This window comes from Heterodontus francisci, chromosome 8 (genome assembly GCF_036365525.1).
Source record: "Heterodontus francisci isolate sHetFra1 chromosome 8, sHetFra1.hap1, whole genome shotgun sequence".
In the NCBI taxonomy this organism is placed as follows: Eukaryota; Metazoa; Chordata; class Chondrichthyes; order Heterodontiformes; family Heterodontidae; genus Heterodontus; species Heterodontus francisci.
Window position 1 is genome coordinate 121,208,499 of NC_090378.1, and position 72,089 is coordinate 121,280,587.

Consider the following 72,089-nt stretch of genomic DNA (forward strand, 5'->3'; position numbering starts at 1 on the left):
TACTTGAATGGAGGTGGGAGGGGGGATTAAAAGGGTCTGAATTCTCAGACTTGAATGGAGGTGGGAGCTGGGATTTTTTTTTTTAGAATTAGAATATTACAGCACTGTACAGGCCCTTCGGCCCTCGATGTTGCGCCGAGCTGTGAAACCATCTGACCTGCACTACTCCATTTTCATCCATGTGTCTATCCAATGTCCACTTAAATGCCCTTAAAGTTGGCGAATCTACTACTGCTGCAGGCAGGGCATTCCACGCCCTTACTACTCTCTGAGTAAAGAAACTACCTCTCACATCTGTCCTATATCTATCACCCCTCAACTTGAAGCTATGTCCCCTCGTGTTTGCCATCACCATCCGAGGAAAAAGACGCTCACTATCCACCCTATCTAACCCTCTGATTATCTTATATGTCTCTATTAAGTCACCTCTCCTCCTCCTTCTCTCCAACGAAAACAACCTCAAGTCCCTCAGCCTTTCCTCGTAAGACCTTCCCTCCATACCAGGCAACAACCTAGTAAATCTCCTCTGCACCCTTTCCATAGCTTCCACATCCTTTCTATACTGCGGTGACCAGAACTGCACGCAATACTCCAGGTGCGGTCTCACCAGAGTCTTGTACAGCTGCAGCATGACCTCGTGGCTCCGAAACTCGACCCCCCTACTAATTAAAGCTAACACACCATATGCCTTCTTGACAGCCCTATTAACCTGGTTAGCAACCTTCAGGGATTTATGCACCTGGACACCAAGATCTCTCTGCTCATCTACACTAACAAGAATCTTCCCATTAGCCCAGTACTCTGCATTCCTGTTACTCCTTCCAAAGTGAATCACCTCACACTTTTCCGCATTAAACTCCATTTGCCATCTCTCAGCCCAGCTCTGCAGCCTATCTATGTCTCTCTGTACCCTACAACATCCTTCGGCACTATCCACAACTCCACCGACCTTAGTGTCATCTGCAAATTTACTAACCCACCCTTCTACACCCTCTTCCAGGTCATTTATAAAAATGACAAACAGCAATGGCCCCAAAACAGATTCTTGCGGTACACCACTAGTAACTAAACTCCAGGATAAACATTTGCCATCAACCACCACCCTCTGTCTTCTTTCAGCTAGCCAATTTCTGATCCAAAGCTCTAAATCACCTTCAACCCCATACTTCCGTATTTTCTGCAATAGCCTACCGTGGGGAACCTTATCAAACGCCTTACTGAAATCCATATACACCACATCCACTGCTTTACCCTCATCCACCTGTTTGGTCACCTTCTCGAAAAACTCAATAAGGTTTGTGAGGCACGACCTACCCGTCACAAAACCGTGCTGACTATCTCTAATGTACTTATTCTTTTCAAGATGATTATAAATCCTGTCTCTTATAACCTTTTCCAACATTTTACCCACAACCGAAGTAAGGCTCACAGGTCTATAATTACCAGGGCTGTCTCTACTCCCCTTCTTGAACAAGGGGACAACATTTGCAATCCTCCAGTCTTCCGGCACTATTCCTGTCGACAATGACGACATAAAGATCAAGGACAAAGGCTCTGCAATCTCCTCCCTAGCTTCCCAGAGAATCCTAGGATAAATCCCATCTGGCCCAGGGGACTTATCTATTTTCACACTTTCCAAAATTGCTAACACCTCCTCCTTGTGAACCTCAATCCCATCTAGCCTCGTAGCCTGAATCTCAGTATTCTCAACAACATTTTCTTTCTCTACTGTAAATACTGACGCAAAATATTCATTTAACACTTCCCCTATCTCCTCTGATTCCACACACAACTTCCCACTACTATCCTTGATTGGCCCTAATCTAACTCTAGTCATTCTTTTATTCCTGATATACCTATAGAAAGCCTTAGGGTTTTCCCTGATCCGATCCACCAATGACTTCTCGTGTCCTCTCCTTGCTCTTCTTAGCTCTCCCTTTAGATCCTTCCTGGCTAGCTTGTAGCTCTCAAGCGCCCTAACTGAGCCTTCACGTCTCATCCTAACATAAGCCTTCTTCTTCCTCTTGACAAGCGCTTCAACTTCTTTAGTAAACCACGGCTCCCTCGCACGACAACTTCCTCCCTGCCTCACAGGTACATACTTATCAAGGACACGCAGTAGCTGCTCCTTGAATAAGCTCCACATTTCGATTGTTCCCATCCCCTGCAGTTTCCTTCCCCATCCTACGCATCCTAAATCTTGCCTAATCGCATCATAATTTCCTTTCCCCCAGTTATAATTCTTGCCCTGCGGTATATACCTGTCCCTGCCCATCGCTAAGGTAAACCTAACCGAATTGTGATCACTGTCACCAAAGTGCTCACCTACATCTAAATCTAACACCTGGCCGGGTTCATTTCCCAGTACCAAATCCAATGTGGCATCGCCCCTGGTTGGCCTGTCTACATACTGTGTCAGAAAACCCTCCTGCACACAGTGGACAAAAACTGACCCATCTAAAGTACTCGAACTATAGTATTTCCAGTCGATATTTGGAAAGTTAAAGTCCCCCATAACAACTACCCTGTTACTCTCACCCCTGTCGAGAATCATCTTCGCTATCCTTTCCTCTACATCTCTGGAACTATTCGGAGGTCTATAAAAGACTCCCAACAGGGTAACCTCACCTCTCCTGTTTCTAACCTCAGCCCATACTACCTCAGTAGACGAGTCCTCAAACGTCCTTTCTGTCGCTGTAATACTCTCCTTGATTAACAATGCCACACCCCCCCCTCTTTTACCATCTTCTCTGTTCTTACTGAAACATCTAAATCCCGGAATCTGCAACATCCATTCCTGCCCCTGCTCTACCCATGTCTCCGAAATGGCCACTACATCGAGATCCCAGGTACCAACCCATGCTGCAAGCTCACCCACCTTATTCCGGATGCTCCTGGCGTTGAAATAGACACACTTTAAACCAGGTTCTTGCTTGCCAGTGCCCTCTTGCGTCCTTGTAACCATATCCCTGACCTCACTACTCTCAACATCCTGTACACTGGCACTACAATTTGGGTTCCCATTCCCCTGCTGAATTAGTTTAAACCCCCCCGAAGAGCACTAGCAAACCTCCCCCCCCAGGATATTGGTACCCCTCTGGTTCAGGTGAAGACCATCCTGTTTGTAGAGGTCCCACCTACCCCAGAAAGAGCCCCAATTATCCAGGAAACCAAATCCCTCCCTCCTGCACCATCCCTGCAGCCACGTGTTCAACTCCTCTCTCTCCCTATTCCTCGCTTCGCTATCACGTGGCACGGGCAACAACCCAGAGATAACAACTCTGTTTGTTCTTGCTCTAAGCTTCCACCCTAGCTCCCTAAATTTCTGTCTTAAATCCCCATCTCTCTTCCTACCTATGTCGTTGGTGCCTATGTGGACCACGACTTGGGGCTGCTCCCCCTCCCCATTAAGGATCCCAAAAACACGATCCGAGACATCACGAACCCTGGCACCTGGGAGGCAACATACCAACCGTGAGTCTCTCTCGTTCCCACAGAACCTCCTATCTGTTCCCCTAACTATGGAGTCCCCAATGACTAATGTTCTGCTCCTCTTCCCCCTTCCCTTCTGAGCAACAGGGACAGACTCTGTGCCAGATATCTGTACCCCATTGCTTACCCCTGGTAAGTCGTCCCCCGCAACAGTATCCAAAACGGTATACCTGTTGTTGAGGGAAACAGCCACAGGGGATCCCTGCACTGCCTGCTGGTTCCCTCTCCTTCCCCTGACGGTAACCCATCTACCTACTTCTTTTACCTGAGGTGTGACTACCTCCCCATAACTCCTCTCAATAACCTCCTCCGCCTCCCGAATGATCCGAAGTTCATCCAGCTCCAGCTCCAGTTCCCTAACGCGGTTCTCGAGGAGCTGGAGTTGGGTGCACTTCCCACAGATGCAGTCAGCAGGGACACTCTTGGCGACCCTTACCTCCCACATTCTGCAGGAGGAACATACAACTGCCTTAATCTCCATTCCCACTATTCTAAATTCCCAACAAATCTACTGAAAAACCAAAAAAACAAAAAGTCAAAACTTGTTAGGTTAGCAATTCAACGGACAGAACTTCCCAAATAAAAAGTTTACCTTATCAACACACCAGAGTCCTTTTTTTTTGGTTAGAGGAGGAGGGTGGGTGGGAGACACTACACGTGTAGTGTCTCGGGTACAGCCACCACACAAATATATACCCTTTTCCTTACCCAGCAGTCCCCTGGTCCTCCGAAAACAAAAGGGAATTCACTTTTAAACTTACGCTGAAATTGACTTCCCAGCTGCAAGCCCGTTCACGCACCTCCGTTGCTATCAACGCTGCAGTCACCGAAACTAAAAGAAAGAGATTCTAAACCACACAAATATATACCCTTTTCCTTACCCAGCAGTCCCCTGGTCCTCCGAAAACAAAAGGGAATTCACTTTTAAACTTACGCTGAAATTGACTTCCCAGCTGCAAGCCCGTTCACGCACCTCCGTTGCTATCAACGCTGCAGTCACCGAAACTAAAAGAAAGAGCTTCTAAACCACACAAATATATACCCTTTTCCTTACCCAGCAGTCCCCTGGTCCTCCGAAAACAAAAGGGAATTCACTTTTAAACTTACGCTGAAATTGACTTCCCAGCTGCAAGCCCGTTCACGCACCTCCGTTGCTATCAACGCTGCAGTCACCGAAACTAAAAGAAAGAGATTCTAAACCACACAAATATATACCCTTTTCCTTACCCAGCAGTCCCCTGGTCCTCCGAAAACAAAAGGGAATTCACTTTTAAACTTGCGCTGAAATTGACTTCCCAGCTGCAAGCCCGTTCACGCACCTCCGTTGCTATCAACGCTGCAGTCACCGAAACTAAAAGAAAGAGATTCTAAACCACACAAATATATACCCTTTTCCTTACCCAGCAGTCCCCTGGTCCTCCGAAAACAAAAGGGAATTCACTTTTAAACTTACGCTGAAATTGACTTCCCAGCTGCAAGCCCGTTCACGCACCTCCGTTGCTATCAACGCTGCAGTCACCGAAACTAAAAGAAAGAGCTTCTAAACCACACAAATATATACCCTTTTCCTTACCCAGCAGTCCCCTGGTCCTCCGAAAACAAAAGGGAATTCACTTTTAAACTTACGCTGAAATTGACTTCCCAGCTGCAAGCCCGTTCACGCACCTCCGTTGCTATCAACGCTGCAGTCACCGAAACTAAAAGAAAGAGATTCTAAACCACACAAATATATACCCTTTTCCTTACCCAGCAGTCCCCTGGTCCTCCGAAAACAAAAGGGAATTCACTTTTAAACTTACGCTGAAATTGACTTCCCAGCTGCAAGCCCGTTCACGCACCTCCGTTGCTATCAACGCTGCAGTCACCGAGGGGTGTGAACTCTCACACTTGAATGGAGGTTGGAGGGGGGATTACAGGGGTCTGAACTCTCATACTTGAATGGAGGTGGGAGGGGAGATTACAGGGGTCTGAACTCTCATACTTGAATGGAGGTTGGGGGGAGGGGGGATTACAAGGGTCTGAACTCTCATACTTGAATGGAGGTGGGAGGGGGGATTACAGGGATCTGAACTCTCATACTTGAATGGAGGTGGGAGGGGGGATTACAAGGGTCTGAACTCTCATACTTGAATGGAGGTGGGGGAGGATTACAGGGGTCTGAACTCTCATACTTGAATGGAGGTGGGAGGTGGGATTACAGGGGTGTGAACTCTCATACTTGAATGGAGGTGGGAGGGAGGATTACAGGGGTCTGAACTCTCATACTTGAATGGAGGTGGGAGGGGGGTTTACAGGGGTCTGAACTCTCATACATGAATGGAGGTGGGAGGGGGATTACAGGGGTCTGAACTCTCATACTTGAATGGAGGTGGGAGGGGGAATTACAAGGGTCTGAACTCTCATACTTGAATGGAGGTGGGGGAGGATTACAGGGGTCTGAACTCTCATACTTGAATGGAGGTGGGAGCTGGGATTACAGGGGTGTGAACTCTCATACTTGAATGGAGGTGGGAGGTGGGATTACAGGGGTGTGAACTCTCATACTTGAATGGAGGTGGGAGGGGGGTTTACAGGGGTCTGAACTCTCATACATGAATGGAGGTGGGAGGGGGATTACAGGGGTCTGAACTCTCATACATGAATGGAGGTAGGAGGGGGATTACAGGGGTCTGACCTCTGCATACTTGAAGGGAGGTGGGGGGGATTACAAGGGTCAGGCGGAGTGTCGGAGGGGTTAGCATCCACACTGAAAAGCTGCAAAGGTGTCAAGCTTGAGAACCACTGCCACGATGAGCAACAAAGACATGGGATTTCGACCGAAGCCCATGGGCTGCAGATCATCCTTAATCAGGGCACAGAGACATGTCAGCACCCTCTCAACACGCACAATCTCCTCTGACACTGGTACTCTGACGTCTGATGGCATGTCATGTGGGGCCTGTGGATGCACAGCAATCGTAAAGGCGAGCTCCCCTTGGGGGTTGCTGCTCACGACCAGGGGCCTCTATATGGATCGCACCTGCCTGTTGATTTTGCCTCTGGTGCAGACGGATACTCAAGAGCAGAGGATCACACAATGTAGGATGAGCCATACCTATTTCCAGGGCAGGGATTGGTGTTGACGGGTGCATCAGGTGCTTTCATGGATCAACTATGTGGCATGGCATGGCATTGCCCAGCTTGGCCAATACTCAGAGTGGTACAGCTTGACCACATCAAGATCTTCCAGCTGCATTGATTGCCCCCACCATCCACATAAGCTTAATGCTCCTCCCCTTTCTGGCACCCTGCCCATGGACAGGGTGACTGGAGTGCCATTGCTCCTTCACAAACACAAACAAACGCAGTACGTACCCTGTTTATGGAGGGAGGGTTGCACTGAGGTCCCCCCACTGCCAGTTATATGCGGCGGCCCTTCTCGACGTCATGGGTCGAGGCAGGCCTCACCCCGCAGAACGTTGCCAGCCCCTGCGCCACAACCTGCGGCATTGAGGGGCTGATAAAATTCAGCCCTATATTCTTTTATTTGTTCTGGACTCTAATCCAACCAATCTATTTTTCTTCAGTCTGTAACCTATTTGTGTGTGTGTGTGTGTGTGTGCGTGCACGTGTGTGTGTGTATGTGAGTGAAAGTTGGAGCATAGTTTATTATTTTACTTAGATCGGGTCTTGATTTGAAGTATAATAAACTGACCTCTTTCTTGTTTAAACTCAAGAAAACCTGTCCGATTGGTTCTTTTATGATCATAGCACCGAACAGGGTTAAACACTCATTGAATTGGGAGGCACACCTACTGCTTAAAAGAAAAACCCTGTTGCCATCAAGCAAGGAGAGGGACAAGAGGGGAGCCATTCGACCCCTCCTCACCTGATCATAACAAGAGTTTTTTTTTAAAGTTTGATACAATCTTCCCACTCTAACAAATCCAAATGAGTGACTTTCCCCCAAATAAGATTGGAAGGAAAGTATTTTAAAAACTATGTATAATTAATCAGAAACTGAATGAGTTGATTTTGCTTAGTATCTGTAACATTGTATTCTTTCTGCCACTCGAGCTCCATCTCTCTCTCTTGCTCCCTCTAATTTTCAACCATTAAGAAGTGGCTACGAGGCTGGTTGAGCAATGTTTCACTTTATCAGCTTCAGAACCATTTCTTTCAAAGCCAGGAAATCCTCCCATGTCCTGCAAGTGGTGGATTTCGGGGTTCAAGACCTACTTGCTTGCTATGGGGATTGACAGCCAAGATGTAGCAGCGATTCACAAGAAAGCGATCCTGTACATTGTGAGCAGAAAGACAGCGCATATTCAAGCAGCTCACAGAAGATACGTCTACGTTTGATACAGCAGTAAGTGCTCTTGAAAAATACTGCGGGCCAAAGAAAAGTGTGATGATAGATCCAGATACATTCCACCAGAGATCGCAGAGACATGGTGAGTCCATTAAACACTGCGGGCAGCATTGCAGCAATAGGCATTTACATGTAAATTTGGCACACGAAGCAATGAACTAATTTGTGACCAATTAATTGAAAAGGCTTCAATTCCATGAATTAGGGAACGCCTCCTCATGGAGGATGATGATTTAACCTTGGAAAACGCCACAACCTTGGCAGTCCAAATCGAATCTGCCATGTTAGATTCAAAGAGGTTACACAAACGCGCACCCTTAGACTCAGGGTTGCAGACACAGCTTGTCCAACCAGTTTCAGTGCAGGGATTAAGGACAAAGAGACTTTATCAACCTCATCAAAGGTGTCCCATCAAGGTCAGTTACCTTGAAAACTGTGCCCATATTGTGGAAATGCTCATCAAGTCACAAGACCATGTCCCACTTGAGGGAAAAAGTGTAATTCATGTTTAAAGTGGAACCATTTTGCAAAGATTTGCAGGTCGTCAAAGAAAAAGACATCATCAGTTCGACATGTGGGGGGAGTCTCTTCCTGAGAGTGAGGTATAACATGTATATACCATCACAAAAAGTAAAGCACCAGGTCATTTTAAGGAGAGCTCAGTCAAGATCGCAGCCATCCCTTTGTCACTTCTTATTGATGTTGGCGTGAAAGTATTTTATTTTGAGTGACAAACTCCAGAATCAGTATTTTTTGCAATTCTCTCTCACTCCTGCAACAGACACACTTCAAGCTTATGACTACACTATCATTTCAGTTTTGGAAATGATCACAGTTTCAGTATGCTGTAAAAATATCACCCTAGACAGGTTCATTTTCTATGTAGCCAAAGGCCGAAATCTTATGGGGTAAACCTTTTCAATAGGCTTGGATTCAAGCTTAAAGGTCCGCTGCAGCACACATTAACAGGATTGATGATGCAGATTATACACACCGGTATCCTTCCTTATTTACTGGATTTGGGAAGATCAAGGGGTCCTGTCATGTTCCTTGCATTGACACATTCAATCAACCAGTTTCACAACATTTCAGGCAGTTGCCGTTTGCAATCCATGCTGAAGTGTCACAGGAGCTGAAACGACTAGGAGCAGATGACATCATTGACTAAATCAATTCATCGCTGTGGATATCAAATCCAGTCATTAAACAAAGAAAAAATGGCAAAATTAGACTATTCATTGACCTTAAGACGGTCAATAAAGCTATCATACCAGAAAAGTAACCACTTCCTGTAATTCAAGAACTGTCAGCATCATTTCATACCTCCACAATCCTCACAAAGCTTGATATGCAAGGGAGTTATCTTCAGATACCTCGAGCAGAACAAAGCCGATAACTTACAGCTTTTGTTACTCATGAATGTGTGTTTCAGTACTGCAGAATGCCTTACGGAGTAAGTTCAGCACTGAAGGCATTCCAGAAGATCGCTTCTTCACTCTCCACTCTTCTCTGCTACTCTCCCCACCTCTCTGTTCCTCTCCACTCCTCTCTGCTCCTCTCCCCACCTCCCTGCTGGCCTGATCTGTGTATTCAAAAACTCATGAAGAGGTGTCACCAACGTCGATTCTGAAACCATCAGGAGACATTCTTGAATTGAATGGTTTTCTCCGAGGACAAAGAAACTGATTTCCTTAACCCTTCTCAGGATGAATATCTTACAACAATAAACCAAAATGGAGCTAATAAAACTAGACCCCCACCATATTTGGCAAAGGAGCTGTGAGAAGTCACATGGTGGGGCAGCTATATTGGTCTCCTTGTAAAGATCTTTATAATACAATCTTCAGGAAAGAAGTAGCAAGCAGACCAGGCAGTACGAACGTGCCTTCAAAGAAGAGGAGACTGTAACATCTGTAAGGTCTCCAAGACTGTTTCTTTTCAAATCCACCAGTACAGAAAACCAACCTCCAAGTAATGAGAGTACAAGCAACTATCTTCATGACTTGCTGAAAATCCATCTCTTCGAGAGAATCCTGCAAAACTTCGATATACAACATCGGCTATCGAATTCACCTAATTACATTGCAGCAGTAAAAACACCTTCTTCACTGGGCCCACAATGCATGCCTTTTCCCCAAGACAAGACAAATCAGGTGAATTACAAACTGTTCCTTTGCTTGTAATTTGTAAAAGTGCACTATCCTCTTTAATGCCTTTCTTTCTTGAGTGTGTGTGTGGTGAGTGACCTAGTGTCAGACTTTCAGGGTGAACATGTGAATAAAAATAATCCTCTTTATTTAAACTGACGAAAAGCGTGTTGCTGCTTATTCAAATTGGCTATACACTCAGGAGTTCAGAAACACACAAATCTTCCTTTTCAAAAACACACTGATTCTGGGCAGTAAAGGGAAAAGAACAGGGGTTTCAGTTCTCTCTCAATTCTGTCTGTAAAAGAATTGGGAACTGCATCCACGATCCAAACCAACTGGACTTAAATTAGCTGAATCTGAACTTAAAAGAATAAATTGGAAGAAAGAGGGAAAAGTATAATCGCTGAAATTGTTTCTTTCAATAAAAAGGATTACAGCAGCAGGCTTCGCGTATATTAACAGTAAAAAATAGAATGGCTGGCTTTAAATGAAATAATTTGAAGAACAGGATGATTTAACTTGGCATAAGTGAGCTACCTTAAACATCAAACAGTTCAGAGCAGTAGCTGACCAGGTGGAACTTCGTGTGAGGGAAAGGGCAAAAAGACCCGAGGTGCTAAAAGTGCTGGCTGAGCATTTCTCCCTCACCCCAGAACTGGAACAGGCAGAAGATCGAGAACCTGAAACAGACCAGGTTACCTCAGCAAAAATTCACCTGCAAGAGCAGAGGCTTGAGTTAGAATTTCAGGTGACAAATGAGGAATGAGAGGAGAAATAGAGAGAATGCTTTCCAGAGAGAAAAATTTGAGAAGGAACTACAAGCACAAAAAGATAGTGAAATGAGACAGATTGAATTGGCTAGGGGAAAATCATCTTTACATCGTGGAGAAGATGCTGATAATTCAAATGATCCTAGTCCAGAGACAAGCTTTGACTTCTTAAAGTATTCCTGGTCAGTACTCAGATTTGAAGAGGATGATATTGAAGTCTTCTTCATATCCTTTGAGAAGTTTGTAGATTAGTTAAAGTGGTCTGAAGGAACTTGGACTCTCCTGCTACAGGGCCAGTTAACAGGAAAGGTTTGCGAGGTTTATTCCCTGTTGTCCGAGATCTCCTCAAGCTAGGAGCAAATGAAAAATGCTGTTGCTCACGAGTTAGTAATGGAAGCATTTTGTCAGACATTTTAGGAACTCTTGCAGAAAGCCCCTCAAACCTTCCTCAAATTTGAGTGAATTAAGCAACTTGCCTTCGACTGGTGGGTGTGAGCACTCAAAATTGTCCACAAGTACGAGGGATTAAGAGAGTTAATCCTGTTAGAGAAGTTCAAAAACTGCCTCCTGTACAGCCTTAAAACTCATGTAGAGGAACAAAGAGTTTCTAAATCCATGGAAGCAGCTAGCATAGCAGACACCTATAAATTACCACATCGGCCTGTAACTCAAAATAAACTTGGGTCTAATAACTCTTCCAGGCTAGGGGGAGATAGGATGGATATAGATGAAGCAGAAATGGGCTCCAGAGCAAAGAAGAGTAGGGAAGGAAAAACAGATCCATCTCCAACCTTTAAAAGAAGGAACCAAGATGGTAAACCAGTTGAGGCACGTCTGATGTGTTTTCAGTTGGAAAATCTGGGCATATCCAGGCAAATTATTGGTATTCCAAGAAACCAAAAGGAGGCACTGCTGTCAAGCCAGTGTCCTTAGCTATGAAAGTAGTAAGCATACATTCCACAATAACCCAAGAACACATACCAGAATATTTTACAAAAACGGAAAATGACTCCTTTTGTATCCCAGACACCAGGCGAAGCGATAACCGTCCTCAGGCAAACCAGTTATTTGCAAACTCTACTGGACTTGTATTTACAGAAACACCACCTTAAAGCAGAACAAATACCATGGTACTGGTAAAAGGGCTTATTGGAAAATGCTTAAGCGTTCCCTTTGTTAAAGTTTACCTGCATAGTAAGTTGCTCACCAGTGTCGTGATGGTCAGTGTCATCCTGAGTGTACCAATTCAGGGGATAGATCTATTGCTGTGCAATAACTTGGCACGAAACACAGTATTGTTTCCAGAGGGTCTACAGCAGTCCATGGATACTGGAAAAACTGAGGGGAATGATGCAGATGCTGAGGGCTGAGGAAGTCCCAAAAATCCCACAAGAAGCCAAGACAGAGCCAGAGGAAAGGAAAAGAATGGAGGTAAAAGCAGCAGAGATTGAGGGAAATGCTCCAGAGAGATGGTTAGCAGAAACCGTTTTTACAGATTTCAGTCGGGACAAGGAAAGTTCCCAAACGGAAAACCAAATGTGAGGGAGATGCCTCACCTAGTTGAAGGGCCACAGGGAAGTGCAATGAAAGCTGGAGCAGAAATGTCCTCGAGGACATGGGCCAGATTCGGGGGAAAAAACCCTCCCCAAAGTAAAGGAAAAAGGGAAGCTAAAATCCATAAGGTAAACAGCACTTGTGAACCATAGAACCAAGGAAAGATTACAGCACAGAAGGAGACCATTCAGCTCATCATGTCAGTGTCAGCTGAAAAAACTAGCCACCCAATCTAATTCCACCTTCCAGCACCTGGTCTGTAGCCTTGCAGGTTATAGCACTTCAGGTGCATGTCCAGGCACCTTTTACAAGGGTTGAGGATTTCTGCCTCCACTACCATTCTTAGAAGTGATTTCCAGACACCCACCATCCTCTGGGTGAGAAAGATTTTCCTCATGTCCTCTCTAATCCTTCTACCAATCACCCTAAATCTGTGCCCCCGGTAACTGACCTCACCACTAGCGGAAGCAGTTCTTCATGTCTCGGCACAGTGGTGCAATGGTTAGCACTGCAACCTCACAGCTCCAGCGACCCGGGTTCAATTCTGGGTACTGTCTGTGCGGAGTTTGCAACTTCTCTCTGTGACTGTGTGGGTTTTTGCCAGGTGCTCCGGTTTCCTCCCACAGCCAAAGACTTGCAGGTTGATAGGTAAATTGGCCATTATAAAAAATTGCCCCTCGTATAGGTCGGTGGTAGGGAAATGTGGGGATGTGGTAGGAATATGGGATTAGTGTAGGATTAGTATAAATGGGTGGTTGATGGTTGGCACAGACTCGGTGCGCCGAAGGGCCTGTTTCAGTGCTGTATCTCTAAATAAAAAAATAATTTTGCACACCTCAATTAAGTCACCCCTCAGCCTCCTCTGTTCTAAGGAAAACAACCCTAGCCAATCCAATCTTTCCTCATAGCTGCAACTTTCAAGCCCTGGCAGCTTTCTTGTAAATCTCCTCTGTACTCTCTCCAGAGCAATTCTGTTCTTCCTGTAATGTGATGACCAATAACATTTTAAAAGGATTTGATCGGATGCAACCATATAAATTAACAGGTAGGAAAAGATCAAGTGGTGCTTCAAGCCTGCCCCACACCTCATGATGGCTGCAATATCACGATGACACTTTTTACCAAATGCAACTCACCCACGCACCTCCACCCACCCTCACCAAATCGTCCAAAGCCTCCGTCCCTCCACCTCCTGCCCATCCACCCTCCAATGTCTGTCCACTTGCCTGGATTGGTTCAGCTGCAACAGCACTCAAGAAGCTCAACACCATTCAGGACAAAGCAGCCCACTTGATTGGCACCCCATACACAAACATTCACTCCCTCCATCACCAATGCACTGAAAACTTCAATAAAATACAGCAGTGTGTACCACCTACAAGATATACTGCAGCAATGCACCAAGGCTACTTAGACAGCACCTTCCAAACCTGCAACCTCTTCCACCTCGAAAGACAAGGGCAGCAGATGTAAGGGAACACCACCACCTGCAAGTTCCCCTCCAAGCCACACAACATCCTGACTTGGAATTATATCGCTTTTGACCATTGCTGGGTCAAAGTCCTGCAACTCCCTTCCTAACAGCACTGTGGGTGCACCTACCCCACATGGGCTGCAGCAGTTCAAGAAGGCAGCTCACCACCACCTTCTCGAGGCAATTAGTGATGGGCAATAAATGCTGGCCAGCCAGCAACATCCACATCCCATGAACAAAATCAAAACATTTTATTTTTAAATATTTCTTTGTACTTATTTTTGACAATGAATCATTCATGTGTGATTGTCAGGTAATTGTTGTGTGTGTACACCATTCAGATGTGTGGCTACAAGATCATGTTATTTATGTAAGAGTTATAATGTAACACACCATATGATTCAGTGTTGGTCAGTCTTGATGATACACGTATACAGTTACTACCTCAATGTAATTGCTGCTCTCTCAGTAATTAACAAAGAACCCACAATACTGCATTACTGATCTCATCTTGAGTGACAGTCTTTGTGTACAGTCTCTACAGACACAGAGGTTCAAGGAACATGCAACATGTTGGCTGCGGTGAGATTTCTGAAGACTCAAAGACAAAAACGGTGTTAAGATTTTGAAGAGAGCACTTTTCTTTTACTTTTAGAAAATCAGACCACATGGCAAGCTTTTTTTTTCTCTCAAATCTGCTCAGCAATGATCTGGATCTCCAACACCCCAACCCATCCAGCTTTCTGACCTTTGAAGCAGTGCAGTCAGCAGCAACTGGCTCATCTTCTTTTCATTTTGTCTGTGAGGTCGGGTGTGGCTGCAGACTCCGGTTGACTTTATTTATCCAATGATGATTTTATCTGTATCTTTCCATAGGCTTGACATGGACCACAACGTTGATGATACAACCGTGATACTGTGGGAATGGTTAAAGAATGTTCAGCGGGCCGACCACGATGTGGAGTGGAGGACACTGGATAATCCCAACTGAGTCGTCTGCTTTGCACAGCCATCTCACTCAATGCTTGTTCCCTCCTTTAAGTCTTTACATCCATATTTTAGATGACTTCCAAATATTTTCAGAAATCTCATTCACCAAGGCAATTGATGCAAGAAAATGTGCCTTTAAAATGGAACAAGAGAAATTAAATGTCTTCATCCGATAAAGTGTTGGCTGAGCTTTATTTTAACACTCTGAGGTAGATCACATCAGCACTGTGCCACAAGCCTGCAACATCATCATGACAAAAGTGTCTTTCCAGCCTCTTTTCCTCCTCAAATATCGATCAGGAAAGTCAAACAGCCTTTTTAATGAAGGCAGGGTAGCTGTAAGGTTTATTTTGTCAGACACTATTTGATTTTACAGCTGCCCAGCGCTTTGCTTCAGTGCTCAGCCGGTTTAAATGTTCCCACGTGACCGGCCACTAACGGTCACTTCAAGGGCCCGACCACGTGACTGAGAGGGAGGCTTCCCAGAGCCGGAGCCGCAGACGTGTTCAGTGTCAGTCGTTTAGGCTGAGCAACTGGGCACAATATTCATTCAGAATATCAGGAGGTCAGTGAGGGCTCAAAGTCCACAGTCAGATCGAATGAGAGTCAGCAGAGTGGACAGAAAAGGCCATGGCAAGTATTTTGATTGAAGTTTTCAGTGGAATCTTTGTGGGCCCGGAGGAGCAGAACCTCTGCCAAATACTAATCCGGTGATAAAATCATCGGGCCCGGAGTGAGGAGATTCCTGGCTGTCCCTCCGGTTAAACTCGGGGCTTGAAAGTTCTAGAAGGGATGTGTTATGTGTAGGAAATGATAACATAGTCTCTATCACAAGGCTCTCAGTAGAATTTAATTACAGCTCTTATGTCATTTACAATATTGACTCTCAGTTTTTGACGCTCATCACCTCTACAGTAAGACCTTTATTCTATAGATAATGCACAACTTCACTTCCACTCCAGTGAAATGTCATGACAAGCACTGCTCCTCTGAATCCTCTATTCTATAAAGACCTATCTGACCTGGATTATATTGGAACATCAAGAAGATGTAGTAACAGTTGTCAAGCAATGGGAAAATGTCAGGGAGGGAAACAAGTTGCAAACCTGTTTAAACATTCATCTGAGTTTATTTTCAAAGAGTGACTGAGCTCAAAACTCTCCATATTTATAAACTAAAATGAAAGCTCATCGCTGCTAATGGATGGCACTTGGCAACTTGTGCATCGGTTCTCGGCTCCTGCTTGAAGTGATAGAAAATAAAGATGTATTCTGCAAGTTTCACAGAACAGCTCCAGTATTTTGTACAGGCTGTTTATTCATGTTGCTTATCGTACTGTCCTCATCCATGTGCTCCTCGCTCACACTGGCCACCAATTTGGTTCCATAGTGCCTCCAGTTTTCGCACTACAGGGTTTGTTTTGGGACCAAACAAGTGACCACTACCCATGCTTACCTCTGGCACAGCCTCTTCCAGAAACCATTTTGATGAGGGCAATAGCGTGTGCGTTAGAAGCATGCACCACAAGTATGGAGAGTTGGCAGATCATGACATCAGTCAGTGTGTGATGCTGATTTGACACCAGCGCTGCCATTTCCAACCTCGCTGCTTGGTGGAATTCCCTGTCTTAAACACACAGCTGAATATGTGTTTAGCAGCAGGAAGGAATCTCCCATCAGCTCTGTTTAAAGTGATTGTCACCTATGCTCAGGTTAATTACTGACTGATTTCTACTGGCTCTGTCTGAGTTTGTAGAGGTGAGTTTTTACTGCCATTTAAAGTTGGTGAAGTCGACGGGGACTGGTGTTGCACGTGGTGAAGGTCTTGGTTCTGACTTCAAGAGTTCTGATCAGACCACTGGCACCCGGTCATGGGTTCAGTAAGTTTCCATCCTCCTTGGTCTGCAACATGACTGGGAGAATGAGCAGAGGCAACATGGAGGAAGACAAGCTGCTGCAAGAGGGCAGAGGAGATGGGGGAAGAAGGGCTCTCAATAGAAGGCCTTATCAACCTGGGGTCTTCTGGAAGCATTTTTCTTACTTCAACCTAAGCCAGGATCAGTGTGTGTGATGTCTCTGCTTTACAAAGGAGGTGCTCATGGAAGTCTGTCACCTCTTGCAACCAGACCTGCCTCCTCAGAGCAGGACAAGAATGGTGCTGTTAGTGGTTTTGATGGTGACCTTGGCCTTGAATTTCTTTGTGTGGGGAGACTTTCAGACTGAAGCAGGCAACATTTCTTAACATCTCCCAGTTTGGCTGTTGGTTGCTGCAGGAGTGAGATGATGGACACTCTTTATATCAGGAGAGAGGAGTACATTACATTGTCTCTGACCAGAGAAAAGCAGCGAAGCGTGCACATAGCTTCAGCAGGATAGCTGGGATCCCTATGGTGCAGGTGCCATTTATTGCACACACATTGCTTTGTGAGTGTCGCGTCTAAATGCAGAGATGAACCACAATCACAAGGGTTCCACTTTCTGAATGTGCAGTTGGGATGCAACCATGCTCAGTAGATCATGTTGGTAAATAGCTGGTATCCTGGCAGCAGTTAAGATGTCTTTATTCTGTGCCAATCTGCTGAGCCACCATGTCAAACCAGAGGGTGGCTGCTGGGCCATCAGGGCTATCCACTGACCACCTGGGTTATGCCATTGGTGTGCGTCCCATGCACACATAAAATCATAGAAGTTTAAGGCACAGAAAGAGGCCACTTGGCCCATCGTCTTTGTGCTGGCCGAAAAACAATCCACCTATTCTAATCCCACCTTCCAACATTTGGTCCGTAGCCCTGCAGATTACTACACTCGAGGTGTATATCCAGACTCCTTTTGAGTCTATCCTCCTCGCTATCTACCACATGGCAAATCTTTGTGTCGTCTGCAAACTTCTTGATTATGCCCTCTATCTTCACGTTCAAGTTATTAATAGACACAAAAAGCAGGGGACCCAGTCCTGAGCCCTGCGGAACATCACTGGAAACAGCCCTCAGGACCTAAAACACGTCAATAATTACCCTTTGTTTCCTGCCACTGTGCCAATTTGGTATCCACCTTGTTGCATTTCCCTGGATCCCATAGGACTTTATTTTTTTAACCAGTCTGCCATGTGGGACCTTGTCAAAAGCCTTGCTAAAATCCATGTAGACCACACCAGCTGCACCACCCTCATCTATCTTCCTTGTTACTTCTTCAAAAAATTTGATCAAGTTGGTCAAACAAGATCTTCCCTTAACAAATCCATGCTGATTATCCTTGGTTAATTTGTGCCTCTCTAAGTGACAGTTTATCCTGCCTCTCAGAATACATTCCAATGGTTTTCCCACGACTGAGGTTAGACTGACTGGCTGTAAGTATTCAGTCTATCCTTGTCTCCGTTTTTAAATGGAGGTACAACGTTAGCAGTTCTCCAATCCTCCGATGCGACATCTGTATCTGGTGAGGACTGGAAAATGATGGTCAAGCCTTCTGCTATTTCCTCTCGCTTCTTTTCACAGCCTAGAGTACATTTTATCTGGACCTGGTGATTTATCAACTTTCAAGGATGCTAATCCCATTAATACTTCTTCTCTCCCTAGGTTTATCATATCCAATACTTCACACTCCTCCTCAACTGCAATATCTGCATCGTCCCCCTCTTTTGTGAAGACAGACGCAAAGTATTCATTAAGAACCATACCAACATTTTCTGCCCCTACGCATTGGTTACCTTTTTGGTCTTTTATGGGTCCTACTGTCTCCTTAGTTATCCTCTTACCCATAATGTATTGATAAATTATCTTTGGGTTCACCTTGATTTTGCTTGCCAATATTCTTTCATGCCCTTGCTTTGCTTTCCTAATTTCCTTTCTGATTTCACCCCTCCACTTTCTGTACTGCTCTCGGCTTTCTATAGTATTGAGTTCTCGGTGTCGGACATAAGCTTTCCTTTTCTGCCTTATTATGCCCTGTAAGCCCCTTGACATCCATAGGGCTCTAGTTTTAGCCGTCTCATCCTTTTTTCTTTGTGGTAACATGTTTACTCTGAACCCCTTGAATCTCCCCTTTGAATGCTTCCCACTGTTCTGACACTGACTTACCTTCAAGTAGCTGTTTCCAGTCCACTTTCACAAAATCACTCCTCAGTTTAGTAAAATTGTCCTTTCCCCAATTGAGAACTGTAACTCCTCTTCTTTCTCTGTCCTTTTCCATAGTTATAAAACTGACTGAATTATGATCACTACCACCAAAATGCTCTCCCACTGCCACCCCTTCCACCTGCCCATCTTCATATCCCAAAACTAAGTCTAAAACTGCGCCCTGTCTTGTTGGACTTGCTACACACTGGACAAAAAAGGTTCTCCTGAATGCACCTCAAGAATTCTGCTCCCTCAATTCCTTTCACAGTAAAACTATCCCAGTTAATATTGGGGTAGTTAAAATCCCCTACTATTACTGCCCTATTGTTCTTGCATTTCTCACAGACTTGCCTGCATATCTGCTCTTGTATCTCCCTCTGACTGTTTGGGGGTCTATAGTTCCATTCCAGCAGTATGATTGCCCTGTTTTTGTTCCTCAGCTGAATCCATATGGCCTCATTTGATGAACCTTCCAACATATCATCCTTCCTCACAGCTGTAATAGTTTCCTTGACCAAAATTGATACTTCCCCTCCTTTCTTATTCCTCCTCCCCATTGCACCTGAAAATCCTGTAACCAGGCTCGTTGAAATGCCATTCCTGTCCCTCCTTAAGCCATGTTTCTGTCTTTTTTCTTCTTTGGTCTCCTTATCTCGAGAGACAATGGATAAGCGCCTGGAGGTGGTCAGTGGTTTGTGAAGCAGCGCCTGGAGTGGCTATAAAGGCCAATTCTGGAGTGACAGTCTCTTCCACAGGTGCTGCAGAGAAATTTGTTTGTCGGGGCTGTTACACAGTTGGCTCTCCCCTTGCACCTCTCTTTTTTCCTGCCAACTACTAAGTCTCTTCGACTCGCCACATTTTAGCCCCGTCTTTATGGCTGCCCGCCAGCTCTGGCGAACGCTGGCAACTGATTCCCACGACTTGTGATCAATGTCACAGGATTTCATGTCACGTTTGGAGACGTCTTTAAAGCGGAGACATGGACGGCCGGTGGGTCTGATACCAGTGGCGAGCTCGCTGTACAATGTGTCTTTGGGGATCCTGCCATCTTCCATGCGGCTCACATGGCCAAGCCATCTCAAGCGCCGCTGACTCAGTAGTGTGTATAAGCTGGGGATGTTGGCCGCCTCGAGGACTTCTGTGTTGGAGATACGGTCCTGCCACCTGATGCCAAGTATTCTCCGGAGGCAGCGAAGATGGAATGAATTGAGACGTCGCTCTTGGCTGACATACGTTGTCCAGGCCTCGCTACCATAGAGCAAGGTACTGAGGACACAGGCCTGATACACTCGGACTTTTGTGTTCCGTGTCAGTGCGCCATTTTCCCACACTCTCATGGCCAGTCTGGACATAGCAGTGGAAGCCTTTCCCATGCGCTTGTTGATTTCTGCATCTAGAGACAGGTTACTGGTGATAGTTGAGCCTAGGTAGGTGAACTCTTGAACCACTCCCAGAGCGTGGTCGCCAATATTGATGGATGTAGCATTTCTGACGTCCTGCCCCATGATGTTCGTTTTCTTGAGGCTGATGGTTAGGCCAAACTCATTGCAGGCAGCCGCAAACCTGTCGATGAGACTCTGCAGGCACTCTTCAGTATGAGATGTTAAAGCAGCATCATCAGCAAAGAGGAGTTCCCTGATGAGGACTTTCCGTACTTTGGACTTCGCTGTTCGACAGGCAAGGTTGAACAACCTGCCCCCTGATCTTGTGTGGAGGAAAATTCCTTCTTCAGAGGACTTGAATGCATGTGAAAGCAGCAGGGAGAAGAAAATCCCAAAAAGTGTGGGTGCAAGAACGCAGCCCTGTTTCACGCCACTCAGGATAGGAAAGGGCTCTGATGAGGAGCCACCATGTTGAATTGTGCCTTTCATATTGTCATGGAATGAGGTGATGATACTTAGTAGCTTTGGTGGGCATCCAATCTTTTCTAGTAGTCTGAAGAGACCACGTCTGCTGACGAGGTCAAAGGCTTTGGTGAGATCAATGAAAGCAATGTAGAGGGGCATCTGTTGTTCACGGCATTTCTCCTGTATCTGATGAAGGGAGAACAGCATGTCAACGATCGATCTCTCTGCATGAAAGTCACACTGTGCCTCAGGGTAGACGCGCTCGGCCAGCTTCTGGAGCCTGTTTAGAGCGACTCGAGCAAAGACTTTCCTCGCTATGCTGAGCAGGGAGATTCCACGGTCGTTGCTGCAGTCACCGCAGTCACCTTTGTTTTTATAGAGGGTGATGATATTGGCATCGCGCATATCCTGGGGTACTGCTCCCTCGTCCCAGCACAGGCATAGCAGTTTCCGTAATAGCTAGGATATCTTACTACCATGTGTTTATCTGTGCCATCAGCTTTATTTTCTATACTGCTTGCATTAAAATAGATACCCCTGAGCACTGCAAAACTCTTTTTTATTTTCTCACCTTTGTTTCCTCTGTCTTCCAGACTCGTCCATTAATTTTCAGCCTTCATTTCTGATTTTGTCCCAGTTGAGTCTACCCTCAGGTCCCCATTCCCCTGCCAAACTAGTTTAAACCCACCCCAACATGACTAGCAAAACATCCCTCAAGGAACTCCGTCCCGGCTCTTTTCAGGTGCAACCCCTCCGGCATGTACAGGTCCCATCTTTCCCCAGAGCCGGTCCCAATGTCCCAGGAATCTAAAACCCTCCCTCATGCAGCATCTCTCCAGCCACACATTCATTTGTCTTATCCTTCTATTCTGTACTCACTTATGCATGGCACTGGGAGTAATCCGGAGATTATTACTTTTGCGGTCCAGGTTTCTAACTTCTTATCTAGCTCCCTAAATTCTGACTGCAGGACCACATCCCTTTTTCTACCTATGTTGTTGGTTCCAATGTGGAGCATGACGGCTGGCTGTTCCCCCTCCCCCTTCAGGATGCCCTGCAGCCGCTCAGTGACATCCTTTACCCTGGCACAAGGGAGACAACAACCCATCCTGGATTCACGTCTGCGGCTCCAGAAACGTCTGTCTGTTCCCCTGTCTATTGAATCACCTATCACTATGGGCAGCCTGCATATAAAGAAAAGCCATGTTTGCCATATGAAATGTCATAAAGTGATTGGGTTGTTCAAGAAATGGCTCCGCTGCCTGGACCACTTTGGAGGAGCCCTCGTTGTAGCATGTGTCACGATTAGTCATGGTCTGCTGTATCCTGTACAACCTCAACATCATGAGGGCACAGCCCTTTCCACCAGGGATCAGGCGAGCGGCTGAGGAGGAGGAAGGCAGGAGGCAAACACATCCCCTTTCCAGTCAGGCTGTCTGTTATCACCTCATGGACTGAGGTACCAGTGAGCATAACCCCAATTCCCCATTCACCAACACTCCCACACCTTAGTGACCATCAGTGTCCTCTTGGAAGCAATGAGGAAATAAAAGCCACCACAGAACCATTGCAAACTGACCTTATCAAGCAAAACATCTAATATTCCAAACAAAAGTCAAGTGATCACCCTTGTGCATTCCCTTAATGCCTGTATTGCAGGTGCTTAGACTGTCCTAGTGCTCCTATGCAGTGCTCCCAATGTGGCTGCAGCCTTGACTGGGGGAGACTGCAGATGGCCTTGGAGGACACTCTCGAGTATCTGAATCTAGAAGGCCCAGCTTCACACTGCACTATCTCAGTATGGGAAGTGGCAATCTGGGCTGGCTGACGGACAGGCAACAGCAAGGGCACTGGTGGAGTGTCAATGGTGAAAAGACATACATACGTACAAAGGAACATACATGAAATTAGGAGCAGAAGTAGGTCATTTGATAAGATCATGGCTGATTGTGGCCACACCTCTGCTTTCCTGTCTGCCCTTCATAACACTTGCCTCCTTTGTCTGTCAAAAATCCATCCAACTTTATCCTGAATATATTTAATGACCCTGCCTGAACTGCTCTCTGAAGAAGTGAATTCCACGGATTAACAACCCTCAGAGGAAAAAAATTTACCTCACCCCCATCTTAAATGGGAGCTCCCTTATATTTTTGGCAGTTTGAGTATCTGAAGCCATGATAGGTGCTATATAAACATGGATTCTTCTTGAATAAAACCTGGGGCGGAAACAAACTAGAAGTTAAAAAAGGGCCATTATTGGAAATTGCATGACCCATGAACCATCTCGGCCTCCTGAATTCCCCAGCATCATAGATGCCAGTCTTTAACCAATTTGATTCACTCCACGGGATATCAAGAAATGGCTGCAGGTGCTGGATACTGCAAAGGCTATGGGCCCTGACAACATTCCAGCAATAGTACTGAAGACCTGAACTCCAGAACTTGCCGCGCCCCCAGCCAAACTTTTCCAGAACGGCTACAACACTGGCATCTACCTGGCAATGTGGAAAATTGCCCACGTATGTCCTATACACAAAACACAGGACGAGGAACCCGGCCAATTACCATCTCATCAGTCAAGTGACGGAAGGTGTCGTCGGTAGTGCTATCAAGCGGCACTTGCTTCGCATTAACCTGCTCAGTGATGCTCAGTTTGGGTTCCGCCAGGGCCACTCGGCTCCAGACCTCATTACAGCCTTGGTTCAAACATGGACGAAAGAACTGAACACAAGAGGTGAGGTGAGAGTGACTGCCCTTGACATCAAGGCAGCATTTGACCGAGTATGGCATCAAGGAGCCCTAACAAAACTGAAGACAATGGGAATCGGGGGTGGGGGGTGAAAGCTCTTAGCTGGTTGGTGTCATACCTAGCATGAAAGAAGATGGTTATTGGATGATCATTTCATCTCCGCTCCATAACAAGACTGCAGGAGTTCCTCAGGGTAGTGCTCCAGGCCCAACCATCTTCAGCTGCTTCATCAATGACCTTTCTTCCATCATAAGGTCAGAAGTGAGGATGTTCACTGATGATTGCACAGTGTTCAGTACCATATGCATCTCCTCAGATACTGAAGCAGCCCGTGTCCATATGCAGCAAGACCTGCACAACATCCAGGCTTGGACTGATGTTTGGTGTCAATGTTACTTGCCACTTAAGTGTCAGGCAATGACCATCTCCAACAAGATAGAATTCAACCATCTCCCTTTGGTGTTCAATGACATTGCCATCACTGAATCTCCCACTATTGACATCCTGGGGTTACCATTGACAAAAAACTGCATCAGCCACAGAACTACTGCGGCTACAAGAGCACATCAGAGGCAGGGAGTTCTGCGGCGAGTAACTGACCTTTTTCCCCAATGCCTGCCCACCAACTACAAGGCAGAAGTCAGGAGTGTGATGCAATACTTTCCATTTGCCTGGATGGGAGCAGCTCCAACAACACTCAAGAAGCTCGACACCATCCAGGACAAAGCAACCCACTTGACTGGCACCTCATCCACCAACAACAACATTCACCCCCTTCACCACCGACGCACAGTGTCAGCAAGATGCACTGCAGCAACTCACCAAGGCTCCTTTGACACATTCCAAAACTGCAACCTAGAAAGACAAGGGTAGCAGATGCATGGGAACACCACCACTTGCAAATTCCTCTCCAAGATACACACCATCCTGACTTGGAGCTATATCACCGTTCCTTCACTGTCACTGGGTCAAAATCCTGGAACTCCCTTCCTAACAGCACTGTGGGTGTACCTACACCCCAAGGACTGTAGCATTTCAAGAAGGAAGCTCACCACCACCTTCTCAAGGGCACTTAGGGATGGGCAATAAATGCTGGCCTAGCCAGCGATGCCCACATCCCATGAACGAATAAAAAATAAGTAGAAATTTCCTTCTAACATCCACTGTTATTGGGTGCTGGAAGTTGCCAAGTTGGAACCGGCTCCTCCGTGTTCCTTGACAGTGACCGCTACCCAACCCGAACCCAACCAACCTGATGACATGGGGTCGGGTTGGGTTGCTCTTCCGAGTCCGGCATTCGGACTCGGGCTGGGTCGGACACAGTGACAGCCAGGACGCCAAGGTGGGGTATGTGCATTTGGACTCCGCACTGGTCTGCAGTGTCGATCTCATCCAAGGTAGAGCACAACCTCTTTAATATAAACAACTTTATTCCGGTGGTCGGGTCGGGCGCGGGAAAAAATCGAAGGACTCAGGTTGGGCTCGGGTCAGATGTAGTTCTGTTTGGCTCGAGTCGGGTTTCATTTGCAGACACAAGCAGGCCTTTAGCGACCGCGGGCTTTCTGACGGGCCTGAAAATGCACCAAGTATTTCATTGTGCTGAACCAACAGCCTTTGTCTGTACTCTGCCCCATCAAAGTCCTCATCTGAGTCCTCTGCAGCAGAACTCGTATGTGACCTCGCTCTGCAGTGCATTGGTACTTGTGCTATCCTTTCCCTTGTGGCTGGTGTCTCACCACATGCACATCTCACCTCTGATCAATATCTGAGTTAGTGGCTGCGAATGTGATATTGAGTGACAATATTTCATTGTCATCAGTTTCCTGCTGCTCTTGGACTTGACACGCCCATAACATTGTCTGGCCAGGTGACAATTCTTGGATTGCTGAAAGGAGAAAGGCAGAAGGGTAGGAGATTGAGAAGGAAAGCAAGTGGTGCATATTTACCCTATCTGTGGCTTGTAAATCAGAAGAGATTGTGGGATGAGGGGGAAGTGGGATGTCAGAAGGTGGATTAAGTAGGAACATCTGTTATTATTTCAGCCCCATCTCTGGCCATGATATTAGTTACGGCTACTCCAATAATTGCAAGAACTGTCTCACTGTGAGGACATACAGCCGAGCCTACACCCGCCGGTTAGGTGCTGCAGTCTCTAGTTCTATCCCACCTTGTCATGCAAGAGAGAGGGAAGTGTTTCAGTGAGTGTGGTGCAATGTACCTGTCATTGATGAATAGGTGGCAGTGTGTGCAAGCTGTCAGGTGTGAATGTGAGGCTTGAAACTGTGTGTGAGGGTGAGGTGAAGTTTATGAAAGGTAGGAGTCTTTGATCAAGAATTTTGTTAAGTGAGTGAAGGGTGGTGGTGAATGGAGGAGTGTGTGAGGCTTGTTTTGAACGCTGGACTTTGTAGCATGACTGTTTTAAAAACTGGTTTTAATGTTGTTTAAAATGGAATTAGAGAAATCAGGTGACCTTACATCAACTCCACTTAAAGACAAGGGTCTTGGTTACCAGGACGACAAAGAACCCAGATCAAAGACCTTTTTTTAACAAGCAGAGGCATCTTAACATACAAAGATAGATTTGTTAAAGGGATACTGGCAAGTTCCTTTAACACCCCAAGCTAAAGAAATATCAGCTTTTGTCACACCAGACGATCTTTACCAGTGCCGAGTGATACCATTCGGGCTAAAAAATGCTTTGGCAACCTTTGAGAGACTAATGAGACAAGTGGTAGTCAGTGTTCCTAACTATAGTTTATTCTGATGCTGTGCTGGTATACAGTCTATTCTTGGAAGGAACACTTATAACAGCTAGAAACTCGGTTTAAAAAAAATTACAAGAAGCTCATTTTAGTGGTAAATTTGGCTGGAAGTGAATTCACAAAAGTGAGAGGGACCTACCTTGGGATACAGTTCGACAAAGACAAGTGTTGCCAAGAAAGGTGAAAGTACAAGCCTTGGTGGAGTTCACTACCCCTAAGTCTAAGCAAGAAACCAAGAGGTTTTTGGGGATGTGTGGTTTCTACTGGAAGTTTGTACCAAATCTCAGCACTGTAGCTGCTCCATTAATAGATTTGCTACAGAAAAAGAAAACCAAGGTAGTGTAGTCAGGGGAGTGCCAGGCATCTTTTGAAAAGCTCAAGGCCACTTTAATGAACCAGTGTTGGCTGCTCCAAATTTCACGAAGCCTTTCAAGGTAGCAATTAATGCTAGTGACCAGGGGGTTGGTGCAGTCCTGTTACAAGATGATCAATTGGGCATAGAACGACCAGTGGGATACTTTTCAAAAAAAATAAATCAACATCAAAAAAGATATTCCACCATGGAAAAATAAATGTTGGGTCTATTATTGGCTCTTAAACATTTCGAAATCTGCATTCGCCATGATTACAGAGAAACGCTGGCATGTACTGATCACAACCCACTAACCTTTGTGGAGAATTTTAAAACCCAGAATGTCAGAATATTCCATTGGAGTTTACTGTTGCAGCCCTATCACTTAAAGATTGTCTAAATTTCGTGCAAAAATAATGTTATTGCAGGTGCTTTATCACAAATCTAACTGAGTTATATGAGCAAAGATGGCACAAAACATAATTGTATTAACCACAAGTAAAGCGGGAATGGGGGATGTGTGTGGAAAATGTGTTTTAGAATGTTTTCAACTTCTGTTTTTTTTATACATTTTCAATGAAAGGAATTCAAAAATGGCATTTCATTTAGTCAAGGGTGCAGGTATTGTGAGAGTTTCTGTAGGTTTTGTTAAAACTTGGAATCTATATTTTAAAACTGAAGAGGTTGAACTATGGGTGTTTTTTTTTAAAGGTGGACCAATAAACAAGTTTTTACTGGAAAACATATGATTTCAATTCGGGGGCGGCACAGTGGCGCAGTGGTTAGCACCGCAGCCTCACAGCTCCAGCGACCTGGGTTCAATTCTGGGTACTGCCTGTGTGGAGTTTGCAAGTTCTCCCTGTGTCTGCGTGGGTTTTCTCCGGGTGCTCCAGTTTCCTCCCACAGCCAAAAGACCTGCAGGTTGGTAGGTAAATTGGCCATTATTAATTGCCCCTAGTATAGGTAGCTGGGAGGGAAATATAGGAACAGGTGGGGATGTGGTAGGAATATGGGATTAGTATAGGATTAGTATAAATGGGTGGTTGATGGTCGGCACAGACTCGGTGGGCCGAAGGGCCTGTTTCAGTGCTGTATCTCTAAACTAAACTAAAAAATAGGGTATTTGACTTGAGAGCTATTTTTGTGTTTTGACAAGACAGAATTTAATTATCATGGGACTTGTCTGGAAAAAATTAGTTTCACTTTGAACTGTAAAATGTCAGCTGTTTTTGGACTAAAAGGTGCTGTTGGATATCGACTTATCAGAAGATATGCCAGGATCAGAAGAAAATCCAGATCACTGTTACCTGTCTTTGAAGCATTCCTGCTCTTGAAAAGCAAAAGCCTGTGTTACGACCAGATGAGAAAGGTGTCTCGGGATCCCTCTCAGCCTTCACCTGATCTTAACGTAACAGGGTTTAATTTTAAACACACCATGTTTTTAGTTCCCCCTTGGTGAATCCATGTTCACTACTTTCCAATTATAAGGCAAAGAAACCAGCACAAACAGGTTTCTTAGGTTTAAAGGAGAAAGGTTGAAATTTATTAAATTTAAACTTTAATTTGGTTGAAGCTTACAGATACACGACGTGTCCACGCTAGCATGTATACGCGATACACACATGTAAAAAGAGAAGAAAAATAAAGTGGAAATGTTTGAGGCAATATATGAAGAGTTTTTCTTATGGTTCTTTCAGCTCACTGTAGCGTCCTTGATTGTAGGTAGGTCTTGCTTTTCGTTGGGGCCCAGTACTCCTCTTAAAACTTGTGCGCTGCAGAAGACTTTTCTCTCTTGGGGTTTATGTGTCTTCAGTGGATTCAGAGACTTGTGAGAAAGAGATGGGAGCAAACAGGAGAGATCTTCTTAGTCCAGGAGCAAACGGACATTCTGAGTTCAAACTATCTGTGGTTAGTTCAAAAAACCCTGGAACAGCCAGTTAGTCATGTGATCAGCGGGTCCAACCAGTCCTGGCCCCTGTGGATTGCATCATCCCAGTAGGCCCTGGAATGCGCTTCCCCACCCCATCACTGTCTCGTGATCAACATCCATTGTGGGTTAAATGTGTCAGGAAATGGTCCTTTGTTGACATAAGCACTGTCTGTTTGTATGCAAATGTCCTTTCCAGTCACGGCTGATCTGTTCAAGTCATTTCCGCATTCCAGCAACAGTTCAAAATCAATGTACATATGACAAAACCAATGTGCCTCATTGTTGGCAGCTGGGGACTGCCTGATACCTGTATGAAGTTGTGCTCTTGCCTCCTGAAGACATCCTGGATGTTTGTAGCAAGCTTGCATCTTTAAAAGACTTCGCATTGAATATGTTAGAACTGAACCCCCTGATACTGCACACCTGCTGAAACACCATGTAAAGCCTTGGAGAGTTGAAATTCTTTGCCTTTCCAAGCAGACTGTTCATCAGCAGCACCGGGAAAGATTCCTAGTGGCAGCTACCTATTCGACTTTGGGACACTTCGCCAAAACAAAGGACTTCCATATTCGCTTCTCAATCCAAGTTTTTTTTAATTCCTTCTATTTCTTTGCAACAGCTGTAAAGAGAAAGGGCCTAATTGGGCCAGTGGGTGAGTTTGCCATCCAGTTAGTGGCGCCGGAGTGGCCTGGAGGCCGGACCCAGTAACAGAGGGCCTTTTGTAAAGGCGAACGGCTTGCCATTCACTGAAGCAATGGACCAGCAGGGACCTTGAGGATCAGTGCTGGCACTGGCAGGCGTCCCCGGACATCAGCACGATTTTCGAATGCCTCCCTTGAGCTTTAACTGGTGCAGTGTCCGACATGAGAGATGTTTTGTTCCTGGCATCCAGAAGAAGAAATCCACCTAGAGAAACAGAGGGCATGGATGGAGGTGGTGACGGAGGTCAGCAGCCGGGGAGTCACCAGAAGGATTAGGAGTCCAGTGCAGAAAGCGATTCAATGATTTAATAAGGTCTGGAAAGGTGAGTGGCCAGTGACACCCGGGTGACAAGTCTCTATCTGTAAGCACCAGTATTCCACATGAGCTGAGCAGACTGAGAGTCTATAGTTCTCCCTATCTTTTTCAGATCAAGTGGCCAGTTGAATATGGGATGATTGTAAAGGGGGCATCACTGAGGAGGCTGACTTCTCATGTGGATGTCATTCTGGAATAGGTGAGGGAGGGTAGCCGACTCAAATCTTTCCCTCATTATCCTGTAGAAGAGAGCACATCATTCAAGGGAGAAGTCTTGGACAGGTGCGTGCTGTGGCTTCACAACTGCTGTAATCTATGGGTTTGGTTGTGCTCAGGTACCTGCCGACTAGCCTGAGTTCTCATCACCATCTTGTGCATCCCACAGGGCCAGTTGTGGAGGGGGAGCAGAATGTTGCCGCTGCCCCTCTGGCAGGGAGAGATGTTCCAGGTGTACCGTCACATCATTCCACTGCACCTTCGACCCACAGACACACACACCCTGGTGGGTTCAGTTTAGCTTAGAACATGGAGCACTGGGTGAACTGCACATCACGATGAGCAGTAGGAGGATATTGAGGCAGAGTCAGCTGTGGGCAATCCCCATCGGGGGATGGAGGACAGACAGTCAAGCTCCGCTGGGTGAAGATGCTGGGCCTTGGGTGTTAGAAGCAAGGCCGGTTTTTCTGGAGCAGATGATGGAGGAATCCATGCAGCACATTGTGTACCTATTATTACTTGGGGTTTTGAGTGCATGAGCTCCACCTGTGAGAGAGTGCCAACCTCTTGGAGAGCCATAATGCAGCACTACTCTGAGTGGGTGCAGGAGCAGGGTGCTGACATGTACAGAAGGAGTGACACACTCTGTATCATTGACTTCTCACTGTTGCTGATGGCGCAGGAAAGCTTGGCGGTGGATGCCAGCTGCGTTCACCTGGTGGCCTTATCCATCATGCAAGTGTACTGAAAGGGCTGAGGCAGTCGAAGAAGCTGATGAGGGGGCTACCTCTCAGGGGTGCTGGCATCATCCCTCGCCTTCTCGTCCCTCTGACCTGAGAAACCATCCATGCTGCAAGGCCCTGTGACAGAGGCTACCCATGCAAGGATAGAGGCCCAGCAGCCTATCGAGGAACCCCACAGGCATCTCCACAATGAGGACGGAAGCCACAGGCATCTCAGCCATGAGCAGAGGCAAGGGAGCAGGCTCCCCCCACCTCACCCTCAGCCACAGCGGGAGCATCCTGTAGTGGACGAGAACGCAAGCTGCCAGACTGTAAGATGCACTTAATGGGTCACGTGAGTGATGTTTTCTCAGTTTCACAGAATTGTTACAGTGCAGAAGGAGAGTATTTGACCCATTGTGTCGGCACCGGCTCTCCGAAAGAGAAATTCACCTAGAGCCATTTTTAGCATCTTTTGTAAGAGGTTTCTAATGCCAGGATTTTTTCTTTATAACAAAGATGATTCCAAATTCCAATTCACTGCAATAAATATTTAAAAACCAAAACTGCCAATGTTATATGAACGAGTCTTATGTCCGGAACTGAAGGCTCCTCCAAAACTTGACATAATAAACTTGAAAGTTCATTGTGGCCACAAATTAAATTTCCAGTTTTTCAACTTAACAGGTCAATTAACCTTAACAGTATTAATTTAAATCAGACTTATTAACTTATAATACTTATTAACTACACACAGAACAGAATAACACGTGTTTATTTTAAAAGATAGGTAAATTACGTCATTTTTCTTGTTCTTCAGGCGCCTTTTCAAATGACTGTAATAAAACCAAAAACTAAAGAAAAAGTTATTTAACATTCTTATAACAAAAGATTTAACACCAGCTTTTTAAACAGACAGAATCTTTCCTATATCTCCTTTGTTTATCCATCTCTCTCTTAAACCAATATCCAATTCCTGACATTTGCTCCTTAACAGTCAATAAAACATGTCTTTAATTTAAACTCCAGAAACTAGAACAGATTTTAAACTGGAACTCCAATTAAAGCAGGAGTTGTAAACTTCAAATTGGATTTCTGCCAAACATCTTCAGACCTTCAAGGCTGAAGCTTATCTCTTAGAAAATTGTTCATTGCCTTTTCACAGTTGCAAAACCAACTTTTAAAATAATAAAACTTTAACTTAAAATATAATTCAAGTTTATATCCCATTCCTGGGTGCACAATCTTAAATCGAAAGGAACACACTCAACAATCACTTTTCACACTCATTCAATTCCAAACAACTTAATAGACTGATGCTTTCAACATTAAAGCCAGACAACAAAGAGTTAACAGTCAGTTCTACAGAACACAATTTGTACAGAACACAAGCTGTACATCCCAGACATTCAATTCATTCGTGGACACTTCCAACATTCACACATTTGAATCAAAGACACAGTAACTTGTTTTTACTCTAAAACGTAGTCTTTTATGTCACTCTGCCATAAACTTTGTCAATGATTTTCTTCTTTCTTCAGGCTTAGGGGGCTGATGGCCTTTCGCAATTCTTTAAATTTATCTAAACACCGGAGCATGTAAGCATTATCCCAGGAGGGGTCGCCGCACCCACTCTCAACACACGTCCTCCAGTAATCAACCTTTTCCAATTTAAAGGAGCCTCCATAAGGCCAGTTGCCGTGGGACCACTCGTATAGATCGGAGGTGAAAGGGTTAACATATCTACTGTCACCTGTCTCCTTCCAAACAATAACGGCCGGTGACCCTGGCGGAACCAGGGGGTCTCCTACCTTCGTTTTACATTGCATGTATTTACCGTGGCGCTTCTGCGTCTTCCTCGAGGGGGCAAACGGACGTGGGCTGCCCTTCTCAGCGGGACATGGTTTACTTGTCCCCGGGGGCGGCCCTTCTTTCTTACGTTTAAAACTCATCGACCCCATCTTCGGACCCTTTAATCACTTCCTCAGTTCCGAAGCGCGGATCTATGATCTGTGGAGAAATGAGCAACAAACCAAACAAAGACTAACTAGCGCTGGCGCCGTTGTCAATCCCTCAAGGCCACCTTAATTGTTTTACTATTCCTGGCGTTGTACGGCAGCGGTCTTTCCAGTTCCGTCTTGTCACAGCGTCTTTCCCTAACTTGGGATCAGCCTGTGGACTCCGGTCAGGATCATGCAGCCAGCCGATTCTATACTTTTGGTTCGCTCAGGATCCCATAATTAAGGGTTCCTGCCGACTACGCCAAATTGTTGAAGAAATGTGATTGTCAAAGAAATTCTCCGGACTCAGACCTTGAGCATTAACAAATTTTATTGCATGATATCATGGGGAGCACACCTTTCCTAATCACGGTCCGGTGCTACTCCAAAGCGTTCCAGATCTCCGCGGATTTATATAGTACAACAGATGCCGAGCTGACAGTTTCCCAATTAGTTACAAAACTACAAGATAGACACAGGACGGCCTTCGTGACTATACACCATGTAGAATCCGAGGTCAGCTTCGCATGAGGCTGTACATAATAAGCTATTATTTTCCTTAAGTTAGTGCGTACTCCAGATACCACATTTGCCCGTTGATAACGTCTGTGTGGGTTGCTGCAGACAAACGAGTCATTAAAGCAAAGAGCTGTAGACCCCAAGGTCAGCAAAACTGCTACCACAATTCCACATTCATAAATTTAATCAAGATAAGAGAGATGCATTTTAATGGTTGAAAATTAGAGGGAGAGAGTGAGAAGAAGAATACAATGTAACAAATTCAAAGAAAAATCAACTTATTCACTTATTTACTAATAATTGGTAGTATTTAAAATACTTTCCTTCCAATTGTGGAAAAGGTCACTCATTTGGATTTCTTGAGTGGAAAGATTGTTTCAAACCTTTTGAAAAACTTTAGTTTGGTTAGAGCTTAGGGATTCGAATTACAGCAGCCTTCGGAACACCAACTTTGAATATGATCAAGCTAGTGGTGATAAGAGATAGATACACATAGATATTGGGAAGGAGAGTAGATGGGGATACAAGGAAAATTGAGATGCCAAAGGCAACAGCAAATTAAGCTAGACATTTCAGCATGGGCTGGGGCAGACATTACAAAATAGGGAATGTGGAAGCTGGCCACGCAAGAAGTTTGAAATCAGATTGTTCAGATCACCACTTGGGTGAATAACTTTTTGACTCTTACACTAAAATGGAGGGGTTGGGGTGGGGGGCGGGTGGTGGTGGTGGTGCAAGAGGGTTGGGCGGGATTGAAAATCATACTGACCGCACCAGATATTCTTTGGATATGCCCACTGTCATTTTCTAGATGATGAGAAATACATTTTTTTTAAAAACTTCGTGGTGAACATTGGTACAAATCAGGAAGCTGTACAAAATGCGAGTCAGGCCACAACTGGAGTACTGTGTACAATTCTGGGCACCACACTATAGGAAGGATGTGATTGCCCTGGAGAGGGTGCAGAGGAGATTTACCAGGATGTTGCCTGGGCTGGAGCATTTCAGCTATGAAGAGAGACTGAAAAGGCTAGGATTGTTTTCCTTAGAGCAGAGAAGGCTGAGGGGGGACATGATTGAGGTACGCAAAATTATGAGGGAGTGGGGGGGGGGGTGGTGGGGGGGGGGGGTCAATAACCAGGGGGAATAGATTTAAGGGAAAGGGCAGGAGGATTAGAGGGGATTTGAGGAAAAAAAATTTCACTCATAGGGTGGTTGGAATCTGGAATGCACTGCCTGAAGAGGTGGTAGAGGCAGGAACCCTCATAACATTTAAGAAGTATTTATATGAGCACTTGAAACGCCATAGCATTCCAGGCTGGTGCCAAGTGCTAGAAAATGGGATTAGAATAGTTTAGTGCTTGATGGCCGGCACAGATACGATGGGCCAAAGGGCCTGTTTCTGTGCAGTATAACCCTGTGCCTCGAAGAAGAAAAAAAGACCTTGCAGATGAAGAATGAAAATAGTTCACAATAATATTTTGTAAAGAGCATCTGGACTATTGAAGTGTGTGTGGCTTTGTTACTCTGTTCTGATCAGCTGATGGAAAAACATGGCAACGCTGCTGTTACTCAATCACTGGGCTTGATTTCCAGGATACGGCTATCGATAATGGTCAGGTTGTCTGGTTCAGGTAGGTGATCTCTCAATGCATGAAACATGCAGATGTGAGTGGTTATGAGCAGCGAACTCAAGCTATTTACACATGACTAGCTGGTTTGGCCATGTCTGTTTGTGTATTCACATGCTTTCCAGTAAGAACTTGTTTACTGGTCAACCTTTTGTTGAACTGCCTTTCAAAAAAAACACCCAAAGTTCAGCCCTTCAGTTTTAAAAGATAGATTCCAAGTGTAAACAATAAATATGGACTCATAACAATATACAAAATAAGAGTTCAATATAAAGCTGAACATGAATTCAAATCAAGTGCAACATCAATGGCAATGATAAACTTTTTCCTAATTTCTTGCAGTTGTCCTTCGTTGAAGGCAAGTCTGATTCAGTGCATGCAGAAGAGATTAAACCACTGGAATAATAAGAGAGAAGGCAGGAAAAGTCTGCTGAAGCATTCAAAGGCCAATCGAAACACGTTTGTTGAAGTATTCATCGTCTAGCCAGTGACTGGATGGCAGACGGTTCACTTGTTACAAAGGACCATGGAAGAACCCGAGCCAATTCAATCGCAATTTGTCGACACAATCGTACGTAACAAAGGTTTATTTTCTCTTTCAACTGATTCACAAGCACACAATCTTCATCAAGTCTGTGGCTAGCCTGCAGACACTGGTGACGGTTCAATCCTCCATCCTGTATAAAGCCCAGCCTTGTTTTGAAAAGGCTGATGTGCAAAACATATCAACAGCAGACCAGCTTTGCATTAGAGTTTGGGGTTCGGTTAATGCTCTCCATGTTGTCGAGTAATTTACGTAGAATTCTGCCAAGGTGATTTATTCACATATATTCCAGGGTTTGCAATACTGAATAGTCGTCACAACTGCATGAAAGGTGACTCTCCTCATCGTGTAATCTTGCTTAGTCAGTGCATTCACTGTTCCCTTTTTGGGTGCTTTGGGTAGTGTCAAGCATGACTGAGTTTGCAGCTTAACCTGTTTGTCTGAGTTTTGATTTCTCAGAACAAAGCCAAAATTTGCAGGATGCCGACCATAAAACATATTGGCATTGTCCAGGATCACCAACACTGAAAAGCAGAGGAAATGTACATTGTTATTTACACATTCGTTCTGATAGTTTTAATTGGATGAAGCATATAACTGTAATCCAGATCTAGAAATATGAATGGCTAGGAGTAATAGGACTGTAATTTGCTACAAGGTTCAGATGGTAGAACAAATCACAGGAGAAAAGTTTGTGGGTTTGCACCATTGTTGGGAAGGGTGAATAGCTGAAAAAAAATGTTTTTTTCATCCATTCTCGGGATATGAGTATTGCTGGCAAGGCCAGAATTTATTCCCTGTCCCCAGTTATCCCTGAGAAGATCGGTGCTGGCCGCCTTTTTGTCACAGTTTGATCGAATTGAGTGGCTTGCGAAGCTTCTTCAGAGGGCTGTTAAGGGTTGACCCTGCATGGGCCAGGTCAGGTAAGAATGTCAGGTTTCTTTTCCTAAAGAACTTTAGTAAACCAATTGGGTTTTTACTCTGATCCAACAGCTATATGGTCACTTTTGCTGATACCAGTAGTGAAGTTTCATGCTAGGTCCCCACCTGCCAAGAATGAGGCACATTAATTTTGTCAAGAACATTGAATTTAATCTGTTCGTTTAGTTGAGAAAGGACATGTTAAACTCATCAGCCGTGGCTGGAGAAGATATTTGCATATTAACAGACAGTGTTACGAAGGACAAAGCAGCCACTCCCTGACCCATTCAACCCACAATGGACTTTTGATCACCAGACATTGAAGGTGAGGGAGCTCACATTCCAGGTTGATTGCTAAGATGACCAAATATACAAACGGACATGGTCAAATCAATCACATGACTAACCTGCTGGGAAACCTGAGTTTTTGAATTTAAAGTCATAGAGTCAGAGTTATACAGCACAGAAACAGGCCATTTGGCCCATCGTGTCTGTGACGGCCATCAAGCACCTATCTATTCTAATCCCATTTTCCACCACTTGGCCAGTAGCCTTGTATGCTATGGCATTTCAAGTGCTCATCTAAATACTTCTTAAATGTTGTGAGGGTTCCTGCCTCTACCACACCTCGGGCACTGTGTTCCCGATTCCAACCACCCTCTGGTTGAAAAACATTTTCCTCAAATCCCCGATAAACCTCCAGCCCCTTACCTTAAATCTATGCCCCCTGGTTACTGACCCCTCCACTAAGGGAAAAAGTTTCTTCCTATCTATCCTATCAATGCCCCTCATAATATTGTACACCTCAGTCAGGTTCCCCCCTCAGTCTTCTCTGCTGTAAGGAAAACAACCCTAGCCTATCCAGTCTCTGTTCATAGCTGAAATGCTCCAGCCCAGGCAACATCCTGGTGAATCTCCTCTGCACCCTCGCCAGTGCAATCACATCCTTCCTACAGTGTGTTGCCCAGAACTGTACACAGTACTCCAGCTGAGGCCCAGCTAGTGTTTTATACAGCTCCATCATAACCTCTCTGCTCTTATATTCTATGCCTCAGCTAATAAAGGTAAGTATCCTGTATGCCTTCCTAACCACCTTATCTACCTGTGCTGCTGCCTTCTATGGACAACTGCACCAAGGTCCCTCTGACCCTCTGTACTTCCTAGGGTCCTACCATCCATTGCTTATTCCCTTGCCTTGTTAATCCTCCCAAAATTCCTCACACTTCTCAGGATTCAATTCCATTTGCCACTGCTCTGCCCATCTTACCAGCCCATCTATATTGTCCCGTATTCTAAGGCCTTCCTCCTCACTATTTACGACGCCACCAATTTTTGTGTCATCTGTGAACTACTGATCATACTTCCTATATTCACGTCTAAATCATTAATGTACACTACAAACAGCAAGGGTCCCAGCACTGATCGCTGTAGCACACCACTGGTCACAGGCTTCCAATCGCAAAAGCAACCCTTGACCATCACCCTCTGCCTCCTGCCACGAAGCCAATTTTGTATCTAATTTGCCAAATTGCCCTGGATCCCATGGGCTCTTACCTTCTTTACCAATCTCCCAAAAGCCTTACTGAAGTCCATGTAGACTACATCAACTGCTTTATTCTCATCTACACATCTAGTCACCTCCTCGAAAAATTCAATTAAGTTTTGTCAGACATGGTCTCCCCCTGACAAAGCCATGCTGACTATCCTTGATTAATCTCTGCCTCTCCAAGTGGAGATTAATCCTGTCCCTCAGAATATTTTCCAATAGTTTGCCTATCACTGATGTTAGAATCACTGACCTGTAATTACATGGTTTATCTCTGCTACCCTTCTTGAATAATAGTACCACATTTGCTGTACTCCAGTCCTCTGAAAATTTGAGTCAGAGCCCCTGCTCTCTCCACCATTGCCTCACTTAACAGCCTAGGATACATCTCATCTGGGCCTGGGGATTTATCACTTTTAAGCATGCTAAAACACCTAATACTTCCTCCCTTTCAATGCTAATTTGTTAAAGTATATCACAATCCCCCTCCCTGATCTCTACACCTACATCGTCCTTCTCCAAAGTGAACAGAGATGAAAGATAATCATTTAAAACCACAGCTGTGTCCTCCGGCTCCACACACAGATTGCCACTATGGTCCCTAATGGGCCCTACTCTTTCCCTGGTTACCCTCTTGCCCTTAATATACTTATAAAACGCCTCGGGATTTTCCTTTATCTTGCCCTCCAGTGTTTTATCATGTCCGCTTCTCGCTCTCCTAATTACTTTTTTAAGTACCCCTCTACACTTTCTATACTCCTCTAGGGCCTCCGCTGTTTTCAGCGCTCTGAATCTGCCATAAGCCTCCTTTTTTTTCCTTAAACAATCGTCTATATCCCTTGACATCCAGGGTTCCCTGGACTTGTTGGTCCTATCCTTTACCTTTGCGGGAACATGTTGGCCCTGATCTCTCACTATTTCCTTTTTGAATGACTCTCACTGGTCTGATTTATACAAACGGATTGGGCAGAAGGTCTGTTGCTCTTGGACTGAGAAGATCTCTCTCCTGTCTGCTCCCATCTCTTTTTCACAAGCCTCTGAATCCACTGAAGACACATGAACCCCAAGGGAGAAGAGCCTCCTCCAGCAAACAAGGTTTAAGAATACTGGGTCCCAACAAAAAGCAAGATCTACCTACAGTCAAGGATTCTGCAGTGAGCTCGAAGAACCGTAACAACAACTCATCAGATATTGCCTCAGACTTTTCCACTTCAGTTTTCTTCTCTTTTTTGTCTCTATTTGCATGTGTGTATTGCGTATGCATGCAAGCATGCAGCATATATCCGTAGGTGTCAACCGAATTAGAGTTTAAGTTTAATAAATTTCAATTTTTCTTCTTTAAACCTAAGAAAGCCTGTTTGTGTTGGTTTCTTTGTCTTATAATTGGAAAGCAGTGAACAAGGATTCACCAAGGGTGAACTAAAATCATGGTGTGTTTAAAATTAAACCCTGTTATGTTAAGACCTGGTGAAGTCTGAAAGGGAACCCTAGACCCCTTTCTCACCTGGTCACAACAGAAGACTAAATGATGGTATTGTGTAATCACTGCAAAACATTGCCAAACACCATCTTTCCTTTATTGTTGGGTCCGAATCCTGAAATTCCCAACCCAATACTGTTGGGGGAAGCACCATCATCAAAATAACAGCAGCAGCTCAAGGATAGGGCCTGTCCCCTGCATCTTCTCAGGGCAATAAGGGATGCAAAATAAATGCCAGCTTTGCCAGTGACATTTGTATCCAGAGAAAGTTTGTTTAAATTCTGACCGGAATAGCATTCCACAGGCACTGGGAGTCCTCAGCAAATGAAGGATTCTGCCTAGCGGAGTCTGGACAGTGAGAGTTGACAGGATTTTCAAGCATGAGAGAATCACAGCCATGATGTCTGATCCTGTCTTCAATTTTGTTTTGGTATTCGCTTTTCATGAGAAAAGGTGGTGGTGAAGGTGTCACTGATTAGCACACTAGGAGCTGGAGACCCTATCCAGTTTTCCTGCTTCATAGCCAAGGTGATTTCAGTAAAAGAAAACGGTGAATGCATTTTTTGAAAAATCCTATTTGAATTACAATAAAGAAACCAGAATAATGCTGATAAATTCTGAATTATTCGATTCGTTAAGTCCACAACGAACTCCAGATTTGCACCCTTCACACAATATAGCTTTTCGGGGGATTAGCTGACTTGAGTCGCTGAACTGCATCTGACCAGAACCCACTCCATTCCTGGGCGAGGCGAAAATTGGAACTCACGTTACACTTTCAAAAATGAAATGTCACTACTTTCCACATGGTCAAATTCCTATCATGTTATTATTTTCAGGTTCTCTGCAGAATGCTGTGACATGAAATGAAATTACTACAGATATCCTCAACAGTAACCATGGCAATAAATGCATGTTTGAAAGGTTGGTACTAGCAATGTGAGAAATATGAAGGAAAAATGCCCATCACCAGTGTTAACCTAAGAGCTGCACTCCCTCTTGGAATCTCTGACATGTCATGAATGTAACTGATGTCTATCTTCTGAAGGAAAATACTGTGTGAAATATTGAGAAATTAGCCATCCACTTTCATGATTAATGAAAAACTTCCAGTCACACCTAGACATAATTAAGTAGAAATTTAATTCACGTATCAACATCGGGTGTAGGCTGTACCTGGCAGTGACTACTGGAAGGTAAATTACATCAAATTAACAACAGAAAAATGCTATTTCCCCCATCTGGTCTGTGCCAGTGTTTATATTTCCTCCACCTTACTTCATCTGACCTTATCTGAATATCGTTCTGTTTCCTTCTCTCCCATGCACTTGTGTAGCTTCTCCTGAAAGACATCTGCGCTATTCATCGCAACTACTCCCTGCAGTGGCAAGTTCTGTACTCGAGCCATTCTCTGGGTAAAGAGGTTTCTCCTGAATTCTTAATTGGATTTATTGGGGACTATCTTATACTTATGGCCCTGAGTTTTGGTCACCTCCACCACCCAAGTGAAAAAGAAAGCCCAATAACATTTTGGGGCATGTTGTCCCCACAAACAACTTTGAAAGTTTTCCAAAATGTAGCAATTCATACTAACCCTGCATCTCTTTTCAAAGTTAATCAAAGCACCCGTAAGGAGACAGACAAGGACAAAAAAAAAATTCAATTTGTAGAAAGGTTCGATTGTGCACAAAAATGGTCACGAGTGAAATACAAGCCCTGTAAACCTGGTTCCAAATTAGTATGTGGCAAAACTCAATCATGTATACGACACCAAAGGTGTAAGACACCCACTGCCAAATCATTATTTTGTACAATAGACAAGTCCTTCTCTGCAGTCAAATTCATTAACACCAAGTTGATTACATAAGTCAGCAACTATTTGAGAATGAAATGGTGCGTGATGTCCCATTAACAGAAAATGACCTGGACACAATAGTGTGCAATTTATGCAACATTTTCAGGAAACAGAAAAAATAGCGTTATATTCATAGCTAGCTGCATAGTAACTTGCATGCATCTTCATTTACAGTGTTTGATTCACAGTGCAAAGTACTAAATTACCATTGCCATGCATGTACTTTTTCACATGTATGCCTTTGATCAATCTCAGTAGTTATTTCATTGTCACTTTTTTATTCTCATCTTCAAGAAACCTGCACTGATATGGTAACTATTGCAACCATCAGCCAAGCAGAAATCCCAACATGTGGTAAAACAAATAGACTGACAACATAATCTGGAAGTGCAGTGTCCACCATCGTGAGATCTGTGAGGAATGTGCCCAGGTAAGGCACAATTCCTTGCATCACATCCTATAAAACAGAGGCAAATTTGTTCAACACATTTTGAATACGTTAATTGCCACATTTCCTAAACATACTACCCATAATTAACTTGTTCCCTTTGATATGTAACAAAATCAATCTGTAACTAGAGAACATTTAATACAGAATGATACAATGGCATACAAAACTAAAAGCAAAATACTGCGGATGCTGGAAATCTGAAATAAAAATAAGAAATGCTGGAACCACTCAGCAAGTCTGGCAGCATCTGCAGAAAGAGAGGCAGAGTTAACGTTTCGGGTCAGTGACCCTTCTTCGGAACCCTTCTTGTTCTGGCATACAAAACTAGATCCATATAGATCAAAAAAGTTCAAAGTTCAATTCCTGGTTTATACTGTATGAACCATCTCAATCTAAGGGGAACTTTGTCATTGAAAGTTAGGAGCTCTTCCACATGTTACTGTTATAAATAGCATTAACCATTCTTACTTATTGTGAACACTTCAGTTATATACAAAGAGAATGCACATAAACAGCATTGGTCAAATACAATATTGTCTCTCTTTCAACCCTAAACTACAGGCAGTCCACTTATTTGTAAATACAGGCAAAACATTATATTGTCTGCTATCCTTTTTTTTTTCTTTTTCTCCTCATCTCCTAAAAGGTTTGACTGAATTAATAGCTGGAACTTGTTAGAACCAGAGGCCATCCTTCATTTGGTAACCTAGGTGATGACTGTTTGTAGCCTATTCCATTAGAGGGCATCACCGCTGAGCTCATTTGGCTCCTCATCTGATACTCAGATATGCAACTTTCCAGCAGGAGCTAATGGACAGCTATCAGGAACTCAGCTAGTTTTGTATAATTTTACAATACAGAAGAAGGGCGTTCAGAAAAACATAAGATAACGTATCAGCCCCAGGAGCTTGCTCTGCCATTCAATAGGGTCATGGCTGATCTCAGACCTCAACTCCACTTTCCTGCCTGATCCTCACATCCCTGGATTCTCTCGGAGTCCAAAAATCTATTGATTTAATTTGATTTAGAGATACAGCACTGAAACAGGCCCTTCAGCCCACCGAGTCTGTGCCGACCATTAACCACCCATTTATACTAATCCTACACTGATCCCATATTCCTACCACATCCTCACCTGTCCCTATATTCCCCTACCATCTACCTATACTCGGGGCAATTTATAATGGACAATTTACCTATTAACCTGCAAGTCTTTTGGCTGTGGGAGGAAACCGGAGCACCTGGAGGAAACCCACGCAGACACAGGGAGAACTTGCAAACTCCACACAGGCAGTACCCAGAATTGAACCCAGGTCGCTGAAGCTGTGAGGCTGCGGTGCTAACCACTGTGCCGCTATTGATCTCAGCTTTGAATATACTCAGCAACTGAACATCCACAACTTTCTGGGGTTGAGAATTCCAAAGATTCACAACATGTAGTGAAAAAATTTCTCTTCATCTCAGTTCTAAATGGCTGACCCCTTATTCTGTGACTATGCCCCAGGGCATTCGACTCCCCAACCAGGGGAAAAACAGCCTCTCAGCACCTATGCTCCCAAACCCTCTCAGAATCTTGTGTTTCAATGAGATCACTTCTCATTCTTCTAAACTCAAGACAGTATAGGTCTACTCAATCTCTGCGCATAGGACAATCCTCCCATCCTAGGAACTATTTAGCCTTCTGCACCTGTGATGGCTCTCCAAATTATCTATTTCGGGTCCAGATCAGGATTGTCCAACATTTTTACTTATTTGTTAATGGGATGTAGGCTTCGCTGGCTCGGCCAGCATTTATTGCTGATCCCTAATTGCCCACTGAAGGCATTTAAGAGTCACATGTAGATCAGACCAGGTAAGGATGGCAGATTTCCTTCCCGAAAGGATATTAGTGAATAAGATGGATTTTTACAACAATTGACAATGATTTCATGGTCACCAGCAGATTAACTTTTAATTCTAGATTTATGAATTGGATTCAAATTTCACCATCTGCCATGGTGGGATTCAAACCCATGTCCTCAGATGATTAGCCTCGGCATCTGGATTACTGGTCCAGTGACATTCCACTATGCCACCGCCTCCCCCATACGGCCCACGGGCCAGAATTGGCCCACCAAAGGTTTCCATCCAGCCTACGAATGTATTTCAGAGATACGTAATTTCCCATTGTTGTCTTAGAGTTCAGAAAAACTGACCATCTGACAGACTAATGTTTTTAGAACTCAGATTCAAATCCTTCCAACAAAAATACTACATTCAGTCCTTTTCAAATACGGAACAAAAAGCTACATTTAAAATCAATTAGGAATGAGACAGAAAACCCATGCTTTGACTATTTTCTGCCTGGAACAATGAGCAGTGTTGTGGCAATTTGGCACAAAGATTTTTATAACTAACCAATATCAGGATTAATTAGTCACTTTGCAAATGGAGGAATGAAATAGATAAATACGAATGGACAATGAGCATGATGAGTTAGGAGAGATGACTGAAAACTTGGTTGCAAAGATGGGATTTCAGAAGGTTTTTCAAGCTGGAGAGAAGTGGAGGCGGTCAGGAAATTAAGGAGTTCCAAAGTTGGGCTGAAGGAATTGAAACAATGATTGGGAGTGGAAGCAGGAAGTTTCACGAAATAGGCGGAATAAGGCTGCAAAGATTTGAAAATTAGCACTTTTAAGTTTAGTGCACTTGGGGATAGGGAACCAAAAATGATGGTATCTTAGAGTGGCGATAATGATGCCAGATTCTATACCTTATGCAGAGGACTTGGTTGAGTGTTTCAGTTGCTTAATGTTTTCTAAAACTCACAAAACACACTGAACACTTGCTATAACTGGCAGAGAAGCCATTATACGAATGGAAGATTTTTCTTGATGTTCATAACGACTGTGTTGGCCATTCATCCCAATCATTCTTTATAAAATCCTATTGAACAGTTTATTCACTTGATTGATTTAAATTAACATGTTTAAAAAAGGGAAGCCGAGAGGAGGTAAAAAAAATTCTCTTCATGGAGCCAAGCACTGAACAACAGCCTGGTGGTAGCAATGACGATTGGTGGGGCAGGGGGGTGGGTGATGGCGGGTGTGAGGAAAGATTTAGGCGAATGGTTCCAGGGATGGGGGATTTCAGTTATGTGGATAGATTGGAGAATCTGGGGTTGTTCTCTTGAAAGAAGGTTGAGAAGATCTTGGAAGTCGAGACCCCCATTGCCTGGATAAAATGCTAGTTTTCAATTAAAAGGCCCTCACACCACGCAAAGCAAAAGGAAAAATCATTGGCACAAGTCCCACTTTAAACTTTGTCAAAGAGTTCAGATTTCAAAGATTAGATTCTCTTTCTGTGTTTATTACTGAGTTTGCATCATTGTCAGCGTACCCAAGTTAGAATATGTTTACCTAGTACACAATGCACATTTCCCCAGCTGCCTGATCGATTGACAACACCCATATGCAGTCAGCCACCAATTTAACACATTGCAGGTATTATTTTTAAACACTGAACACACGATGAATATGGATAAACTGGACCAAGTGCAACATCTTACCTCTTCACCCAGATGATAATCAATTCGATGGCAGCATTGTTCCTCAAGCTCCTCGAACAATCCCATGCTGCTGCTAATCAAGAGAATGAGACAAATTAATCATGAGAGAATAGAGGCAGATTAATCAATGGCTGTCAAAGACTCAGACATGTAACAGACAACAGAGATAATGGGGGGTGGGGAAGGGTTTAAGAATTTCTCATAACTAAATGCAATGCAGGGCATTAGCTAGCCTTTGGTAAATCTCCTGGCAGCAAGAGAAACTTCCAAGAAACCTAAAAATGCAGACAGGATCAAATTGTATGTGGCAAAGGGATTAAACTACAGGAACTTGCTTTAAAGAGTTTAGCGCTCTTCCACAGCAGATAAAAGATTGTCTCGTCTGTGCTTTTAGCATCCTATACAAACCACCATCGTACATCACTGCACACAACATATCCACAGAGAGAGTATTTTATGGCCAGTTACAGCAGATCAATTTTGGAACGCAATAGTTTAAAGTTTAAGTTGCTGAACAGTTTTATTATTCTATTCAAGAAAACTGCTCAGTAACCCTCATTCTTGAGCCAAATAATGACAGACTTCTGGCAATGAGCCAGTTGTTAGAGGTGCACCATAGTGTCTCTGGTAGCCCTGCCAACACATCTAGAATCTGAAGCTCACTGTGCAAGGAAGCTCAGGGTAGAATCTGCAACTCATCATCACATTTTTATGACAAACATTACATGGCTATTTAGGAAAAGGAACTTACTTTGACACAGCAGCCCAAGTCGTCTTCAATTTATAGATTGGACTGGACTGCAGGGCTGCAACAATGGCCCGGAGTGAGGAGAAATTCTTCATTATTCTGGATTTCTATTTGGAAAAGAAGAGAGTTATTTGTAAATATCAGTGACTGCTAGTTTCCTGATACCTCAGACTTTTGAACTGTTCTACCAAAAAGGTCAGCTGTGAAAATAACAGCATTAAAATCAGATTCATGGAAAAAAACATTTTCACACTTCTTGCCAACTCAAAGTTTGTTCACTTATTTTGCTGCTATAACAACCTATTCAGTTCATCGTCTGTCAACTTTTGACAGATGGCCTACAGCTTTGGTGATTGACACCGAAGGGGGCTTCAAATTGAGCATGATCGAGACACAGACTCTTTTGGGGAGAGGTTGGTGGGTGGGGGGGAAAGAAGGGAGGGGGAAGCCTTCCTTCTCATTACATTTGGCTGCTGAATAATAAATTGTAATTTCTGGCATAAAGAGCAGACGGGCAGGACTGGCAGCACAAGATAACCATCTAATGAAAAGCATAAAAAATCAGAAAATCGCGTGCACTTTTATTAGCTACGTTTGGACTAAAATAAAACTGTTGATACTGAGTTAGCTGATATCAGCAAGGACAGCAGCAGGAGTGTCCTCCATGTCCTTGGCCAATGCAGGCAGCGAGAGAAATAAGTCAGTCAGAATTCCCACTCCTGACCTCTTTCCAATCATACCTGTGGGAAGGTGCATGTATTCAGATATTTGACAAGGACAGACCTGGCTTCAGATGTGATTCCTCTGTCTCGTCCACCTTTTCACAAGTGATTAGCATGCTAACATTCAGCACAAAATGTTGGAGGGCAGTCATTTGGGCATGGGATCATACAGCAGCAAGAATTTAGACTGGAAGGGAGAAAATGGAGAATGAAATGGAAACATTAATGAATTCCAGCTGAGTTGGAGGGGGTGGGGAGGTGGTAAACAAACTACACTATGCAATAAAGGCCTGCTCAGGTATAACATTTAAACCCGACCTGGGCCCGATCCGATCAAAGCCAAACCAAACCCAACTGGCGCCTGTGTCCTTTAATTTTTTTTAATACCAGACAGGAATGTCGCAATAAATTTAATAATATCAGACATGTTATTAAAACAGAAAAAAAGCGCCAAGACGTAGATTAAAAGGAAGACAAATTGCCTACTCTCACCTGGCAAGAGGCAGTTAGGGAACATTTGATTTCATAGTCTCAGTTACAGATATAGCAAGTAGGTAGTCTCAGTTACAGACCGAGCAAAAAAAAAAGAAAACAGGTCTTATAAATTGTCATGTTAGAAAAGGATAGAGTCAACGGGGTAGAAGGCTTAAGGGCAGTCCTCCGCTGGTCAATTGTCCTTCCAACTACACTGAAGTTCTTCTCTCTGCTGCTACTGCTCGCCGGAATGCAAAGTATACTTCTAGCCAGCATGGCCAATTTAGGGTATGCAACACTGTATTCCTTCCGCCAGCCCAACAGGTCATGCTCGTTTTTGCATCGCCAGCACAGCAGGCCTCTGTGCTGTGGACTGCTGCACTTCATCATTTGTGTTCACTTCTTCATGAACATTCTCCCACTCAGCAAATTCGGTCAGCTGTAGGTTCATCATCAACCACTTTCGTTTGCTTCACAGGGTCTTCTGTTTTAAAGTTGTTGATCAGTCAGTGCACTTCAGAATGAACTTCTTCCCTATCATGGCCAGACAACATTCGCAGCTGATTAAATTTAGTTCAGAGAAATGTTGCTCTCTTGTGCACATCATTTACTTCAACTTTCTTCAGAAGCCACTCTCTTTGCCGTTGCTTGACAACTGCTTGCATTGGAGTATCTGAAGAAAGTGGCATACAGAGTCATTTCTCAAACCACGGAATTACCAGATTCAGTGTAGGATACTGGTCTCCCTCGAGTTTCCTCTGAGCTTCATAAAATGGTTGGAGGAAATCAACCAAAAACTGCAAGACATCGGGGGTGACGTTTTCCAGCCTGTAGTTTACCCCAGGCTGTTCCAGTTTCTCGTGCAGCTCATGATAAATATCCTGAATTGAATTCAGTGTCAGATACACAGTACTGTACCTCGTTTCTCCCATTGGATTTGCTGTTTTAGACAACTGTGCAGCAAGACCAGACTGTTAAACATATATCACCAAGGCTTTGGCATGACGTATGGTTTCTACAACATCCAGAGCTTCAGAAGCTAATTCCTTTGGATCAAGTGAATGTTGAAGGACCGTGTTATATACGTGGTCCTGACAATCCAGACTTCGATATGGCCTAAGAGCAAGCACTGTGTTAACACCCTGATCTGTCACCCAGACTAACTTATTTAAGTTTGCTGGGTCGAATTTAAAAGTGTTCACGAGCAGCTTTAAAATCTTATGCCTGATGTTTCCACCAGTTTTGACGTCCTCCAGTGGAAACATTGCTGTTGTGAAAACTTTGGCATTAAGTTTAAAATCTGCTGTGATGTAATGACAAATTAGCAACATATAATGGATTTTACAGTATTTGTCCGTCCATATGTCAGTTGTCATTCCCACATTCACAGCCTTCAGGGTGTCAATAATCTGAGAAATTAGTTGTTTTCTCTTTTCTTTGACCACATCACGACACCTTGAAACTGTACTTGGATTTGGTAACATAGTGGTTGCTGATACTCGACCGTATGTAGCACCCACATTGATGAGCTCTTGTGCTCATTCGTTTGTCTGTAATTTCTGATTTCTTGTGAGCTTGAATGTACAAACGAAGTTATGTACTACATAACTTGTGTCACTGCAAAGATGAATTTCCCATCTTTTTGCTGTCATATTTGAGTAAAAGTTTGCAAGATTTGCATTGAAATTCACTGGAACCTTTACAATCACGGCAAACAACAGTGTCAAAATGTTTCCAAATGGAAGATTTATCTTCTCCGGCTACAGAACTTCCCACTACTAAACATTCTCCCGTAGACAGCATTCATTTTACATCAACGGCCTCCATACTTAGTGTACTGTAGAATCACTTTTGGTTGTATTAATTACAGCATAAACGCGATGACGTAGGGATGCTCACATGCTCACTGCAGAGTGCAGACTGCACGTTTCATGCCTTGTTAACGTTGGATGGAAGATTACTTCTGATTACTGTGGAATCCACGGTAATCGGAAGTAATTATAGGAGCCATTTGAACATTGAGAAGTGGAAAAAATACTTGCTAAAATGTAATAATGCATTTATTTATAAAAGATGGAGCCAGTACAGTCCAGCCCAACCTGACCCAAGTCCGAATGCTGGACACAGAATATAGACCCGGTTCGGGTCGGGTAGCCAGGGTTTACTATGCAATGCCTAATAGGCAAGTTCATCTTTGAAGTACAATTAAAATCCTGAAATTAATTTACTTTTCCCCTCCACACAGAATATTAGATCTGTTTGAAATGTTCCTCTTCAAATGCAAGCATTATCTGAGGCATGAAATGTTAGCTATGTAATGCCAATCTATTCCTCCTCAGACATGTTGCTGCTTTATTTTCCCTCAGGGATATCAATAGTTATAAAGTCTTGGTTTAGACATGGCTTAGAGGTGTTGAACCAGAGCCCAGCCAGCAATGGCTTTGTCTTTTTTAAAATATAAGATGATCATTGAAGCATTTCAGTTAAAAAAACAGACACATCGAAGCCACATGTTTTGTATAATTAAGTGACGCCTGACTGCGATGTGACCGAGGAATTTCCAATGCATAAGAGCCAGCACAACAACTTCAGTAATAGGCTCTGAGAATTAAGAAGGGGTGTGTTATCCGGTTTACTCCATTATTTGAGGCTAAGGGATACCATTTCTAGCATATACGAGGTGCTTATTGAGAATAAACACAAATTAGATTGATTTACTCTATAAGCTCTTAGCCCAATGGAAATAGTGCCAGGATTCAACATACTATAGAAGCATTCAGACTCTTCTTCCTCATAAACCTCCCTTCCTGAGATCTTCTCTCCCCTACAATCTAATAAGTTTTCAAAACCTGAGCTTAACATCTAATCACCCATTCCTGAGCTGCTTGGTCTTGACTTACAGACTCTCTTCCACCTTGGTGGCTTCCCGTACTGTGGGCTTTGGCCTTTCACATAGGCTAATCGATAAACAATGCAGTACCACAGCAATAGTGATCCACTTCTCGATCACCCTGGCTTTCTTGTCTGGCTTCAGCTTGACGTCTTTGAGGATGGTGCTGATCATACATTTTGTGATGATATTAAATTGTATGACCATGGCCCGGATGGTAGATGCCAGGTGCTGATTTTTCTTTTTGTGCCGCTGAGACCAGATGCACCCCAGGCAGTGGTGGACCACTACTTTGTTGAACAGTTCCTGATCAAATGTGAAAAAGAGAAAGATTAATGATGTTTCCAGTACCATGGACCACTTAAACACTGAAGTAAAGACAAAAATTATCCATTTAAGGGTCAATTAGCCTTGCTGCTTTGCAATGGTACAATTAAAGCTGAAAGACATGGTTTGCCAGTGTCCATGGGCTGGATTTTACCAGCCCTTGCAACATCAGCGGTCGTGGCGGGAGGGCCCAGAAAATGCCTGTGGGCCTCAATGCCAGAAAGGCCCCGCCCCATATTATGCCGGTGAGGCCTCGTGGCGGCCCCCTTGCCGCTCAGCGATGGGAACAGGATTTAAATATGTTATTTAATGAATTAATTACCCACCTGCTTCTGTCGACCGTCCTGCTGTCATCTTCCGGCCGGTTTCCCGACTCCCTCTTCCAATCAACATCAGTACAACACTCGCTCCGTGATTCTTTCTAATCAACTTAGCTAAACTATAAATTCTGAAGTAATTTCAAAAATCCAAAAGGAAATACAACTGAACTTCAAAACCAGTGGACAGAGTGGCAAACTCTGCAGGAACTCATGGCTATTCAGTGGGTGTCTTGAATTAGTTTACTTCAGATTGCCATTCAAAACGAAAAGTTTTATACATCATGCCTAAATGAATGCTTGGGCGCATCACTATTCCATTCAGAATTGATTCTTTCATTTGTGCTGACAAATCCAATTAGTAATTCTGCAATACTGTGATGTTTTTTGTGAAAATTAGTACAGATGGCTAAAATGGTTCTGTCGTAGCCAAATGTATGGCACGTTGGTGATTTCCATTCCACAACACTGGTCTAAAAGATCACTGGTGAACTAAGTGGCAAAACGTCATTCCACCAATTTAATTAATTCCATCACAATCCATTGCATAATTAAACCATCTTATCTTTCATAGTGTTTCAAATACTCAATACCTGTGAGTTACCATTGAGCCCTGGAATTAACAGTTTAACTGGCAGCAATTCAAGCTCTTTCTAAAGATGCTTCACTTTGAAACACAGAAATTACAACACAGAAGGCAGTCAGTTGGCCAAAGGTGCCTGTGCTGGTCCTTAACTCTCAACTGGATCCATCAACTGCAATCTCATTTTCCTGTCCTGCTTCCCAGATCCTGTTATATTGTTCAAATGATGATCCAATTCCCTCTTAAATGACGTTATTTGAGGTAAAGCATTCCACACTATAATAACTGGTCATTTAAAAAACTCTTCTAACTGGTTCCTTTGTCCTGCTACAATAGTTTAAATGTTACATCAAAAGCTGACTGGTGAGATTTGCAATACAGCAAAAAAACAGATTCTCTTTTGAAGGAATGGAATTTGGAGTAAGAGTGTTTCTGGCTCTTATGTTACTCTACCTGCATGGTGTAATATAACTTCTCAGTGATGAATTGAAAATAAGCTCCAGAATAGCAATTGCAGCCATCATCAAAAAAGGGGAACATATCTCCCCGAGTCCCACCCTCCACCTCCATAGCTTTTAAAATTGAAACAACTTTTTTCATTGCTACACAAAGATTAATCTTACTGTCCAGCTCCTGTTCTGCCACTTCTTGCCGCTGAAATTGTTCGAGGAGTTTCTGGGCCTGTTTCTTCAGGTCTGCCTCAGGTGTTTGAGAATCTTCTGGAGGCATGTGTAATTTGGAATGTTGAAGTTTTCAGAAAACTGGTCCAGCCAGGCTTGCAGAATCGAGGCTATTGCGCTGGAAATATACATGCAAGACAGAGTCAGTAACTGTTTGTCAGGGGAAGTAAAAATGTTTAGAAATAAAATTCTAACTGGTAATTTGGAAGCTTCTAATGTTGTAATTTTAAACTCAATAAATTAAGGCTGTTTATTTGTAATTTATTCTTGGGATAAGGGTGTCACTAGCAAGGCCAGTATTTATTGCCCATTCCTAGTTGCCCTGAGAGGGTGGTGCTGAGCTACTTTCTTGAACTGCAGCAGTTCATGTGGTGAAGATACTCCCACAGTGCCATCAGGTAGGGAGCTCCAGGATTTTGACCCAATGAGGCTGAAGGAACGGCAGAATATGTCCAAATCATGATGGTGTTTGACTTGGAAGGGGACTTAGAGGTGATGGCGTTCCCAAGTTTTCATCTTTGGCAGTCACATATATGAGCCTCGGCTTAAATAAAATTATTTTGCATGCATTTGAAGATACTTATACAAACAGGTCTTTGTGTTCGGATTTGGCTTTTTCCAACAGTCAGGCAGAAGTGGGTTAGAAAAAGATCTTTACAAACCTTCACCAAAATTCCAACAGGACGAACCAAGCAAATAAAAAATACAAGTATAAAGATGACTTGGTTGCTTGGGCTCTGAGGGCTAAATCGCCAAGGCTCCTATAATTTTTTTCTCAAAAATATACTTTATTCATAAAAATCTGTAAAAAAATACATTACAAAGCAGTTCAAAGCAGCACTAAGTTGACATTCCAAAAAGTGTAAAGGAAATCAGTTTTCTTCAATATAGGAGTCAGTTGCTTCCATTCCATTTTACATGCCATGTACATTTTACAGCTCAGCCATATTCAGTGTATACAGCCTGAGCGGTTTTCCATGGGTCCAGCACCTCAGTTCACTATGGCAGGAGGACCTTCCACAGTGGTCTTTCCCCATTGATTCTTTGAGGCGGCTGCCCCAAGCTTTAGTGCGTCCCTCAGCACATAGTCCTGGACCATGGAATGTGCCAATCTGCAACATTTGGTCGTGGACAACTCTTTGCGCTGGAAGACCAGCAAGTTTCGGGCAGACCAAAGAACGTCTTTCATCGAATCGATAGTCCTCCAAAAGCAGTTGATGTTTATCTCGGTGTGTGTCCCTAGGAACAGCCTGTAGAGCACAGAGCTGCTTGGTTTGAACCTCGACAAAAACCACTGCATCTCCTACTACATCTGCTTGCAAAGGCACATTCCAGAAAGAGGTGGGCAACAGTCTCTTCCCCACCACCGCCACCTCGAGGGCAGCGTGCAGAGGAAGGATCTGACGGGGAGGGCCCTTCTCACCACCTGCCAAGCTACGTCTTGGTGCTTGCTTGAAAGTTCTGGTGATGAGGGATTCTGCCAAATGACTTTGGCGGTCTGCTCGGGGAACCGTCCGACAGGATCCACCATCTCCTTATCCAGTCGGGCCTTGAGGACATTCTGTGAAGACCACTGCCTGATGGATTGGTAGTCAAAGGTGTTTTTCCACACAACCTTTTCCACGAACGATAGGTGATACGGCACGGTCCAACTGGATGCCGCATTCTGCGGCAATGTGACCAGACCCATACTTCACAACACCGGGGACAGATAGAACCTCAGCACATAATGACACTTGGTGTTTTCATACTGGGGCTCTACACACAGCTTGATGCAGCCGCACACGAAGGTGATCATCAGGCTGAGGGCGACGTTGGGTATGTTTTTTCCGCCCTAATGCAGAGGTTTGAACATTGTGTCCCTCCGGACACGGTCCGTTTAGCATCTCCAAATGAAGCGGAAAATGGCTCAGGTGACCGCCACGGTGCAGGAGTGAGGTATGGGCCAGACCTGCGCCACATACATCAACAGCGTGAGCACCTCGGATCCGATGACCAAGTTCTTACCCACGGTGGAGAGAGATCGCTGCTCCCAGAAGCTGAGTTTATGGTGTACCCTGGCTACTCGCTCCTTCCAAGTTTTGGCGCACACCCCAGCCCTTCCGAACCATATCCCCAGCACCTTCAGGTAGTCTGACCTGACGGTGAACGGGACAAAGGATCGGTCGGCCCAGTTCCCAAAGAACATGGCCTCGCACTTGCCACTGTTTACTTTGACTCCCGAGACCAGTTCGAACTGGACACAGATGCTCATTAATCTGCGAACGGACAGTGGATCCGAGCAGAAGACAGCAACGTCGTCCATTTACAGGGAGGTTTTGACCCGAGTGCCTCCGCTGCCTGGGATTGTCATTCCTCTAATGCCCACATCCTTCCTAATGGACTCAGAAAAGGGTTCTATACAGCAAACAAACAAGACAGAGGAGAGAGGACAGCCCTGCCTGGCTCCAGATTGGATCGGGAAAACGTTCTGATTCCCACCCATTGATTGAGACTGCACTACTGATGTTTGTGTAGAGCAGTTTGAACTAATTGCGGATTCCCTCCCCAAGCCCCATTTTGGAGAGCACGTCCATCATGTATGTGTGCAATATCCTGTTAAACGCCTTCTCCTGGTCCAAGCTGATAAGGCAGGTGTCCACCCTCCTGTCCTGTACATAGGCAATCGTATCCCTGAGTAGCAGGAGACTATCAGAGATCTTCCTGCCAGGTACAGTACAGGTCTGGTCAGGATGGATCACCAACTCCAGAGCAGACTTGACCCGACTGGTGATGACTTTGGACAGGATCTTGCAGTCAACATTCAGCAGTGAGATGAGCCGCCAATTTCTGATCTCCGCCTCTACCCCTTCCACTTGTTAATGAGGGTGATAATGCCTTTCCTTATGGATTCTGACATGCTGCTGGTCAGAAGCATACTCTCGTATACTTCCAGCAGGTCTGGGCCGATCCAGTCCCACAGAGCCGAATACAACTCAACCGGTAAGCCGTCGCTTCTGGGAGTTTTACTCGTCTTGAAGGACCTGATGGCCTTTGCCAGTTTGTCCAGGCTCTCCCGCATGCTGACATCTAAGACCTCCATGATAGATGACAGGAAGGACTGGGAGGCCGTCCTGTCCCCGGGCTTCACGTCATACAGCCCAGCATAAAAGGATTTGCTAATTCTTTGTATGTCAGACTGCGAAGATGTTACCGAGCCATTCTCTTCTTTCAGGCTGCTGATCACAGAGCTCTCTGTACCTTTTGGAAGAAAAAAACGCAAGCACGTCTCATCCTGCTGAACGGAACGGACTCTGGACCGGAAGATGATCTTGGAGACTCCGTGGCAAAGAGCGAGGCCTGCCGGCTCTTCACCTCTTGGAGATCCTCCTTGACCTCAACCCCCATCGACTGCAGCCACACCAGATTTTGCATTCTTTTTTGGAGTCAGGACATTTCCCTCTGTGTGTCTCTCGTTTTCTGAACACCTTTGAAGGTAAAGAACTTCTTGATATTCTCCTTGATCGCCTCCCGCCAATGCACTGGAGACTCAAAGAGGGGTTTCATGGTTGTCCAACGTTTGTAATTCCTTTTGAGTTCCTCAACATTTTCTGGGGTGAGCAGTATAACATTGAGCTTCCATGTTCCCCTGCTAGCCTGCTGGTCGTCTTGTAAGTGACAGTCGGCCAGTAAGAGGCAGTGGTCAGAGAAGAACACAGGCTTGACGTTGGTGGATCTGACCATGAAAGCACGGGACACAAACAGGAAGTCAATTCTGGAACAGGCAGACCAGTCCGGTCTTGACCAGGTGTATCTACGCTGCACTCCATCTGCAGAGTTGCTAAAGATGTGGTGCAGCTTGGCTTCTTTTACTGTTTCCATTAGGAATCTAGATGTAGCGTCCAATTTGCTGTGGTCCTTGCTGGATCTTCCAGCTGCGTTAATAATGCAGTTGAAGCCACCACCTAGAATGACCAGTCTGGATGTTGTCAGCAGCAGTGGGAGCTGGTGGAAAATGGTCAGCCGCTCGCTGCATTGAGCCAGGGTGTAAACGTTGACCACCCAGAGCAGAGCAGTATTGTACATTATATCTGCTACGAGGAGTCGACTGCCCACCACCTCCTTAACTTCAGAGATGATGAAGTTGCTTCCCCACAGCAGAATACTAAGGCCAGAGGAACGGGAATCATTTCCCCCGACCAGATTGATGACCCTTGTGACCACTATCGCGACCATTGCCTCTAGGTGCCGAGGTGCGGTATTCCATACTCCCGCAGAAACAGCAGGTCAGCTTTGACCTTGGCGAGGTAGTCCCAAGTCGAAACACATTGCGTTAATCAAAGCAATCTTTATATCCATTTTAAAGTTGGGTGTTGCTTCCCACACCAGGTGTCCTTGTTAGTCCTTGTCCTTGGGTATGTTCCTGCATACCAATAGTGTACACAAGCTGTTTCACATTTGTCGGGCTCTGAAACCCCTCCTGGTTACACATTGTGGGGGGGGGGGGGGTCTTGTTCCGCTGGGGTGTCATCGGGGGGTTTTCTAGGCAGCAAGGCTTGGGCTGTCCTCTGCTGTTGGTGTTTTTCCCCTCCGTTCCTCCTCGAAGACATTGCTGCTCCTGGCTTCCTGGAGCTGCAGTGCGCCAGATGCTTCATTGCTCTCGGTGTCCCGGAGCTTGGATGCGCTGGGCATCTCGCTGGGTTTGGGGCACACTGGGCCCATCACAGCTTCCAGTACCCTGGAGCTTGGGGGCTTTATCTTCCAGCTGCTTTGAGTTCTGCCGTTTCTTTTGCAGGTGCCATCGTTCCAGCCCTTCCTCGTCCAATGCGGGGGAGCTGCCATAGTCTGTCTCAGACGGTAACCTCCTCTTGTCACTGGTTTGGGTGCTGGCCTTTTCCTTTTTTGGAGGTTTCTTCTTTGTGGTTTTCCTTTGTACCATTTGCCACTGACCAGTTTGTCCATCTGCTGCCTCCTCCTCTATTGATTCTGTCTGCCCGGCTTCCGGGCAAGGGGTAGGTGTTGGGTCGCTGCTTGCAGCTGCCTCCCCTTTCTTCTCCTTCTCAGGTAGACTTTCCTCACTGTGGAGAGGATTGCTTGTCTCCTTCCCAGCACCAGACGTATTCACTGTTCCTTCTCCCGGCCTTTCCTTGGACCTTGCCGCCTGAGCATAACTGAGGCAATGTTTGGGGCAGGTTTTGTAGAGCTGACCTGCCCCAGAGCACAGGTTGCTGCACTTATTCTGTTTACAGTCCTTGGTCTGATGGCCTTCCTTCTTGCAGTTCTTGCAGACGACTGTGCTTTGGTTGCCATGTGACCAGATTTGCCACAGGTGTGACAAACTCCGGCTGCCCCGCATAGATCAGGAAGCCTCAACTTTCTCCAATTGCGAAGCTGGAGGGGGATGGATGATGGCTCCGTTGGCCTCGACCTTCAAGGACACTCCTATAATAGAGGACAGTCAGGTATAGTTAAGGATATCTAATGAGATGCTCCAATATAGTCAGCTTGCCACTCACTCACTTTCAGCTCCCTGTTTAGTACTGGTGACCATATAGCATTACTTACTAGGCAGTTTAATTGGTCTTGTCATAAAAAATAAGCAGAACAAACGATCAGTTGTACAGTGAAGCTATTACAATATTGAAACCCTAATCTTTAACACAATAAAACATCCCATGGCACGTCACAGGAGGTTAATCACACGAAACCTGATACCAAGACAAAGATGAAGATATTATAATAGGTGACCAAAAGCTTGGCCAGAGATTGATTTTTCATGAGCTTCTTGAAGGAGAGAGGTGGAGATGTTTGTGGGGTGGATTTTTAAGCTTATGGCCTAGACAGCTGAAGACCATACCAATGGTGGGGCAAAGGAAGTGGGAGATGCACAACAGGCCAGAGTTGGTGGAGACAAGGAGACAATGTAGGTCGGTGAACACAGGAGTGATGGGACTTGATGCAAATTAGGATATGGACAGAGTTCTAGATGAGATGAAGTTTATGGAGGGGGTATGTTACAGGAACTTTATATTTTGCCAAGAATAAGCTCCAAAAGCAAAAATTTTTTCGCACAACAATTGAGACTTAGTGAGACTGACAGTGCTGTTCCAGCAACACTTGGTTTCACTTCTACAGACCCTTGCCAATACTGGGTATAGATGAACATGCATTTTAAAAGCTGCACATATAACAAATCTAATCTTATTGCACAGCAATTCCATATTCTGTTGACCAACATGGGCTCTGTGGAGACAACCGATTCCATTCCGACTAAACTAGCTGGCAGGGGGTGTGGTGGGGTGTGGGTGGTCAGGTTGCAGTAGACTGCAGTGTCACATGCAGTAAAAGCCTCATATTCGTAGAAATATTTTGTACTGGAGGGACTGTCTTTACATCATCTGACTTCAGTGCAGCAACATTCAAGTCAGTTGGCATAGTTAAATCCAGGGATAAAAGCTATTTTGCATCAGTTCCAAAACCTTGATGGCCCATATTTTTAAGGGTGCTGAATCATATTGGCTGTAAAAACATACAGCTTAGGAAATGAAGTACTATAATTTTTGCAAACATCAGTAGTTTTCAGTTCAGTGAAGATAGCTGCATTACCAAAAGCTTGGTCAAAGATGCAGGTTTTATGGAGTGTCTTTAAAAAAGGAGAGAAGCTTAGAGTGGGAATTTCAGAACTTAGGGCCCAGAGAGCTGAAGGCACGGCTGCTAATGGAAGGATAAAGGAAACTGGAGATGCACAAAAGGGTAGAATTGGAGGAACACAGAAATTCCAGTATTGGGCTTGAGGAGGCTGCAGAAATAGAAGGGCAAGGCCATGGAAATTTTTAATTTTGTTTGGGGGGGGGTGGGTAGTTATGTTTGTTAAAGAAAACAGCATCTCTAGGTTGAAACACAATGGAAACATGACCTGAAGAAGAAGCCAAAGTTCATTTGTTATGTCAAGGAAGCCTCTCTTCCTTAACCATTTTCATACTGCTTAGGAGGACACATTACATAGACTTGAATAAACAGTCAACCAGTGACACTCCAGAAAAAGTTTAAAAAGAAAAATCAGTTCAAAAGATCGCCACTACGAGAAGATACCCCATGAACAAAAACTCAGGTGGGAATAAATTACTGAGTTAAAGAGGCTCTACTCCGCTGACTCACAATGCATAGAATTTAATCTGTACTGTCTAGAAAATTTGGCCCAAAGCACACTCCTGTAGTCCCACAGAACTGAAGTCTCTATCTCCAATGCATACATACAAACATCCGAATTAGGAGCAGGAGTAGGCGATTTGGCCCCTTGAGCCTGCTCCACATTTGATAAGATCATGACTGATCTGATTTTGGTCTTAACTCTACTTGTTAATCAAGAATCTATCTAACTCTGCCTCACAAATATTCAATGACCCTGCCTCCACTGCTCTCTGGGGAAGATTTCTCATCTCCGTCTTAAATGGGAGACACCTAATTTTTAAACTGTTTCCCCTAGCTCTGGTCACTCTCATAAGGGGAAACATCCTTTCAGCATCCCTCCTGTCAAGTCCCCTCAGGATCTTATATGTTTCAAAGTTTGAAACTTCAATGGATACAATGCCAAACTGTCCAACCTTTCCTCATAAGAGACCCACTTCATCCCAGAAATCAGTCACGTGAACCTTCTCTGAACTGCTTCTAATGCAGTTTTATCCTTAAGTAAGGGGACCAAAATGTTACGCAGTACCCTCGGTGTGATCTCACCAATGCCCTGTACAACTGTAGCAAAACTTCCTGACATTTATATTCCATTCCCCTTGCAATAAATGACAACATTCCATTTTCCTTCCTGATCACTTGCTCAACGTGCATACTTTTTGTGAATCATCTACCAGGATAGACAGATCCTACTGTACCACAGAGTTCTGCAGTCTCTCTCCATTTAAATAATAATAATACTGTATTTCTATTCTACCTGCCAATGTGGACAAATCCACATTTTTCCACATTACACATCAACAAAATTCTATCCCTACGGAGTCATCTGAAATATCTAATCAGCGGCACTGTACTATATTATTTACTTTCATGATTCATTATCATTCTTTCAGTCTCTGAAACCATCACTTCTTAAGTAGACACTGAAAGTACTCTTGGATGGTGGTGGCACTGGAGAAAGTGTAAGGAGGTGATAGAACTGGAGAAAGTGCAATCTTGGATAGTGTAATTGTAGTATTCTGGAGTTCAGGTTAATTATGCATGGATGCACTTTGCTTACTTTCCTCCGATTGTGGCCTCTTGAGCATCTCTGATTTTAATTGTTTCACCAATGGCGGCCGGGCCTTCAGATGCCAAGACCCTGAGCTCTGGAAACTCCACCCGAAGGGGGGAATTTTATGATCTACCCTGCGGCAGGTTTGGAGGTGGGGAGAACATAAAATATGCTGTGATGGTGGTGGGGCAGGGGTTGCCGCTACCATCCCGCCTCTGTCAAAATTTAGTCCAGGGCAAGAAGGCCTGTGAACAGCCTCCCTCACCACCGCCCCACCCCTGCCACCGCCACCAATTGAGGCCCTTAACTGGGCAGTTAACCCCCAGTTAAGGGTCTCTTCCCGTTGCAGCCGCAATTGGCCATGCGACAGGCGACCCTGTTGCTGCATGAGAAGCACGACACAGCAAACCGTGGGGGCTGCTTCCCAGATCTGGAGTGGAAAGGCACTTAGTGCCTATACAAGGGACACTACATCGGGAAAGGGCGGGGGAGTGGGGTGTGCTGAGAGCCAACCATCCCCCTCTCCCAAGCCCTTGCTACCGACCCGACTCTCCACCCACCCCCCTGCCCCGCCTCCCACTCTGACCTACCTGTGGCCTGGGTCCAGCGACCCTCCTCGGTCTCCACAGTGGTGCTGCAGTTTCTGGCATCTGATTGGCTGGCAGCCCTCCAATGTGAGATTCTCAATGACAAGGTCCTTGCTCCTGTAGAAATCCCGCCACTGTCCATGGATGTGCCTGATTGACACTACATTCAGTGAGCCTTCTGGAGCAGAGACAACGTGGGGATCACATCATCCATTTTTCTGGACATCGTGACCTCTGCCGCCACTATAAAATTCCCCTCTAAATCTCTGCCTTGCTCTCCTCCTTTAAGACTCTCCTTAAAACCTACCTCTTTGACTGTGCTTTTGGGCATCTACTCTAATGCAACCGACTGTTGCTCAGTGCCAAACTTTGTTAAATAATGCTCCTCTGAAGCTTCTTAGAACGTTTTACTACATTAAAGAAACTACATAAATACCAGTTGTTGTTGCTGTTGAGATTTGTTTGAATAAACACAATATTCACATGTTGAAAACCACTCTGCTGTTTAAAACAAAAACAGCAGCTTCAAACCTCCCTCCACCCATGAAACTTGGATTAAAGTGGAAGTTAATTTGCCAAACAACATGCCCAACTAGCACAGTATTTTAACATGAATTAGACTTTCCTCAATTAGGAAATGGTGGTATTTTGGCCCCTGTATGTACTTCATCACTACATACCTCCCAGTACAAGAGACAGGTACCTTGTAATGTTAATTAGGACTAATGTAGTCTAACGGACTAGCTTTGCACATCTAAAGTGGGTGAGGGGTCAACTCCCTTATCTCTTTAAAAAATACTCAAGCTCTTTATGACCACTACGACACAATCCTTATTGCGGACACAACTCAATGTATTGTTTGATGTCGTACACCAGTTTAGCAAGCATTTCTTATAATGCACAGCCCCCAATTTCACCGAGCTTAATTTCACATTAGCAATTATGGGATGTTTTGTTGAAAAGCTGTTTTGATGCTTTATCTTTGCTTCCCCACTTAGAGCTCCGAGTTTAGTTAAAGAGCAGCACAAAGCAGAATAATCCTGGATTTCATCCCATATCTCTCCTGAGTTAACATGTTTGATCCAGAGCAGTAAAATGACCTCAGCATCTGGGTGGGGGGATAAACTTAACTAGGGTTCCTGTTTATCTTTGATGGCTTCCGCAGAATTGCATGGATGCGAAACTGCCTGCTCTTGAAAGCATTTATCTATCAGGATTTGACATGAATAATAACCACTTGGGGGATGTACTTGAAGCCATGAATTCAGGAGTCAGCTGGGCAAGTTAGATTGTGACACAATGCAAAACATTCAATAGCAACACAGAGTTGAATGTCTACCAAGAACAGGTCACGCTCCAGATGTATGACTGCACCTAGATGATGATTTACATTTTTCTTCAAACTTTGAAAGGAAGTTTGCTAGACCTCATAGTGAGATTGAGTGGTGGAGTGGGGCATAAAGAGAGGGGGAAGGAGGAGAGGAGCCCAATTCTTCAATATTTTACCCTGACTGCAGAGTCCAGCAATGTCAATCTAAGGTAAAAAAAAAATCAAGAGCTTGATATTGAAGGAGGAGCAATTTTCCACTGAAGAGTTTTGGATGTTTGTGTTGATACAATTTGTATGATAAAAACCTCTCTAATCTCCAGGAATGTAGGGCAAATATTAGAGAGGCAATCAATCATCTCCTTTAATGTAATTGCTATGGCCAAAAAGTTATCAGCTGAGCAGTGGTGAAAATTCTTGTGTGCCCTAACTGAGTTTTGAACAGCGACCCCAATTAACCATTCTTGAAGCACATAAACTGGCAAACAATTCCACCAACATCCAGAGCACAGAAAAGCAAAGAATGGAAAGAATGAAAAGAGGTGGAAAAGGAGGAGTTCAATGTGTATGCTTTTTTCATTTCTTTCCCAAACCACTAGATGAAGTGGTTTACCATGCTGCGCGTCTCCTTTATTGGGGGAGGGGTGGTTGAAGGGAGATGGAGTTAAAGCGGCTGACTATAACTGGCTTGCCTTGCTGCAAAGATACAACTTACCAGCTAGCTACAGGGTGTTATCTAGAGGTGTTATAGAACCGTGCAGAATGCAAATCATTGAATTCATGAGGCTGCAGGATGGTTGTGCAAAAGAAAACACTTGCTACCAAAACTGATTTGCTGCATTAAATTTCATCTGCCACAAGTCCACTGATTCCACCAGCTTGACTGTGTCCTCTTGAAGTCTATCATTATCCTCCTCGAGTTCATAATACTTCCAAGTTTTGTCCCAAGTGCAAATTTTGAAAATGTGCTCTGCACACCCAAGTCAAAGTCATTAATATAGATCAAGAAAAGCAATGTCCCAATATAGATCCCTGGGGAACCTCACTATATATTTTCCTCTAGTCCAGAAAAAAACTATTCATCACTACTGTCTGTTTCCTGTCACTCAACCAACTTCAAATCCGTGCTGTCATTGTCCCTTTTCTTCCATGGCCTTCAACTTTGCTGACAAATTTGTTATGTGGAACATTATCAAATATCTTTTTGAAACCCATGTACACCATATGGACCACGTTACCCTCATCAACCCCTGACCTCATCAAAAAAATTCAAGACAAACATGATTAAACATGTGCTGGCTTTCCTAAATGAATCAACATTTATCCAAGTGACTGTTAATTTTGCCACAGACCTTCTTTTCTAAAAGCTTTCCCACCACTGAGGTTAAACTAACTGGTCTGTAGTTGATGCGCATATCCTTACACCCTTCTCTGAACATAAGGTATAACATTTGCAATTCTCTAGTCCTCCATAACCACCCTGTATCTAAGGAGGACTGAAAGATTATGGCCAGTGCCTCTGCAATTTCGACCCTTACTTCCTTTGGTATCCTCGGATGAATCTGATCTTGTCCTGGTGACTTATCACTTTTGACTTTTGCGTCGACACAATTCTTCTTTGACCTCTCTGATCTCGAGGAATAATGCAAATATTAGAGAGGTAGTCAAGCGGCTTCTTTAATGTGATTGTTATGGTCTGGAATGGTGTTCGCCGCACTACTATGGGATGCTTTTGTGGGAAAGAAGTTCCTACATAACTTTACAGGAACTGCCCGCTGTCCAACAATTTCTTTTCACATTGTTGGAATCTGCATGAAGCATAATTTAGGCACACATTAGATCGAACTTACTTTCTGAATACGGCGCTCATTTCTTGAGATCTTAGTTTTCCATGTTCTTCACAGTTTGAACTGTCCAGGTTTCCACGCCTGCAATTGGTCATAAAGCACAAATGAAGTCATTTTCAAGAAGCACTTGCATCCAGATTTGGCTATTACTCATTAAAAAATAGTTATCCTCTTCACTATCAACGACAAGGCCAATTTTTGTGCATCAGCAAATTTCCCAATCATGCCTCCCACATTTAAGTCCAAATCATTAATATATACCGCAAACAGCAATGGTCCCAACGCTGAGCCCTGTGGAACACCACTGGAAACCACTTTCCATTCGCAAAAACATCCGTTGACTACTATCCTTTGTTTCCTCTCACTGAGCCAATTTTGGATCCAACCTGCCACATTCCCCTGTATCCCATGAGCTTTCATTTTCTGACAAGACTGCCATGCGGGACCTTGTCAAATGCCTTAATAAAACCCATGTAGACCACATCCACTGCATTACCCACATCTATCCTTTTTACTTCCAAAACCTGAATCAAGTTAGCAAGACATGACCTTCCCTCAGCAAATCCATGCTGAATATATCTGATTGATCCATGCCTTTCTCAGTGGCAGTTTATCCTATCCCTCAAAATTGATTCTAATAATTTACCCACCACTGAGGTCACACTGACCAGCCTATAATTATTTGGCCTATCCCTCGCATCCTTTTTATATAGTGGTTATAACATTCACAGACCTCCAATCCTGTGGCACCTCACCCGTATCCGGTGAGGATTTGAAGATGATCCTCAGCGCATCCGTTATTTCCTCCCTGTCTTCCTTTAACAACTTGGAATGCAATCCATCTGGCCCTGGTGATTTATCCACCCTCAAGGATGTCAGACCCTCTGGTACTTCCTCTCTCACTGTGCTTTTCGTATCTAATATTTCTGTTACTACAATATCTGCAATCTTTGTCCTGGATTTTATACTGACAAGTCGGTGGCCCGTTCCTCCAGTATCTGCAGGAGGCTTCACGTACATGCTGAAGCCTTTCTGGTCATATGATCCATCGGGGGCTGGACAGAATGCAGCAGACTAGGAAAGGTAGGTATTTCAATGTCTGTCAAAAAACCCAATATTTCAGAGCCCTTTTGGAAGATCGTGAGTGAGGGTGTCACTTGCAATAAAATGGCGTGTGTTGCAATGTCTGGTGTCTGTGCGTAAGTTTGTGTGAGTTCATCAGGAGAAACAGCACTGTTTGGAGATCCACCAATAATTACAATGGCACAACAGAATACTTATTGCAACAAAATATTTATTTATTTACAATAATTTACAAATGTAGAAATCATGTTGAGTGGAGGATCAGTTTGATGTTAAGAGGAGGAGCTGGAGGAGGGTCGGGGCCTGGGTCTCTCTGGGCTTTATTCTGGGACTCGACAACAGCAGTTGATTGCGCAGTTCTTTCATCACCAGAACTTTCAAACAAGCACCAAGATATAGCTTGGCTGGTGGTGAGAAGATCCCTCCCGTCAGATCCTTCATACACGCCCGAAGTCTCGCCCCCTCTGCACAATGCCCCCGCGGTGGCTGTGGTGGGGAAGAGACGGTTGCCCACCTCCTCCTGGAATGTGTCTTTGCAAAGCAGGTGTGGAAAGAGATGCAGTGGTTTTTGTCGAGGTTCATCCCAAGCAGCTCTGTAACACAGGAGTCTGTGCTCGACGGGCTGTTCCCAGGGACGCATGCCGAGACAAACATCAACTGCTGCTGGAGGACTATCAATTTGGTGAAAGACGCCCTTTGGTCTGCCCGAAACTTGCTGGTCTTCCAGTGCAAAGGGTTGTCCACGACCGAATGTTGCAGACTGGCACATTCCAAGGTCCAGGACTACGTGCTGAGGGTCGCACTAAAGCTTGGGGCAGCCACAGCAAAGGCTCAATGGGGAAAGACCACAGTGTAAGGTCCCCCCCACCAAGCTGAACTGAGGGGCTGGATCCATGGGAAACCCCTCGAACTGTATCGGGAAAATTTTGTGTGCTGTAAATGTAAAAATGTATATGGCATGACAATGAAATGGAAGGGTTGTGCGGCAACTCATAATTGTATAGAAGGAAACTGATCACCTTTGCACTGTTTGTATTTTTTGACTTGATGCTGTTTTAAACTGTTTGGGAATGTAATTTTTACAGATTTTTATGAATAAAGTATATTTGGGAAATAAACAAAAATTCTTCCACCAGGTGGCCCACCGGCTGAGTCGGTAACATGCTGGCTGCCTCAGGAGGAAAGTTGAAATGGCCTTTGCCTGATCTCAGAGCTGCTCCTGGTCATTGTTGAAAAATGATTCACAGTCCATGGCGAAGACATTCACCCGTTGGGAATTCTTGAGCCAACTGGCATGACATGCGTCATGAGGGAGTCCATGTAACTCCAGTTGGGGTCCTCTAGATATCTTTCAATTAAACAAGAACCCTTCGCAGATACAATAAGTCGGAAGATCATCCACAGTGTTAAACTGCATGATCAGGTGATCTCCTCAATCCATCCAAGTGCAACAACAAGTGCACCAGGTTGGAATGGACCTGCTGGGAGAAGAAAGATGTGGACCCTCCAATTCCGCACTTGGTCAAGTTCCCCAACACGTTGAATACTTCCACCCGCACTTTCTCAGACTCTGCCCTGAAGAGTGGCTGAATTCTGGTAAGATTTGGATCCACAAAGAGCTGGATGGTGTTTGCCATTGACTGGATTATGTTCTTACTCAGGCAGGACAGCACCACATGCGTTAGCAACTCCGAGTTCTGCTCATTCCCCAACAGTCTAATCATTGTGTCCATCACGCTCCAAGACCGTCTTTTAGCTCCAAAGTTAATATTTCTCAGGGCTCAGACACACAGCAACTGGGTAACAGGAGAGACATACCTTATCAAACCGTTTACCACAGTGTCCGTGAGCTGCTGCCCTGAAGCTATTAGCAGTTCTCTAAAGAATGTGATTACTGTAACTGCCTGACAGTCTTGGAGCCTAATGATATGAGAAGCCAATTGGTTCACGATATGAGGCAGACTGTAGCCAGCATGTTCTGCCATTGCTGTGGCCAACAGAACGACCCCCTTGTCGAAGTGGCTCAGCTTCATCATTTTGCACGATCCTCCATTTGTATTCATGTTTTCAACGACGTCCCCATTTGTTGCTTTGCTTCGAAGGACCTTTAGTGTCTGTACACACTTCTTACACAAATCCCAACTTGATGATGTTTGAAATAGGGCTGCGAAATCTCTCTGCTGCGATTCAGTATCTGAATGATCGAGCAGAGAAATATTAACGCAGCTGGTTAAGGAAATAATTAGGGTACTGAACATCAGTGAAAATAATGTATTCACCACCTCTGCCAACACAGGCTTAGTGATAATCTCACACAGCCCGCAGACAGCAACCAGTGATACAGCGGTTGAATACGTTTTTCTGTCCCACTGATGGGGCAGGTGCTTTTCCCAAGTGTGTACACCAGCTCCTTGATAGTCCTGACTGCAGATTTTGTGTGTTCGGCCACTGATCTCCACATGTCTCTGACAAATTTCTCCGAAGGAATGGAGGAGATGAGATGGGACACACTGCTGCTCTATTGTGCCAGGCCAAAATGGTGAAAATACATAGAACAGAACGTTTTACATCTTTATACGGAACTGACTCCAACTTAACCCTCAGCGTGTATTTCTGAGACTTGGTCCCGTGGATCACTGCCTCGCCTTTAATCATGATTTTTACGAGCACAGCGGCTGCAAAGGAACAGCTGGGGTGTTGGTCAGACAGTCCTTTAAAGACCATGAGGAGCAGTTGCACAGCTGGTTATGGGGAAAATTCTTGGAAATTACCTTTGCGATCTGATGGCATTTTTGCAAGAGGACTGAAAGGTCATTGTTGTCTAACTGTTCTCTGAATGTGTTCAGATCCTCTAGCTGCTCCTGTTACTGATCCAGATCGGCACGTTCATATTATAACTGAATGGACAGGATGGTGTACACAGAGACCAGGGCCATCTGTCACACAGGTAGCGAACTGTCTGCACAGCGCAGCATCAATCGTCCAATTAGAGTCCCCATAATATTTCCAGACGCAAGGTTACTGACGTTGAGCTTCTGCAAGTAAACTTTCAGAAGCTCTAAGGTGGTCTGCATGGCTCTCTGTCGCTCATGGTCTTCAGTTGAAATGATCCCCTCCTCTGCATGATGGATTGTATTTGATATATTCTGCTGAGAATTTTCACTTTTCTCAGCGATCTCTTCAAGGACAGTTGTGAATAAATCTACTTTGATGTCCATTTTATACTCATTCCACAGCCCACTGATTGAAATCAGCTTTTGTTTGATTGACCTCTTTTGGATTTCTTTCGAATAGGTGATTTTCAAAGATTTGGATGTTTTTACGCACTTGGCTTTGCCTCTGCAGACCATAGGGACATTGCAAATTCACAGCCCTTGGCAGCCATATTTGGACTGAGCAGCTGTTTGTTCTGAATAAGAGCATAAGAAATAGGAGCAGGAGTAGGCCATTCAGTCCCTCAAGCCTGCCCCGCCATTCAATAAGATCATGGCTGATCTGTTCCAGGCCTCAATCCTCTTCCGGGCCTGCTCCGCCTAACTCTTAACTCCCCAAGATTTCAAAAATCTATCTACCCCCTCCTTAAATACATTTTGTGATCTAGCCTCCACAACTCTGAGGCAGAGAATTCCAGAGATTCACCACCCTCTGAGAGAAGAAATTCCTTTGCATCTCAGTTTTAAATGTGTGCCCCGTTATTCTGTAAATATGTCCCCTCGTTCGAGATTCCCGCACTATTGGAAACATCTTCTCAACATTTACCCTGTCAAGCCCCCTTAAAATCTTATATGCTTCAATAAGATCACCTCTCATTCTTCTAAACTCCAATGAATAAAGGCCTAATCTGTTTTGCCGTTCTTGATAAGACAACCCCTTCATCCCAGGAATCAGCCTAGTGAACCTTTTCTGAAATGCCTCCAATGCTAGTATATCCTTCCTTAAATACGGGGACTAAAACTGTACACAGTACTCCAGGTGTGGTCTCACCAACACCTTGTACAGTTGTAACAAGACTTCCCGATTTTTAAACTCTAACCCCTTGCAATAAAGGCCAGAATTCTATTTGCCTTCCTAATTACTTGCTGCACCTGCATGCTAACCTTTTGTGTTTCATGCACAGGAACACCCAAATCCCTCTGCACTGCAGTATTTTGTAGTCTTTCTCCATCAAAATAATAATCTGCCTTTTTATTCTTCCTACCAAAGTAAATTACCTCACAATTTCCCACATTGAACATCATCTGCCAAGTTTTTGCCCACTCACTTAACCTATTTATATTCCTTTGCAGATTCTTTATGTCCTCATCACAACATGTCTTCCCAGCTATTTTTGTTTCTTCAGCAAATTTGGATACACTATACTCTGTCCCTTCCTCTAAGTCATTAATATAGATAGTAAATAGTTGAGGCCCTAGGACCAATCCTTGTGGCACCCCACTAGTTACTGCTTTCCAACCTGAAAAAGACCCATTGATCCCGACTCACTGCCTTCTGGGTGTTAGCCAATCTTCAATCGATTAGAATCCAGGACCAGCATGTTCCTGTGAGGAAGAAAGACAACTTTGGCAAGTTTCGGGAAGCTTGGATAACATGGGATATTGTGAGCCCAGTCAAAAAGAAAAAGGAAGCATTTGTAAGGGCTGGAAGGCTAGGAACAGATGAGGCACTTGAGAAATATAAAGACAGTAGGAAGGAACTTAAGCAAGGAGTTAGGAGGGCTAAAAGGGGTCATGAAAAGTCATTGGCAAACAGGATTAAGGAAAATCCCAAAGCTTTTTATACATATATAAAGAGCAAGAGGGTAACCAGGGAAAGGGTTGGCCCACTCAAGGACAGAGATGGGAATCTATGCGTGGAGCCAGAGGAAATGGGTGAGGTGCTAAATGAGTACTTTGCATCAGTATTCACCAAGGAGAAGGACTTGGTGGATGATGAGCCTAGGGAAGGGAGTGCAGATAGTCTCAGTCACCTCATTATCAAAAAGGAGGTGGTGTTGGGTGTCTTGCAAAGCATTAAGGTAGATAAGTCCCCAGGGCCTGATGGGATCTACCCTAGAATACTGAGGGAGGCAAGGGAAGAAATTGCTGGGGCCTTGACAGAAATCTTTGCATCCTCATTGGCTACAGGTGAGGTCCCAGAGGACTGGAGAATAGCCAATGTTGTTCCTTTGTTTAAGAAGGGTGGTAAGGATAATTCAGGAAATTATCGGCCGGTGAGCCTTACGTCAGTGGTAGGGAAACTATTAGAGAGAATTCTTCGGGACAGGATTTACTCCCATTTGGAAACAAACAAACTTATTAGCGACAGACAGCATGGTTTTGTGAAGGGGGGGGGGGTCGTGTCTTACTAATTTGATTGAGTTTTTTGAGGAAGTGACGAAGATGATTGATGAGGGAAGGGCGGTGGATGTTGTCTATATGGACTTTAGTAAAGCCTTTGACAAGGTCCCGCATGGCAGACTGGTGCAAAAGGTGAAGTCACACGGGATCAGAGGTGAGCTGGCAAGATGGATACAGAACTGGCTCAGTCGTGGAAGACAGAGGGTAACAGTGGATGGGTGTTTTTCTGAATGGAGGGATGTGACTAGTGGTGTTCTGCAGGGATCTGTGCTGGGACTTTTGCTGTTTGCAGTATATATAAATGATTTGGAGGAAAATGTAGCTGGTCTGATTAGTAAGTTTGCGGACGACACAAAGGTTGGTGGAGTTGCGGATAATAATGAGGATTGTCAGAGGACACAGCAGGATATAGATCGGTTGGATACTTGGGCGGAGAAATGGCAGATGGAGTTTAATCCGGACAAATGTGAGGTAATGCATTTTGGAAGGTCTAATGCAGGTGGGAGGTATACAGTAAATGGCAGAACCCTTAGGAGTATTGACAGGCAGAGAGATCTGGGCGTACAGGTCCACAGGTCACTGAAAGTGGCAACGCAGGTGGATAAGGTAGTCAAGAAGGCATACGGCATGCTTGCCTTCATCGGTCGGGGCATTGAGTATAAAAATTGGCAAGTCATGCTGCAGCTGTACAGAACCTTAGTTAGGCCACACTTAGAATATTGTGTGCAATTCTGGTCGCCACACTACCAGAAGGACGTAGAGGCTTTGGAGAGGGTACAGAGGAAGTTTACCAGGATTAAAAACAAGGAATGCTGGAACCACTCAGCAGGTCTGGCAGCATCTGTGGAAAGAAAAGCAGAGGTAACGTTTCGGGTCAGTGACCCTTCATCGGAACTCACTGCCCCGAAATGTTAACTCTGCTTTTCCTTCCACAGATGCTGCCAGACCTGCTGAGTGGTTCCAGCATTTCTTGTTTTTATTTCAGATTTCCAGCATCCGCAGTATTTTGCTTTTATTTTAGGTTTACCAGGATGTTGCCTGGTCTGGAGGGCATTAGCTATGAGGAGAGGTTGGAAAAACTTGGATTGTTTTCACTGGAACGACGGAGGTGGAGGGGCGACATGATAGAGGTTTACAGAGTTATGAGCGGCATGGACAGAGTGGATAGTCAGAAGCTTTTTCCCAGGGTGGAAGAGTCAGTTACTCGGGGACATAGGTTTAAGGTGCGAGGGGCAAAGTTTAGAGGTGATGTGCGAGGCATGTTTTTTGAACAGAGGGTGGTGAGTGCCTGGAACTTGCTGCCAGTGGAGTTGGTGGAAGCAGATACGATAGCGACGTTTAAGAGACATCTTGACAAATATATGAATAGGAAGGGAATAGAGGGATATGGGCCCCGGAAGTGCAGAAGGTGTTAGTTTCGGCAGGCATCAAGATCGGCGCAGGCTTGGAGGGCCGAATGGCCTGTTCCTGTGCTGTACTGTTCTTTGTTCGATGCCAACACATTACCCTCAATACCCTGAGCTCTTATTTTGTGTAATAACCTTTTATGTGGCACCTTATCAAAAGGTGCCGTCTGAAAATCCAAACACACTACATCTACCGGTTCCCCTTTATCCACTCTGCTTGTTATATCCTCAAAGAACTCGAACAAATTTGTCAAACATGATTTCCCTTTCATAAAACCATGTTGACTCTGTTTGATTGCATTATGTTTTACTAAATGTCCTGCTATTTCTTCCTTAATAATGGACTCTAGCTTTTTCCCAGTGACAGATGTTAAGCTAACTGGTCTGTAGTTTCCTGCTTTCTGTCTCCCTCCTTACTTGAATCGGGGTGTCACATTAGCGGTTTTCCAATCCGCTGGTACCCTACCAGAATCCAGTGAGTTTTGGTATATTATGACCAATGCCTCCACTATCTCTGCAGCCACTTCTTTTAAAACTATTGGATGCAGGCCATCAGG

General features: G+C 44.5%; 1 long non-coding RNA gene across 1 annotated transcript; it reads left to right on the plus strand.

Moving 5' to 3' along the window:
- The first annotated feature begins 15,090 nt into the window (after positions 1-15,090).
- On the plus strand, positions 15,091-40,055 carry LOC137373122 (uncharacterized). Its single transcript, XR_010975591.1, has 3 exons — positions 15,091-15,414; positions 34,983-35,211; positions 39,971-40,055. It is a non-coding gene; the product is annotated as an uncharacterized lncRNA (long non-coding RNA).
- Positions 40,056-72,089: the final 32,034 nt, after the last annotated feature.